Source organism: Eschrichtius robustus, chromosome 2 (genome assembly GCF_028021215.1).
Source record: "Eschrichtius robustus isolate mEscRob2 chromosome 2, mEscRob2.pri, whole genome shotgun sequence".
Taxonomy (NCBI): Eukaryota; Metazoa; Chordata; class Mammalia; order Artiodactyla; family Eschrichtiidae; genus Eschrichtius; species Eschrichtius robustus.
The window spans coordinates 3,277,409-3,349,497 of NC_090825.1; the positions used below are offsets into that span (position 1 = coordinate 3,277,409).

The following is a 72,089-nucleotide window of genomic DNA, read 5'->3' on the forward strand; positions in this document are numbered from 1 at the left end:
GTGTTCTGGGTGATTTATCTTTTGCATATGTACATTATCTCTGTGACAGGGACAATTCTCTCACTATTATTCATAAAGGATAGTACCTGTTACATTGTATATTAATTATTTGTCTACATGTTGTTTACACTAGACTAAAAGCTTCAGGATGTCAGGTCTTCACCCAAACCTAGAATTATCCTTGATATAGTGTTAGATACTCGATAGAAATCTGTTCAATTACTTATCCTCAAAAACTTTGGATTTTCCTGAAAGGATTGTTACTTCGGAAGATTTTATGTTTTTAATGGAATTTTGCTAATTTGCTTCTCATAGGAAAACCATGTATTACAAATTAGGAGACTAAGTCTTAGAAATAGCTGGACTTACCCAAATTTAGGCATCTAGTAAATGGCAAAATCATTGACCAGAATCCAGACTTTCTGATGGCTAGGGCAAGCTTACTTGCAGGATACCAAACTGTTTATTAATTTGAAAATATAAACTGATAGAGTTCTAATTGCAAAAAAAAATGTTATGTAGCAAAGGCAGAATTGCTTCTTCTTAGGTCTTAATTGCTTAGGCACAGAATTCCCTCATTAAAACAACTTACATTGACTCATCTTCCCAAGTCTGTCTTGTCTCGATGAAGTGGTGTACTAATCCAGTCATCAGAAGTTACAAAAGGGGTTTTTATATTCCACCATTTCTCTCTTTGTGTTCATTCTCCAAGGCTTCCCATACCCCTGTGCATCTTTCCTCTTTTGTATGATTTGACCACCGCCAGAGATGATCATGGTCTTTCCTAAGCTGAGCTCTGTTCCCCTAAAATGTACTCTTGTCAATTATTTTAACGGAAGATGGAGAAAGAGAGGTTTGTATTGATAGTTAGATGAGAGAAAGTGGGCTGCTCCACTGGACCCATACACTCTCCCTGCTTTGTCTCCTTCTGCCCTACACCTGGCATTGTCTCTGCTCCCCGTACATTCCCAGCCCTGTTCACCCCACGCTGTGTCAGTGGGTCTAGCTCTCTCAGCCTCCTTCGCCTTTGGATTCTGGGTGCTGGCTGAAAGCTGGAGAGAAGGAATAGGGGAGAAGCCAGAGTATTTCTCCCCAATTCCCCAGGAATTGTTTTCTGACCGTGGTGACATCCTCGCTGGTCACAGTGCCTCTGGACAGCCCCGTCATGGCCAGAGTTCCATTGTCAACTTTGGGTGTGCCCCACCCACCCGTCCCCCAGTCAAGGGGTGATAGAGTATCCTGCCATGGCTAATCTCTGGGTTGACTCACCACCCCTTATTTGGTTTCTCAGTTCTTTCATCACCTGGTAACAAACCCCCTGCTTTAATTTCCCTCTGTTTGAAATACCTAGAATGGTTTCACTTTCTAGTTGGACCTAGACTAATATAAATCAGTTACTCTTCTTTATTTGAACGAGAGGAAACTGAGTCTCACACACACACACACACACAAATGCCTTATCCACAATTCTATGTCTGGTAAGTGGTAGAGTTGGGGCTCTAACTCAGGGCTGTCTGTCTCTAGGATGCATGTTGTTTCTACCAGCGCTGATTAGCAGAGAGCCGTAACATGCTCCTGATGAGTGGGTCTAGACTGGGTTTTGCTAGTGTTAGTTTTGAATATCCCTTGCAATGTAACTGCCAAAAAATGGCCACCTTCTGACACCAGTAGCTGTAGACAGGAGACTAAGTGTTTTCACCCTTGTTTCTTGGTGATTGGCAGTGAGAGTTCTTCTAAACCAGTGTTGGATGGGTCAGTGGACTGTCATTGAACTTCAAGAGGTAAACCACACCCAGTTAAGAGGGCTGTAATTAATATCAATGACTAATGTTGCATCAGGCTGAGCAGGACAGGACCTAGAAAGATATGAAATGAAAATGATATGAAAGAAAAGTCTCTGGGAAGCACTTGGAGTGTGCAATACCTAATTAAAATCATTATGAAGAGTAGGTGTTGCCAGTTGCCACTAATATTGTAACATTAATGATACTAATATTTCCCATCATACGGAAGTCCATAATCATGCTATGAATTTTTCTGAGAATTGCAAATTGAGTTGTTATCTGTAAAAAAAGTCATTATACCTTGCACTTTGCAGCTCCTTTGGAATATTTACTGTTTTGTCGAAACAAGAGCATTAGTGCCGTAGGTCTCAGCATTTCACCTCTGAGGCTTCTGGACCGTGTTGGAGTAAAAGCAATCAGTATTGGTTAAAAAGCCAGATCGGTGTTATTAGTATTCTCTACAACCTTGCAGTAGTATTGTAGTATTCTCTACAATGCACACTGCATTTTATGCACAGATCACTTATGAAGACTTGGGCTTATATCTTGTCTAGACAATGCCTTACATGGCCATTCAAATTAATAATGTGCCAGAATTATCTTATGCTTAATGCAGCTGGCCTATACTGACTCTGGAAATTAAATTTACTCCACAATGGTATTGACAGCTGGGTCTCTGGCATATTTAATGGATTTGAATGAAGACGGAGCTATATCTTGTGCCTTCAAGCAAAATGTTGATAACTCATCATTTTCATAACAAGTGAGAAAGTACTTTACCTATGAATGTTCCATCCCTCGGTAGACTAAATCAATGGAGTAAGTGGCTGCAATCAGTTCAACTCACCTCTAGAGAAGAAAACAAAGAGGAAATTATTCCAGGCAGTCTGTAAAACAAGGGCTTGCTGGTTCATTAAATGTGTAGTTCAGTCATCTCAGTGTATTTCAAAGGAGTAGTTTTAGTCCCAAAGAGTAAAACTGTGTCCCGTGAATTTGATTTGAACATAATGAAAATTCTCATAAATGTGTATGTCCTAAGCGGGTCCTGGAAAGGTGAATCTCCACATTTTAACTGGTTTATGTCAGGCACCGGGAGTGTTTGCTGTTCACTCTGTCCCGTGCCATCTCTCTGACTTGAGAAAGTTATCTCTTAAGGAAGAATAGTGGAGACTACCTTAAGGAAAGACTTTGGTGTAGACAGGTTTGATTTAATGAAACCAGCCTACCAACCAACTAACACTAGTACCTTTTCTTGGCCCAACCTCCAGTGGTCCCCAGGATAAGAATGCATAAAATGAAAGAACCTATAACTTGTCTAATTCCTAGAGGATTGTTGTGTTATACAGTTAATTTTAAGAAAGCTCTTCCTATATTATGTCTAAAATAATTATAGTTCAGGGTAGCTTTAGGACAAAAGCCACAAAAGAGTTCATTTGTGTGTGAGGGTCAGAGGTCTGCATGAGAGTTGACTTATGGGTTTAAAAAGCTCACCCATTCACCTCACTCTCCCAAACCCTAGCCCCTAAAATATTTTATTGTGATGTGAGCATCTATGGCTAAAATCTTTCTTCTTGTTAAATTGCAAATAATCCTAAAACGAGTGTGATTGGGCACCACTCTTCAGGTTGCAAACTTATCAGATCATTTCCCGGAGGGTATGGAGTTGCAGCTGAATCCAGAGTTTGGGAAGGTTGCAGGGCAGTGGGGACTCAGAGCTGCACAGGAGGGCAGATGTGGGCACATCCAGCTGTGACAGTGATGGTAGGAGAGCCCAGAGTCAGGCTGTATGCCTGTCTAACTTGCTATGTGTGGCTGGTTACCTGGGTGAGTTCAGGAGGCAGTGGACTGTGCAGGAAGTGAGGAAGCCTGTTTTCCAAGCCAAACATAACTGGGAGTCAAGAAGAAAGCCTGAAATGGAGTTGAAAATGGCAGGATAACTCCCTACATGTGCTACAGTCACGGTCACAAAAGGATCCCATGCTCACGTTTGGATGTGAGTGTCCTTAGGGCCATCGCTCCCTCCATAAGGGCACTGGATCTGGTTGATGCCGTCTTCATGGGGCTGAGGCTGCACAGCATGCGGTCAGTCGGCAAGGGGGAGCTACGGGTCTGTACACTTTGGAATCATAACATTCCGGAAATGGAGAAATGTGTTTTCTGTGACTTCATTTCTCTGGACATGTCAGGTAAGTGGCAGATAAAGATGACCTGATACTCCTTCGAAAGTGGTGTCCACATGTGTCAGTTTCCATAACAAAGCACCACAGCTGGGAGGCTTAGAACAACAGAGATATATCCCCTCACTGTTCTGGAGGATAGAAGTCTGAGGTCAATGCACCACCAGCAGGGCTATGCTCCCTTGGAGGGACCCTTCGTTGTCTTTTCCAGCCTCTGATGATTGAGGGGATTATTGGTGATCCTTGGCTTGTGGCAGTGTAACTGCAGTCTCACCTGTGTTGTCACATGGCCTTGTCCCTGTGTGTCTGTTCCCACATTTCCCTCTTCTGATAGGACCTTAGTCACTGGACTAAGGGCCCACTCCAATCCAGTATGACCTCATCTTGATAAAGTCTGCAAAAACCCAATTCCCAAATAAGGTCACACACACAGGTTCTAGGATTAAGACTTCAACATATTTCTCTGGAAGAAACAAATTCAACCTTCACCAAGGTACACTAATGATGCTGAGAGACCTAAGAAAAGACCTCTTCACTTTTGTCAATAAGCTGTTAGTGTTATTTTTTGTCCTCTCAGGATTGCTTTAGCTGCATCTCACCAATTTCGATAGGTTGTATTTTCATAATCATTCTCTTGAGATTTCCTGTTGACCCACGGATTATTAAGAAGTGTACTGTTTCATTTCAAAATGCAAACTTCTGGAAAGGAGGCCACAGAAGAAACGTTTTACATATCAGGCAACTCAGAAGTCACCTTGATGGCTACCTAGAGCCTGACAGCAATTGTGAAAACCAGCCCAGATGGACGAGAGTAAAGCTTCCTTTTCAAAAAGAGGGCAGGTATGTTAGAAGTGGAGAGACTTCCCTGCTGAGAGCCAGGGAGAAGACCCAAGGATCTGAGCTTCCACGTTCCCTTCTGACTGTAAATGTTCAGGAACAACTTCCTGTGGTGGCTTACTTGTATAATATTTTCATAGCCTGTGGTCACTTTATACTGGGCAGTTGCCATGCCTACAAAACAGAGTCTTTGAAACATAATAATTAAAGTGTCTATGCCCCCCCCCATTTCTCTCATTCTCTTATATTTGATAGATGTTTTGCATTCCCTTGCCAATGTAAATCATTCATTCAGCAACGAAAAATCTCTATATTGTTCCTGGGGTGGATAAATCAGGTAACTCTAGTAAGTTAAGAAATAAAATGGTAACATAATTCCACTGTAAAAATTCAAAGTCATTCTCCTGAACATCAAGATAAGAAAACATCCTGAGCAATAATGTTTTATTTTGACACAATGAGAAAACTTTCAGTGCCAAATCAAGCAACGATCTGAGCATTGCCAATTTTTTTTTTTTAAATCCCTACCAAGGGAAAAAATAGAGCACTTTTGTAATATAAAATCATCCATTGTTCCACTACTGTCTTTCTTCTGACAAGATTTAGCTAATCATCCAAAGTAGAAGATAATTTCTTCTTACATACATTTTTTTCATATTGTTTTTGTCAAGGGACCTTCCAGAAATAAGGTCCCTTACATGTAATGTCGGTGCTATTAACAGAGAATTAAGAATTTCACAGGGATCTTTGTCTTAGAAGGATTCTTGCCCCTTCCTTCTGCATGCATTTAACAAGTACATACTTTGAGTGTGGTACGAAACACTGTGTGCAAAGTGAGCATTTACGAGACCCACGACCCTGTCCTCAGGGGATACAGAGCATAGCAGGGGAAGATGAGCCATAGGGCAGGAAACGTGGAAGTCTTGAATGCCAGCTGAGGGATATGCCTGGGCAGTGAGGGCTCAGAAGAGGAAGAAAGTGCTTCTAACACCCGCATTAGGGAAAACATTGACAAGAGATGCTGCTGGAACCAGACTTTGGCAACGTCGTCAGGCCTGTGAATAGAGCAGTGCGTGGACATTTGGGACAGGAGAGCATCGTGCAGGTGAACGAGGAGCTCCACATCCTACAGCCTCACCACGTCAGTTTCTCTGCACAACTGCAGGGGGTGCTGCAGAGGATCTTGTGACTCTGAGAACAAAGGCAAGAGGAACATGTTGGAGCGGTTAGTGGGCTGGGATTCTGAACCACAGAGCTTTCTTCAAAACATCACTGATGTTTTCTTATGACTTAGTTTTTGTTTGAGTTTTTATGTTATTTTCAGTTCATGATTTTTTTGCTCTGGTTTTCAAGAGAAAAAAGAAAGAAGAGAGTTGACATAAAAGAGAAAAGAGGGCTTCCCTGGTGGCGCAGTGGTTAAGAATCTGCCTGCCAATGCAGGGGACACGGGTTCGAGCCCTGGTCTGGGAAGATCCCACATGCCGTGGAGCAACTAAGCCCGGGAGCCACAACTACTGAGCCTGCGCATCTGGAGCCTGTGCTCCGCCACGGGAGAGGCCGCGACAGTGAGAGGCCAGCGCACCGCGATGAAGAGTGGCCCCCGCTCGCCGCAACTGGAGAAAGCCCGCACACAGAAACGAAGACCCAACACAGCCAAAAATAAATAAATTAATTAATTAATAAAAAAAAAATTTTATAAAAAAAAAAAAAGAGAAAAGAAAGGGAAACTTTTTTTGCCATCCCTTCTGGGATTCTTGCAGCAAAACTAAAACATAAATATATAATATATAGAACACAGAGGTTGGGATGAATAAAAGTGGAATCCACAGTTCAGTGCATATACACATATAACATTGCAAAGTAGGTAGAAGTCCAGGCCAGGAGACTGTGGGCCCAGAATCAAGTCCACATTCTCAGGGGGGCTTGTGTGAAGTGATAGAATTTTTTTTTTAACATCTTTATTGGAGTATAATTGGCTTACACTGATGTGTTAGTTTCTGCTGTATAACAACGTGAATTAGCTATATGTATACATATATCCCCATATCCCCTCCCTCTTGCATCTCGCTCCCACCCTCCCTATCCCACCCCTCTGGGCGGACACAAAGCACTGACCTGATCTCCCTGTGCTTTGTGGCTGCTTCCCACTAGCTATCTATTTTACATTTGGTAGTGTATATATGTCAATGCCACTCTCTCACTTCGTCCCAGCTTAATCTTCCCTGTCCCCATGTCCTCAAGTCCATTCTCTACGTCTGCATCTTTATTCCTGTCCTGCCCCTAGGTTCATCAGAAGGACTTTTTTTTTTTTTTTTATTCCATATGTATGTGTTAGCATACGGTATTTGTTTTTCTCTTTCTGACTTACTTCACTCTGTATGACAGACTCCAGGTCTGCCCACCTCACTACAAATAACTCAACTTCCTTTCTTTTTATGGATGAGTAATATTCCATTGTACATATGTGCCACATCTTCTTTATCCATTCATCTGTAGATGGACACTTAGGTTGCTTCCATGTCCTGGCTATTGTAAATAGAGCTGCAATGAACATTGTGGTACGTGACTCTTTTGAATTATGGTTTTCTCAGGGTATATGCCCAGTAGTGGGATTGCTGGGTCGTATGGTACTTCTATTTTTAGTTTTTTTAACAAACCTCCATACTGTTCTCCATAGTGGCTGTATCAATTTACATTCCCACCAACAATGCAACAGGGTTCCTTTTTCTCCACATCCTCTCCAGGATTTATTGTTTGTAGATTTTTTGATGATGGCCATTCTGACTGGTGTGAGGTGATAGCTTATTGTAGTTTTGATTTGCATTTCTCTAATGATTAATGATGTTGTGCATTCCTTCATGTGTTTGTTGGCAATCTGAATATCTTCTTTACAGAAATGTCTATTTAGGTCTACTGCCCATTTTTGGATTTTTTTTTTTTTTTTTTGATATTGTGCTGCATGAGCTGCTTGTATATTTTGGAGATTAATCCTTTGTCAGTTGCTTCATTTGCAAATATTTTCTCTCATTCTGAGGGGTGTATTTTCGTCTTGTTTATGGTTTCGATTGCTGTGCAAAAGCTTTTAAGTTTCATTAGGTCCCATTTGTTTATTTTTGTTTTTATTTCCATTCCTCTAGGAGGAGGGTCAAAAAGAATCTTGCCATGATTTATGTCATAGAGTGTTCTGCTTATGTTTTCCTCTAAGAGGTTTATAGTGTCTGGCCTTACATTTAGGTCTTTAATCCATTTAGAGTTTATTTTTGTGTATGGCGTTAGGGAGAGGTCTAATTTCACTTTTTCACGTGTAGCTGTCCAGTTTTCCCAGTACCACTTATTGAAGAGGCTGTCTTTTCTCCACTGTATACTCTTGCCTCCTTTATCAAAGAAGGTGACCATATGTGAGTGGGTTTATCTCTGGGCTTTCAATCCTGTTCCATTGATCTCTATTGTTGTTTTTGTGCCAGTACCATACTGTCTTGATTACTGTAGCTTTGTAGTATAGCCTGAAGACAGGGAGCCTGATTCCTCCAGCTCTGTTTTTCTTTCTCAAGATTGCTTTGGCTATTTAGGGTCTTTTGTGTTTCCATACAAATTGTGAAAATTTTTGTTCTGGTTCTGTGAAAAATGCCAGTAGTAGTTTGATAGGGATTGCATTGAATCTGTAGATTTCTTTGGGTAGTATAGTCGTTTTCACAATGTTGATTCTTCCAATCCAAGAACATGGTATATCTCTCCATCTGTTTGTATCATCTTTAATTTCTTTCATCAGTGTCTTATAGTTTTCTGCCTACAGATCTTTTGTCTCCTTAGGTAGGTTTATTCCTGGGTATTTTATTCTTTTGGTTGCAATGGTAATTGGGAGTGTTTACTTAATTTCTCTTTCAGATTTTTCATCATCAGTGAATAGGAATGCAAGAGATTTCTATGCATTGATTTTGTATCCTGCTACTATACCAGATTAATTGATTAGCTCTAGTAGTTTTCTGGTAGCATCTTTAGGATTCTCTATGTATAGTATCATGTCATCTGAAAACAGTGACAGTTTTACTTCTTCTTTTCCTATTTGGATTCCTTTTATTTCTTTTTCTTCTCTGATTGATGTAGCTAAATCTTCCAAAACTATGTTGAATAATAGAGATGAGAGTGGGCAACCTTGTCTTATTCCTGATCTTAGTGGAAATGGTTTCAGTTTTTCACCATTGAGAACGATGTTGGCTGTGGGTTTGTCATATATGGCCTTTATTATGTTGAGGTAAGTTCCTTCTATCCCTACTTTCTGGAGGTTTTTTATCACAAATGGGTGTTGAATTTTGTCAAAAGCTTTTCTGCATCTATTGAGATGATCTTATGGTTTTTAACCTTCAATTTGTTAATATGGTGTATCACATTGCTTGATTTGCATATATTGAAGAATCCTTGCATTCCTGGGATAAACCCCACTTGATCATGTTGTATCATCCTTTTAACATGCTGTTGGATTCTGTTTGCTACTATTTTGTTCAGGATTTTTGCATCTATGTTCATCAGTGATATAGGCCTGTAGTTTTGTTTTTTTGTGACATCTATGTCTGGTTTTGGTATCAGGGTGATGGTGGTCTCATAGAATGAGTTTGGTAGTGTTCCTCCCTCTGCTATATTTTGGAAGAGTTTAAAAAGAGTAGCTGTTAACTCTTCTCTAAACGTTTGATAGAATTCGCCTGTGAAGCCACCTGGTCCTGGGCTTTTGTTTGTTGGGAGATTTTTTAATCACAGTTTCAATTTCAGTGCTTGTGATTAGTCTGTTTATATTTTCTATTACTTCCTGGTTCAGTCTCAGAAGATTGTGCTTTTCTAAAAATTTGTCCATTTCCTCTAGGTTGTCCATTTTATTGGCATATAGTTGCTTGTAGTAATCTCTCACGATCCTTGTATTTCTGCAGTGTCAGTTGTTACTTCTCCTTGTTCATTTCTAATTCTATTGATTTGAGTCTTCTCCCTTTTTTTCTTGATGAGTCTGGCTAATTGTTTATCAACTTTGTTTATCTTCTCAAAGAAACAGCCTTCAGTTTTATTGATCTTTGCTATCATTTTCTTCATTTCTTTTTTTATTTATTTCTGATCTATTATGATTTATTTTCTTCTTCTAAATTTGGGTTTTTTTCATTCTTCTTTCTCTAATTGCTTTAAGTGTAAGATTAGGTTGTTTATTTGAGATGTTTCTTGTTTCTTGAGGTAGGTTTGTATTGCTATAAACTTCCCTCTTAGAACTGCTTTTGCTGCATCTCATATGTTTTGGGCCATCGTGTTTTCATTGTCAATTGTTTCTAGGTATGTTTTGATTCCCTCTTTGATTTCTTCAGTGATCTCTTGGTTATTTAGTAGCGTATAGTTTAGCCTCCATATGGTTGTATTTTTTACAGTTTTTTTCCTGTAATTGATATCTAGTCTCATAGTGTTGTGGTAATAAAAGATACTTGATACGATTTCAATATTCTTAAATTTACCAAGTGTTGATTTGTGTCTCAAGATATGATCTATCCTGGAGAATATTCCATGAGCACTTTAGAAGGAAGTGTATTCTGTTGTGTTTGGATGGAATGTCCTATAAATATCAATTAAGTCCATCTTGTTTAATGTATCATTTAAAGCTTGTGTTTCCTTATTTATTTTCATTTTGGATGATCTGTCTATTGGTGACAGTCGGGTGTTAAAGTCCCCTACTATGATTGTGTTACTGTCAATTTCCCCTTTTATGGCTGTTAGCATTTGCCTTATGTATTGAGGTGCTCCTAAGTTGGGTGCATAAATATTTTCAATTGTTATATCTTCTTCTTGGATTGACCCCTTGATCATTATGTAGTGTCCTTCTTTGTCTCTTGTAATAGTCTTTATTTTAAACTCTATTTTGTATGATATGAGAATTGCTACTCCAGCTTTCTTTTGATTTCTATCTGCATGGAATATCTTTTCCCATACCCTCACTTTTAGTCTGTATGTTTCCCTAGGTCTGAAGTGGGTCTTTGTAGACAGCATATATACAAGTCTTGTTTTTGTATTCATTCAGCCAGTCTATGTCTTTTATTGGAGCATTTAATATATTTACATTTAAGGTAGTTATCGATATGTATGTTCCTATTACCATTTTCTTAATTGTTTTGGGTTTGTTATTGTAGGTCTTTTCCTTATCTTGTGTTTCTTGCCTAGAGAAGTTCCTTTAGCATTTGTTGTAAAGCTGGTTTGGTGGTGCTGAATTCTCTTAGCTTTTGCTTGTCTGTAAAGCTTTTAATTTCTCTGTCAAATCTGAATGATATCCTTGCTGGGTAGAGTAATCTTGGTTGTAGCTGTTTCCCTTTCATCACTTTAAATATGTCCTGCCACTCCCTTCTGGCTTGTAGTATTTCTGCTGAAAGATCAGCTATTAACCTTATGGAGATTCTCTTGCATGTTATTAGTTGCTTTTCCCTTGCTGCTTTTAATATATTTTCTTTGTATTTAATATTTATAGTTTGATTAATATGTGTCAGCATATTTCTCCTTGGATTTATCCTGTATGGGACTCTCTGCTCTTCCTGCACTTGATTGACTATTCCCTTTCCCATATTAGGGAAATTTTCAACTATGATCTCTTCAAATATTTTCTCAGTCCCTTTTTTTCTCTTCTTCCTCTGTGACCCCTATAATTTGAATGTTGGCACGTTTAATGTTGTCCCAGGGGTCTCTGAGACGGTCCTTAATTCTTTTCATTCTTTTTCCTTTATTCTGCTCTGTAAGAGTTATTTCCACTATTTTATCTTCCAGGTGACTTATTCGTTCTTCTGACTCAGTTATTCTGCTATTGATTCCTTCTAGAGAATTTTTAATTTCATTTATTGTGTTGTTCATCATTGTTTGTTTGCTCTTTAGTTCTTCTAGGTCCTTGTGGAACGTTTCTTGTATTTTCTCCATTCTATTTCCAAGCTTTTGGATAATCTTTACTATCATTACTCTGAATTCTTTTTCAGGTAGACTGTTTATTTCCTCTTCACTTGTTTGTTCTGGTGGGTATTACCTTGCTATTTCATCTGCTGTGTATTTCTCTGTCTTCTCATTTTGCTTAACTTACTGTGTTTGGGGTCTCCTTTTTACAGGCTGCAGATTCATAGTTTCTGTTATTTTTGGTTTCTGCAGCCAGTGGATAATGTTGGTTCAGTGTGTTGTGTAGGTTTCCTGGTGGAAGGGACTGGTGCCTGTGTTCTGGTGGATGAGACTGGATCTTGTCTTTCTAGTGGGCAGGACCATGTCCGATGGTGTGTTTGAGGGTGTCTGTGAACTTATTATGATTTTAGGCAGCCTCTCTGCTAATGGGTGGGGTTGTTTTCCTATCTTGCTAGCTGTTTAGCATATGGTGTCCAGCACTGTAGCTTGCTGGTCGTTGAGTGGAGCTGGGTCTTAATGTTGAGACAGAGATCTCTGGGACAGCTCTTACTGATTGATATTATGGGGGAACAAGAGGTCTCTCGTGGTCCAATGTCCTGAGCTCAGCTCTCCCATCTCAGAAGCTCAAGCCTGACACATGGCTAGAGCATTGAGACCCTGTCAGCCACACGGCCAGGTACATAGGGTGTTTCTTGCCTTTTGGGAAGTCTGAGTTCTTCTGCCAACGTTCAATAGGTGTTCTTTAGGAGTTGTTCCACATGTAGATATATTTTTGATGTATTTGTGGGGAGGAAGGTTATCTCCACGTCTTACTCCTCCTCCATCTTGAAGGTCCCCCCTGAAGCAAGAGACTTTTAAGTATTACTTTACTCATACTTAATATAAAAAGAAGGGTTTGAGATTCATTGTCACAGTTTTCCTTTCCAAAAAAAAAAAGGAATTTTGTAGCTTTGGTTATTTTTCTGTACAATAATCCCTATTTTCATTGCAGAGTTTCTTCAGTGGTTCACACCACTTAAATCTATATCTATTAAATACATATCATATTATGTGAGGTTACCTAGATATATCTACATTAACCTGAACCCAATGTCAGAAATTACAATCCTGATATCCTAGTTGTTCAAGAGCCTTGAATTCTTAGTTGCCCTAAAAAGCACTTTTAGTAGAGTGAATGCACATTAAATGAGCCTCAGCTAACTTTACTTTTGCATAAAAAAGATACTTGATCTGTGGTTGATCTATTCAAATCCAGAATTCAGCATAAAACTTACATATGTGCAACTCTCTTTCTTCTTGTGGAGAAAAATTCCAGTGTTGGAAGTCATCCAAATTGAAGAAATACCAAAACAGATCAGGAGCTGTTGAATGAGGTAAATCAATAAGCTATGTGTAGACTCTCTGTCTTGCTTCTCGATAATCTATGTATATATTTTTTTAAATTTACTAACCTTATTTCACACTGGCCAGATGGAGGTTTTTGTTGGTTTTGGATTTGCTTTTTTGTCTTTCCACAATGGGGCTCAAAAGTCTTCAAGTGAAGTCTTGCTGAACAAATGGTTCATATCCTTACTAATGACAAACATTCTTATAGAGGAACTATATACTTTAGTTAGAAAATATTCAAATTTTTGTCTGACAGTAAAATTATGATATTTAAATATGCTGCCCTAAATTTAGAGTGAAATATATATAAAATTAAGTATTTTGAAGCATGGAATTTAATAAAGTGCCCCATCCTTCAGACAATTTTATTTCTGTGGTCCCAGTTTGGTTTTTATATTATATATATTAATATTATATATTTTATGTAATTTATGCATTAGTTCTGTAGAGGTTTAAATGAGAAAGTAGAAGATTTGGTGACATAGCTGCAATCGTTCCTTTTATTAGCAAACAGCCCGGATTTGCCTTGTGTAAATGGGAACTATCAAATCCAGAAGGATAGTGTCTTACAAGTTCTGATAGAAATATTTTCCTAATGTGAAATTCATTCTTCAATATTTTAAAAAGTTCTTTACCTGGCCCATTATCCTCATGAAGAAATGGCATATGCCATTTTTTATGCTACCTTAACATGGCCGCGTGGTGAAATGGATTCTGGCCTGGGATGCACGGATAATAAAGAGAGCGTTGACTAGGATGTCAGAACAACTGAGCTCTAACCGTGCATCCGCCTTCCCCACGTGTATTACCTTGGGCAAGTCCCAGCATCTCTGAGGCTCAGCGCTCTCAGCTGCAAAACAATGACAGTACATGTGATGTTCGTTTTAAGAATGAGATGGGACCAAGTGTTGACAATTGTTTAGACATTGCTAAAGGTCCAGATACACAAGAAGTATGTTGTCATTAGTTGGCTCTGTTTGTGTGCATGATTTTAACAAGGAAAGTCAAAGGACCAACTTTTGCCCTGTATGTGAAAGAGGAGGGGGTGTGTGTAAAACCTGGCTGGAAGAGATGGGAACTCAATAACAACCTTCTTCAAACTATGCCTCAGGGGCGGATCAAAGTTTTCTTCTGTTGGAAACTGAGCATTCTCCCATTCATCTTTGGGGGTGCTTTCCTGTTCCAATAGGGAACCCTCCCACATAAAGGGAATGCCTGCTCTGAGGTATGTTAACATGTCTGTGCCATTATGTCATTTACATTGACCATATGTTGACAGTATGTATCCAAGTGTTAGTCTTAGTATAAGAGGGTTATACATCAATAGTTCTGGAAAACATATAAGTGAATAGGGCTTTCAAAGGGCATGCTTCAGTGAATGCACATTCCTAGAGCTCGTCTATAAAAAGATTTTCAGCACTTGGTCTTAATTTTCTGTTGATTTCTAAGCTTTAGCAAACCGCAAAGAGCTCTGTGGGCTTCTCCACCAAGCCAGTTTCACAGACGTCGAAGTAACAGTGGATCTTATCCCAAATCAGAACTATATGCAACAAAGGAAAAAATAAGGAGTTGGTGCACAGCCCCAAAGCTTTACACATTTACCTAATAAGCTGTTTTGGAACGTCAATGCCCTACTTGTGATCATCAGATATCATAGGCACTGGAATACATGTCACAGGAGAGATTTTGTTCTTTTACATTTTGCTTATTTTTTTTTTTTTATTCTTAATACGTATTTTTGTGAAGATTTCTTAGGTGTCCAATGGAAAGAAAGATGATTAATTTTTCACCAGGGCATTGTAAGTACTAAAGTCCAACTTGTTTGTTAATTTTTTAATGCAACTCTTATTTCTATATGCATTTTGGACAATTGATTGATAGATGTGCTGTGTATCCCATCCAAACAGCAAGACAGTTACCTTCTTTGTCCCAGGAACTTCCCTGTATGCAGGTAAAACTTCTGCTCTTCTGATATATGAAATGTAACCCTGAGCTGATCTCTGATTCACTTCAGGTAATGGTCAGGGAATAAGGTCCTAAAGTCATTTGCGAAAAAGGAAAGATATGAGTGACTCTTCCAATGAGGCACTTTCGAATCAGTAAAGTGTTAAAATATTCTGCATTTCATCTGTAATTCTGTGCTGATTGTCTCTGGCAGGATCTAGCAATCTGAGGAATTAGCTGATGGAGACCTGGGTGACCTCTCAGGATGCCTGGGGCAATTTGGCCTTAAAGAGAGCACTCTCACATCATGTAAGTCAATAATACTTTCATAAACATTATGCATATAGTGAATGAAAAAATAATTAAATCCATCTCTGAGCGCAAAGGGGGAACTCACTAACAGTGTATTTTTTATAAAAAGTCAACAACTTGCACTATCTTATGTTTTGTTAACTCTGATTTTCAGTTGTGATATCAGGTTTTCCTCAAGTGTGACGCTCTATGTCTCAGTTTCATATCAAACTCTTCTCATTCTCAGAGACGCTTAGGAGAGTCAGTTCATTACTCCCTTCAAACCAAAACACGTCATGAAGACTGAGTATTATTTTGCAATAACAGAAGCCAAATTGTCCTGGAGTTTTCATCCTTCCCTCCCTCCCTTCCTTCCTTCCTTCCTTTCTGCCTTCTTTCCTTCCTTCCTTCCTTCCTCCCTTCCTTCTTTCCTTCCTCCTTTTTCCTTTCTTTCCCAGGAATCATCTAAAAGGAGCCAAGATAAGAACCAGAGCTAGTTCTTCATGCTAGGCTGCAGTTGGAGAAGCCAGTGATATTACAGCAAATACATGTTGACAGCAAAATACAGGTTCAATATTAACTCTACTTAATTAGTCAGTCTTGTAAGCTAAAACCTCCCCAATTGAAGAAACAATATTTTGTTTTATTATATTGGATAAGAGTTTCCAGGCCTTTTGCCAAGGAAGTGGCAAAGGTAAAGACTGTATTTGGAAAAGACAAAGGATGTTGTTTGCATATAGTGCGTTTCCACGGAACAAAGGGTTTTCTTCTATTTCTGGGGAAATATGTAACCATCACATTTATGAGTCCTAAGACTTTCCCCTTATATAGGACAAACAGTTAAGTGGGGTTGGATTTAAAATTAAAATGAAAAGAGAAAGAGAGCAATAGAGATAGAGAGACAGAGAGAGAGGTTGAAGCACTCATTAGAGGCTCTTAAACAGAGAAGAAAAAGCAAATCACTATTTACTCCCTCTCTGATTTATTTACTGGAAGACCAACCTTCAGGAACAAGAATATTTTCATTTATCTTTTGCATTTTATCCATGAATTAATTTAATTTAAGAATCCTGCTTCCTTTTCACTGCTAGATGTTTGCTTTTCTGCCCCATAGCAGCAAGATGTATCACTATTCTGGGATTCACTCTAGCTGTAGGCTATTTTGGTAACAGTCTGTGATGTTAGTAAATAAGGACAGTTTTATTTAGTCATATGGATTTTAAGGTCTTCTTAATCTTTCTGTCTTTCTTTTTCTTCATTCTCATCAGTCAAAGAAAGCAGCAAGTATAGCTATTATAGGATACTCTATAATTTTATTGGCACCTCAAAGACCAAAATGTCTAAGTGTATCCTGGGATGTGTAAATCTCTGTGTTTTATCTTCCATGTTTTACCTTTCCTTTGCTATTTTCTTGGAGGGTTAAAATCACTATGAATATGAGCTCCAACTATTGATCTGTGTATAACACCTACGTGTAGTAGCAATGAGTAAATAATCTTTTATGACCCTCTTTGTACTTTTATAGTCAAATAGGGGTGTGTGTGTGTGTGTGTGTGTGTGTGTGTATGTTATAACCTAGAATCCTGTTTCCTTGTTACTTTCAAGGAAATGCTGATGGATTTCATGTATCTCTACTTGCACAAAACTAATATCTTGACTTGGCTAGTATGTTAGAAAATCGCTAATTAGTGATGTTTATGATCTGACCTGATGTGAATTAATAAGTTTTGCAGAATTCACATATTTTGAATCCAAGAGAGCAGAATTATTAAGAACATGTTCTGGCTCATAAAATTTGGTACTAATGGTAGACATAAAGTAGATTGGAAAAAATAAATGAGATTCAAAAATTCATGTTTTATAAAACATTTTATTTGATATAAATATATTAAGGATCTGTCTTTATCTTGCATCAATCAAAGAAATCCAGGTTAATTTGAAATAGAAAAGAAATACATACATTCTATACACTTACATAGCGATTTTCACACAGAAAAATAAGATATCATCATCAACTCATGTTCATTTTCTTAAAAATAAATCCTTGCTGCGTGAAGATGGGCATGACCAATGCATGCATTCTCAGGATTTATTGACTAGATGTCTCAGAAGGGGAAGGAGAGGATGGTGCAGGCAGATATACCTTTGGGAAGATGCATCAGATCCCCAGGTTACTCCTGCTGGAGATTCCCTTGCTCATTTCCCTTTCATTCTGAGGATCTTCTACTCTGAAAAAAATGACCCTCATTCCATGAAATTTATATGAGTTTTACAGCAAGAAGTGACCTCTGAGAGGGTCATTTTTGAGTCACCCATTTCCATCCCCAAAACTCTGAGTCCAGTGGCTGGGGCTGGCTGCCAGCATCATTCACAGCCCCATGGAGCTTATGAATATATCACGCTAGGAGACATTTTTTTCAAAGATCACAGTGGTATTATTTTGCTAAATAAATAATCATTATTTCAGAATAATTACACTGTTTGGATGCTTTTAATGTGTAAACTCCTGAATAAATTATCTTCTACTGTATTCATGCACAGTCCCTACTGTAAATCAAACTACAAATGGAATATCAAATTTTTAAAACCTGATTATGAATCAACATAAATGCGTGAAGCTGTATTATTTTCATAATTTTAAATTCTTCTTCTAGCAATATGTTGGCCTGTTGTTTTTGTTGTTGCTTTGATTTTTTTTTCATTTGTAGCCATATTTTTTTCTACCTTTAATAATATTGATAATCATTGTGCTTAATTTAACTTTATTGCTCTTTGGCTAACCACCATCCATACAGAGTTATGATTAAATCCAAATAAAATATTGGGCCTATTTTACAAAATGTATTATTACAAGATTGGTTCTGGCACAGACGCACAGTAACACCTGCAAATAATTAAAACATTATTTACCTCGTTTTTTGTATCCAATTTGTCTACTAATACTTTTGTTACCTGGTGATTCAATACCAAATTTGTTTGAGATCTACTGAGCTCTTAATAGGGAGCTCTTTTTTCCGTGTTCCACCCTTTCATTTCTTTTAAAAACACAAACATTCAATGTGTTAAAATATACATGAATTATTAATGACCACCACAAAGAGAATATAATATTTTTTTCATAGAGGCCCAAAAGACACTTAGTGTGCTTTGAGGTCCAAATAACCATACCCGGAAAACAAACGTACAAACAAATAAATAAAACATCCAGGTAGAACTTGTTATTCAAGTCGTAATTTCAATGTTGGGTCCTACTTTATTTCCAAAATTTAAACTTTATTTCTAATCGCTAATGCTAAGATACCTTCTGCTGATCATAGGAGCCACCGTCATGTCCTGCCAGAGCAGGTCAAGAGCCAACCAGGCTCCCTGGTCCTACCATTGACTATCCTTTAGGAAGATATCTTCAAAAGAGAAATTGTATATCTTCATTATATATACTTCAAATTCTCTAATGGATTTCTATTCTATTCATTAGAATCTGAGCTCTTTAGCCAACCCTGTCTACAACGTGCTGGGCCCTGAGCCACCTCTGACCGTCTTCTTTTACTCCCTGTTCACTTAGCAACATCCTCACCCTCACTGACTTATGATTTCATCTTGCCTTCAGTGGCCTTTACTCTTTTTTTTTTTTTTAATTGAAGTATAGTTGATTTACAATGTTGTGCCAACCTCTGCTGTACAGGAAAGTGACTCAGCTATACACATAGAGATATTCTTTTTTTAATATTCTTTTCCATTATGGTTCAACCCAGTGGTCTTTGCTCTTGCTGATATTCTCCATTTCTCCATCTGGAAAGCTGTGACTTCTTCCTGCTCATCATTCAAGTTTCTGCTTAAATATATCTTTCTTAGACAAGTCCCTGATCTCTCCTCAATGTCATTCTCAGAAGAAACCACTGTAAGTGTGTCTTAGAGATGGTTTCCAGACTTTTCTTATACATTTATATACAAATGTATGTGTAAATGCAAAGGTTTCTTTGTATGCTAATGCATGCATAGGTTTCTTTTTTAACACAGTATTTACTATTTCACAACAAATCTTTTGTAATTTTGTTTTCTCATTTTAGAAATTATCTTGGAGATCTTTTCATCTTGGCACATACAGTTGTATCTATATATTTTTAGATGCTAAATAGTATGTTTCAGTCTTTATTTCTTCTTCTTTTTTTTTTTTATAAACTAAATTTTTTAAAGAACTGGCTGACAGATCGGGAATGAGAGTTGAAATGGATAACTCAAAGATAACTCCCAGATTCATCACCTGTGAAATAGTTTATTGAATCTTTCTTGTTTCAGAGGCTATTCTCTACATAAATTTTCTTGTACACAGGAAACTCTGCCCTATGAATGATGTCAAAACATGTGCTGCATCCTAAGATATGTGTATTTTTATCTTTAAAATATATTGCCAAATTCACGTCCAAAAACACAGAGCCCTTCTACACCATTATCAGCAAAGTAGGAGACACTTTGATTGACCCTATGCATTAAATTCTAAAGTTTAGTCAATTTCATGGCATGTATGGCCCTTTTCTACCATATCATGAACCCAAATAAAAAGGTTTTATCCTAAATGTCATTCACAACATGAAATTATCAAGTTAATAATTTAGGTAACTGTCCAAGAAGAAATGACCACATAGTGTTTGCTCCTTTAAAAGTATTTCACAACAACTAGACATGAAGAGGCCAGCCATGAACTAAAGGACTGTTCACACTTGAAACACTGCAGTGGGCTCCAGTACTTTTCATTTTCTTTGAGTCTGCCCTTTGACAAACGAGTCAGCTCTTTTAGTATTGCTTCTGTATTTTTTGTTTATATACCACAGAAACCAACATTCCATTGGGTAATCCATCTTAGTTTGTATTTACCAAAAGAGTTTCCATCCCTTGTGATTTTGATCAGGTCCTAAAATAAAGATTATTGATTATTGAGTACATCAAGACCTTTATTTCCTTCTTTATTATTTTTTATTTGATTTCTATAAGGTTTATCTATTGCTTTCAGGCTTTTGGAAATATACACATGAAGATTCATCATTTAAAGTAAATGTGGCAAACACAATTCTCTCTGAATATAAAGCTCAGAAAGGCTCACTAGGGAATTTCAGTCATGAAGGCCAAGAACATATAAATCTCTCTGAGGAGGGATAAAATTTCAAAGAAGACACTTTTTCAAAGTGAGTATCAGGGGAATAATTTTTCTAAATATAACCCAATTTGAATAGTCAGAGTTGAGACATAATTCCTTTAAAACTGCCTCTGCTTGGCCAAAACGATACTCCAAGAGCTGAAGCTTAGAGAACACTCCCAAGAAACTCGGTTTTGGCTGGACTGTAGAGGCTGCTTTATTCTTGGAAAAATGTGTAAGAGTCTGAAATCACACGTACTTCTTTAAAATGTAAGAATGGGACCAGAGACTATGGAAGGCAATGTCTAATGTCCACAGGTCTGTGGCTTGTAACATGCGGAGCCCAGGCTCAGCTGACTGTCTTGAGCTGTGTTGCCTCTCAGCCACTGTGGTTTACCAGATGTCCAGCCACAGGAGTGGGCAGTCTGTCAAGAAGTGGGAGACACTTGTGAGGAAGTGGGAGATATGGGTCAGGAAGTTGGAGGTGTGGGTCAGGAAGTGGGAGATACGGGTCAGGAAATGGGAGACACTTGTGAGGAAGTGGGAGATACTTGTGAGGAAGTGGGATATTCGGGTCAAGAAGTTGGAGGCGTGGGTCAGGAAGTGGGAGACAAATCTCTTCCTTCAGTTCTTTCAGATGACTCTGTCAAGGGTACTGACCCAGATCTCCTGCATGGTCTTGACCTGTCAGAGCAACAGAGAGTTCTCTAGAGCTCCTCCTCTGTCACTCATTCCCTTTCTATAATTTGGAGGAAGAATCCAGATAATGTTAATGGAAAATACAAGATTAGTGGCCTTTAAATCATGCATCTCTGATGAATGCTAGATAAGCACCAGAGAATTAACAGCTGGAGCATCAGACTGCAGCCTCTGGAGGAACTGAAGACCCTAAGCCAGGGGTCCTCAATTTTGGTGCTGTTAACATTTGGGGCAAAATAGCTCTCTCTTGTGTATGTGTCCTGTTTTTTGTAGGATTTTAAACAGCATCTTTAGCTTCTACCCCAAAGATGCCAGTGGTGCTAACTCACTGGGTCAAACAAGAATATCTCCAGACATTACTAGATGTGTCTGGGTTGGGGGTTGAAGTTGATGTAGGCAATTAACTTCATGCTTAACTAAACTCTGTTCTGAAGTCAGAGCTAAAACAATTACATTTCACAAAATACTGGCTGAGGAAATTCTCAAGAACTTCAAGAAATTCTTGAAATTATATTGTACTTTGAAAACATTGTACTTTGGTTCTACAAAAATCCCAGTCATGGTGTCTGTTTTATTAATTTTTTATGGTTACAATGACTGAATTTAATATGTGTGCCATATCTAGATTCTAGATAAAACAACTACTTAGATAACTTATCTCCCAAATTTTTCTAAGTAAACTGTTACTTATGCCGGAAAAAAAAGAAGCAGTCTGGAAATCCTAAAAGAAGTAAGGTTTTTCAGTGAAAGTCTTGGCATAGATTTTTTAAAATTATTATTACAGCATTAGTTTCTGGAGCTTCTGAATGCTTTGAGTCTTAGAGTCCCTTTATGCCTGCTCATGACTATAGATCATCACCTCGTAAGTAAAATGGCTTCTGCTCTTTTTTTTTTTCCCCCTTGTTGCTTATTATTTTGGTTTCTATTGTTTTAACATAAACCTGATGGGGACATTACATGACTGTTATTTCAGAATCATTGTATCCACAAACAAAATTTGAGAATAATTTTCTCTTTCACAAATATGGAAAGCAAATCTAAATCCTATGCAAACCAGTGTCACAGGGAGATAAAAAGAACCACTCACTATAAAGGGGAGAAAGTGAAAAAAAAAAAAATTGTGTTGTTAGTCTGAGATTAAGAAATGGAACTTCTAGGTAAAAGTAAAATGTATGTGGTCAATGTCAGCCAAGGAAGAATTCAGGATTCACAAAGGAAATAATGAGTCATTGTTCATTTTCCACACAATGTGGTTCATTCTACTCCTTAAGACAAAGGCATTTCAAATTCATTCAAGAAAACATTCACAGAGAGAAAACTCTGAATGTTGTTTTTGGGATAAGAAGGAATATCCCCTCAGGCTCTTTAAATCATCAATGCTGGATTCAGTGAGCTGGACCGAGGCAACAGTAGTTTCTTGTCACCAAGATCCAAGCGCCTGACCAGCCAGCATCAAGAGCAAGGTCTCCAGCCAGCAGAGGTAAAGAGCCCATTTCCCTCCTCCTGCTCCTCCTCCTCTTCCTCCACTTTTTCTCTCTTCCTCCTCCACTTCCTTCTCCTCTTTTTCTTTCTAGTTCTCATTTCTACATAGTGACAAGTGTGGATTATACTTAATATTTTTTATCTTTTAAAACCTGTGTTTCATTCGACTTAGGAAAGTGTATCAAGCTCCTTCTTACAGCCTGATGGTATAAGCTGGTAGGAGTCATTGGTCTCTACCCCAGATTCCCTTTCAAGCACCAGTGGGTACGTGGGTGCAGCCAGTGTGGGGAAGGGCACAGGCGACCAACAGGGATGGTCATAGCTGGCCCCTTGCCCTTGCAGGGACTAGATAGATACCTTCTTTATGTCTCAGCCACTCATTTGTTTTCTAATCCCTAAGTTGAAATAAAACTGTTGTTTCATAGTTACCTCCCATAGCCAGTGAAAAGTTTAATTTATATGTCTGTAAGTATGAAGGCTAAGATCTATGCTCCTATTATCAGAATAACATATTTCACTATTTACTTTTTTGCAAATGTCATGTACGTCTTTATAGAAAGGTATTATGGTCTTCATTTTTAAAAGCTGGTAAAGCAAAACATTAAAGTGATTTTTGTCATCAAATGTCATGCTAACAAAGAATATTTCCAAAATAATATCATAATAACAAATACCCTACTAAATTTTTTTAAATAAGCAAATAGATTACCGATTTAAATTTTAATTTTAAAAATCCAATTCAGCTTTAGATGAGTTTCTGAAGTTCACAGTGTAATGCAGCTACAAAGAATACCAATTCTGGAGCTCAACTTCTTGCATTCAAAGTCTGTCTCTAGTGTTTCTCAGAACATTTTCAGAGGAAGATAATCCATCTCTCCATGCCTCAGTTTCCTCATCTCCCAATTGGTAATAAGGGTGATAATTACTTCCCATAGTTGGTGTGAGAATTAGGTGAGCTGATCTCTCTGAGGCATTTGGGCTACTGTCTGGCACGCAAATATTCGACACACGTGAGCTCTTATTTCCTGGGTGAGATTGATCTTGGATTCATGCACAGGAACAAGAGAGAGAGTGGGCACAGTATCTAGGCACATAGGTGTCATTATTAGCAGTGACTAGTACGTGCCTAAGTGTCTACTGTATGCAGCCAGCCCTGAAAAAGCCACATGTTTATTTCTAAACCTTTAAACCTAAGAGGAAATCAAAGGACGGATGGCACCAGAATCCCGGTATTTCTTCTGCCATGATGTCTCCACTCATATCTAAACACCAATCTTGCCCTTTACAATGTGCATGCTTCTGAAAACCCTTGTTCTAAGAAATACTTTGAAAATTTGTTTAGAAACATCTAACTTAAAATTTGAATTGCCTTGAATTTAGAATCTGAAATTGAGTGAATGTATGGAGAAGCACACATTCAAGACGTTCATCACGATCACATTACACAAGTGCATCTTCATACCACAAAGAAAAGATGGCAGCTGAGAGCGTGTGGCCATGTGTGCATTATCTCCATGTCCATGGTTGAGTGAATCTTTTCCCTTGAGTTAGAGGTGAGACAATCTATAATGCACAGAACAGTAACAAAGAAGATTTTAAAGATAACATAATGAAACAACTGGTTGGCTTCATTTCCTCTGATCCTTGTTTCTCTGCTACATTTCTTAGACAATAGTTTCATAGTCCCTATTTTATTTATTTTGATAAAGTGCAAACTAATTTTGAAGTTGATGGTTTAGCAGAACTGTGATTTCCGGAATTCATTGTCCAGCACGGAATCCAGGAAGCTCTTTGCATCCCTTGCTGTGCCAGGAGAGGTAGGGTCCTGGGTTTTTTGGGCTGACCGAACCTCTGAGCCCTGGGGCAGGTGATTTTGCCCACAAGGTGGATAAATATTCGTCCCCTGCCTTCCCTACCTTCCCAAGGGTTATACAGAGGACCTCTATTCCTTCACAGTATGACATGCCAAAATGCAGATCAATTCTTAGCTGAGCAAGTGAATTAATCACCTTGAACTTTGGACTGAAGCAAGGTGATAAATCTGCTCCGCTGAGGGAATTATGGCAACATTACGTGCGGATGTTGTCTTCGGCTCCTAGGAGTCAGATTTTGAGAACCTTTTGATCTTTCTGTCGTTAACACCCAGGGCTCCCACTGCAACATGAGAGACGGGATTATGAAAACGAACAAAATATTACGTGTGCCCAGAATATTTCATTTCAGAAAAAAAAGGACAGAATGCTTCTTGTCTCCTTAAAGGACTTCTGCCTTTTTATACTTTCTTTTTGTTTTCATTGTAAGATAAACAACTTTATTGCTCATCTATTTTTCCTACTACAGATGTTAAGACAGATTCTAGGGTTTATTAACACTAAAAGGTTCAGTATGACATAAAGTTTTTAAGGTTTTATAACCATATTCTTTTTGTTGCCTTCTATTTATGGCAAACACCAAAAAACCCTCTCTGTCAACAATGATTTAACTTCCCAAAGCACATTTCCAATTAGAGCTGACTACGACTGCGGTAATCACTGATCCCCCACGAATAACCAAATGGACTGAAATGTAGTGGGCAGAAGTGTTCATTTTTTCAAACGTCATCTTTGAAAAAGGTTGAGCTAGTTTCTGTCCTTTATTGACTCCTAGACAATTTGGATCATAAGGGGTCGTGAATCAGGGGATCAGAGTCACAGGAGAGAGAGGATTTGCGGGAGTCACACAGCGGCTCATGAGCAGTGTCAGAAATCGCTCTAAAGGAGAGTAGACACATGCTCTGAGTTTCCACTCTTAGTGAAATTGTATGAAGCGATTGTTTGGGAGGTTGATGCAACAGGAAATGTGTGGGCTGGAAAGTGTCATATTTATTTGAACTACATACCATACATTTTTAATTTGCCCCAAGAAAAATTACATTGGAAAGAGAAGAAGATTTGGAATGATTCCTTTAACAGATCTAAAGGATAACATTCATTTTTTTTAAGCTGGAGAGTACAGAAAGAACATTCTTCTACATTATTTATTTTTAATTGAAGATGCTGTACAAGCATTTGCCAAATTATTCAAGTGAGAGCCATAATTAGGCAATGCAAGTGGGGAGAGAAAAGCAGTAAGTGCCAACAATGAAGTATCTATTTATGGTTATTACTGCACATGATGAAAGCAAATCAGCTGTAGCTGGGTATTAAATTTAAAGTATCATTCCTAATAATATTCTCCATGTGTGAAATCGTTGGTAGGAAGTATCAACATAAGGACAATTTCATGATGTTTGGATGGTTAAGAAACTAGTGCAAATAATTAAGGATTAAGTAAACAAAAGAACTAAATATGAACCAAAAAAAAAAAAGCCTAGGCTACAAGACTTTGTAGTATAAAGTGCAGTGATTCTGTCCTGAATTATCTTTGTTTAAAATTGCTTTCAAAAATGTTAACCACATAATTGTCAGATAGCTACTTTGCAGACAAAGCCAGATATTTTTCTTTAACATGAAAATAGAGGAGTTTGAAACCAATGTTTTATTGCTCAAGTAGATACAGAATCTTAGGCTTAAGATGTTAGGAATAATTACTTCCAAAGTTAAACATCGTGGTTGTGCCACAGTCTTTTCGAATATCAGTGAGATATTTATGTCTTCTCTAATTCCTCACTGGAATATGAGTTCATGGAAGGATCCACATAGATATACCTGCTGGAGGTTTGTTACTGAATTAAGGTCACTTCAGTCTGTTGGCCAATTCATTCATTCAGAAGAAAATTAGCTCAAGACAAGAATTGTACTGTACTCAAGAAAAAAATGTCATTGTATGTGATTAATCCACATTAAAGTCTATATTTTTTTGTTGGTATAGGTAAACCTTTCACAAGATAAGAGCACAAGTCCTTTACAAATTTTGAAATTGTGTATATGTTGCAGAAAATTTTACACTGCACCACCAGCTCCCTTTTATCCATGCTCTGGCAGAATCACAACAGTGAGCCACTGGGAAGGCCTGGGTTTCCACCATGTACAACATCATGTTCAACATGAATGTGGAAACAGAGGGTGGAGAAAGATCATCATGTGAATGGAACAACAAATAATGTCTGCAGAATCACAGTAGCTTTCTGCCCACGCGTAGGATGACAAATAAGTTGTAAGGCTGCCTCTATCTAGGGTGAGGTTTGCTAATTTCTTGTATTTTCCCAACTCTCTTGAAGAGTTATGCTCTTTATGGACAAAAATTTTTGCCCCAAGTTGATACTCACTCTCTTCTAAAATAAATAGGAAAGAATCCAGGAAACTCTTTTTTTTTTTTTTTTTTTTTTTTTGCCTGCTATTAATAAAGACAACAACAAAATTTTGAAAATATATTTTCTATCACATACTTTTACCAAAAAAAAAAAAAAAAAAATCAAGTAAAAATCTCCAGGCTCTATTTTCAGATTTCATTTCATACCTTCCAAATGCATGAGTGATTGTTTAAAAGGGTTGGAAAGACTTTGTAGGAAGGGCAAACTAGTTTCATCCTGTGTGACAGTGAAAGTCTGCTTTCTAAGGGCCCCCTTTGTCCTTCTCCAGGGAAGCAGAACAGTTGCTTTGAAGCACAACTCAGACCATGTAATTCCCTTGCCTGAAACCCCTCAGGATGGCTTCCTTTCATCCAGAATCTTCCCAGGCACAGTGAAGCCCACACGGTCTGGTCTTCACTCCATACCATGCCGGTGTAGTGCACCCTGTGTCCTAGTTCTCCAGCCACATCCGTGCCTGCCTTCTGTCCCTGGAATGTAGGAATCCGGCCTTGGGGATGGAGCTCTGGCTCCTCCTCGGAAATCCTCCCCCTGCCCCTTCTCCCCCCACCCCCTGTCCAGCCCCAGATCTCAGCTCACAAAGTTCCTTCCCCGACAGGCCTTCCATGACCACCCAGTCTATGGAATCTCCACAGGCCATCTTTTCCCAAACCTCGACTTGGCAATATTTGCTACTTTCCCTTTAGGTTGATGTAACTTTATTGTTTTCTTGTCTTTCTCCTCCCCTAGAATGTAAGGTTCATGAGCACTTGGGCCTCTTCTGCTTCATTCACTGTAGTAACCCCTGCCTTTGGTACAGTGCCTGGAGCCCAGTGGGGGCTTGAAAAGCCTTTGATGACTGTAAGGGTGGGTAGATAAATAATCCAGTGAAAGAAGGGGGTGGCATAAGATATAAGGGTGGTAGCAGAGAAAAGAACCAAGAGCGCATCTAATTGGTGGGTGGAGGTTGGCTACACGTAGGGACCCAATTTGGATCTGGATCTGGTAAACAGAGTGAGAAATTCTGGTCCAGGTTCAGAGACAGGCTTGACAGAACCAAGGGGACCCAAGAGGACAGAGTACAAGTAGGGGGCTGTGGGTCCTGACCTGGATGATCTGGAATGGAACAGGACCTTCCTGTGACTTTATTGGCCAAAGCTTGTTCCCAGGCAGGGATGGCTTCTGTTCTAATCCAGTCTCTCTACACAATTGCTTAACCTTGTTTTATACATGATATGACATGCGCTGATCCAGAGGGTGGACTTCTACCAAGATGTCTTTTTTTTAAAGGAATAACTAACATACCCAGTAAGTCTTCCCCAAAAGAGCTCTGCAAAAATATTTCTGTAGTGTTTAAATTTTATAATCAAATTAATGACAACCTTTTATACTACAGCTCTGTGTCAACACATACCCCACCGCAACATCCACTTTTCATTCGTCTGTTTGCTATTTGCTTGGTTTTGTTTTTCTTGTCATTTTCTTTGACAAGATTCAGCATGAGGGAAAGGAAGTGACTAACCCACTTCTCCTGAGAAAGCATCAAAGAAACTAAGATTCCAACACTCTTTAATGTTGGCTGTTTATCCTTTAAAGGATCTTTGGCAGCTAAAGTTTACACAAAGACTGATCGTTAAATAAAGAGATTACAATAGTCATTATTTTACAAGTTAAAAGAAGAAATGAATGTACAGAATGACATGGCTGTTGAAATCCCTCTTGTAAAATATACTCTCATAATTTTACTCCTATAATACTTTTTAGTAAGAGTTGACAATTGTTAACATGTGAAACTAATATATTTCATTAGAACACCCTGGCTGGTATTCTATTATTTAAGGGTACATTTTTGTAGTTCTACTAATAGGAAAATTATTCAGAGTTCAGCAGGTTTTGGCAGAATAATATATTATGAACACTGATACAAATAAAACATGTTAGCAAAGGAACTGAACAGTGTTTTTTTTTTTTTTTAATTATTACTTTTGCAGAACTCACATGAACTAGGCAATAGAACTTTAGTGGGCATTGTGTGGAGACCTCCCTGAGGACACAGGACAAGGAGAGAGTGGGTTTGTCCTTCAATATCTGGTAGATGGAAGCATCCATGGTCCTTAGCCTGAGGTTCTTGTCTCTAATTTTAATTTGTATCTTTACTCTCTCTTGAAGAAAAGAATGGACTTATTGTCAGTATAGAAAATATGAAAATTTGAGCATATCCAATTTCAATAATTAGTTTTGAAACTTGAAATCATATTTTGGTAGATAAATCTGGAGTAATATTGCAAAATATTGTGAATTTGGGGGAAGGGTAGTGATTAGTGCTTATTCATTGTGTGGTATTATTGATGTCTTACCAACTTCCCCTTGTGTTACAACTTTTATGAGTTGACTACTCTCAGAGAGAGAACCTATTGTAAATACCTGAATATGATGCTATATTATCTGGATCCAATTTTCCTCTCAAAATGGCAGGAGAAAATAACTTTTATTGTGAAGATGGTGACTGTAGAATATTCTAAAATTTTCATTTAAATACTTTTAAAATAACCTGAATAGACTCAGACACTTGCAGAAGTCTTCATGGAAATAAGCAGAGACCAGCAAAAGGAAGCTACATTTTTAAAAATCTTTGTTCTGCCTCAAATTAACTCTAGAAGAATAGCCTAGATCAGATACACTCAGATAGGTTTCTTCTTGAGCTGAAGAACCTGGACCACCAAGACGTGGTTGGTGTACATCGGGAATGACTCCACAGGGAAATATGTGGTCATTTAGTTTCCAGGGAAAAGTTGAGAAATAGTGTGTTTTAGATGGAATGCTGAGTGCCCATACTATAGAAGATAAAAAGTTGAAGTGATGAACAGATGGAGAGCCTTTATTTATTTTCAATGGCAGTAAAAGAAAAAGGACAATACAGTAAGAAGAAATGATGATTTCCAATTATGAAAAAATTATATTTTGAAGTTGGACAGGTCTCCACAGGGACATGTTAACATCTTTAAATGGTGGGCATGTCCTTCAGTCTTTCTCTTAGAGTAAAATTGGCAAACTGGAGATTATGGAGCCTTGGAAAGAGAGTGAACCGTGAGACGAGAGCTGTTGGACAAGACCTTTGACCCTCAGCTCAGGAATGCAACCAGGGGAATAAATGTCCCACCTCACTTTTCTTTATCTTAGTCTCCTTCTCTTTGATCTTGGTTTCTCTCTGTCTTTTTCATCTTCCTGTGTTCAGCATTGACAAAAACGAAAGATGGGTAGATGGCATATTCCCCACAGAGGAGCTCCTGGGGAACAGAACATAGTGGAGGACTTGGAGGATGGAGGTCAATGTCAGGGGGGCCAAATCAGCATCACCAGCCCAACAACTTCTGCTGACATCTCATTGGGTCCCTCCAACTGCAAGGGAGTCCAGGATCAAGTGTAGGTTGCCAGGACACATCACCACTATTAATTACATCAGATTCTGTTAAATAGCAGAAGAAGGAGGGAAATGGGGATTAGAAAATCAACTAGCGGTATCTACTACAAGATGGTTTTGTCCAAAAAACTGTAGAACCCAGAGAAGATGGGAACAAAGACAAACATGCATGGGAAGAATTCAGCCCCATATTGCCTAAGGTATTGAAAGTTAATAGAGGTGAAAATTACAGATTGGTAAGTTGAATAGGTAATGTGCAGACTATAACTTGATCAGCCAAATTAACAAATTTGCAGCTTTGCCTACACTCTAGATATAAATGAAGTATGAATAAGAAAAAATAGTAATTCTGTGAACAAAATTAAACATCAGTTGATGAGAAAAGCAATTACCCAAATATCAAAATTAGTTTGGTATATGTGGGTGTCATGGGTACCATTTTGCCTTAAGTTTGCGTGATTGGATATAGCTTCTTATCCTGGGATCTCTAGGAAAAAGACGTGTGCACCACTGCTTTATTAAGAACTGCATATCTGGAGATGTGTGATTGAGGTCAGAGGGATGTGAGGCAGGCAGTGAGGGATGGGAGCACGAGAAGATACTGAGCATGGGCCACTGCCTTGTGAAACGAAACAGCATGCTAGCTGGCCAGTCCCTTGTGGGGAGAAAAGGAGAAGACCTGATCTAGCTGACTGCCTCTTTCTCGGGTCTCCTTGTGTTCAACGTTTGCTCCACTGGGAGTTGTCTCCAACAGGTCTGGGTTGCCTCATCCGGCCTCTAAGGCAGTCACCCAGGAGGTGAGACAGAGGGTCAGTGCATTGCCCAGATAACCAGCTCCATGCTGATACCTGTGACTGAGCAAGCTTGGAAGGCACAGAGGACTTTTGAGGCCAAGAAAATCAAAGAAGGCTTATAAAGTGTGCCCATCGTGTAAAATTTTAGGGCACAATAATTCAAATGAAAATTCCAAATTAAAAGAAAAAAAACAAAACACTTCACTGTTAAAGTCTAAAGTCTGAGCTAATTTTGCCAACAGTAATTTGTCTTTTCTTCTCACTTTTTAAATAATGTTCTTTTTATTTTATTATTTGTTAGTAAGCATATAAATAACACGTGTTCCCAACAGATAATAAATTTGTCTCGGTAAGTAGCAACTAAGAGAAATTTAGTTATTTAAACTTCTGATTTTAAAAAGTCATTAGACATTTTATTCATGATTATTTTTGAGAGGTAGTGTAGGCAGATTTAATCATGTCCCTAACTGACCACATCTCATCATGTCATTTGTGCTATAAAATGTAATGTTGTTGTAAATGAGAGCTAGTCATAAACTCTAGATAATTTTGTCTATGACCTTCTTGATCACTGTAATTTGTGTCTTTATTCCCATAATGAATGCTGATGAAAACCAATAATATATGTTTTATAATGTCTTTTTCCAAGAGTGTTTTGGTCTAAGACAAAGCACACATTTTACAATTTTTAAGACTTCACTAAATTTTCATGGTTTAAAAAACTCTGAAATATTACTCAGCCTAGATAAAACATTCCACACTGGAAGAATGTTTGCTGTTGGCGGCTGCCTTGGAGACCAATGATTCAGAAATACTAAGTTCAGCCCAGCACCATTCAAAGCCATCCCTAGCACAGTCACCTGAAGGAAGGATGATAATGCAGAAAATCAAGGAAAATGAAGGATTTTTAAATCCTCTATGGTGAAAAAAAAAAAAGGGTTCTTATAGCCACAATGACCTTGGTGTAGGGCATTTTCTGGGGGATTGATGACCGCCTCGAATGATCAGCTCCCACAGATGACCATCAATCCCCAGGCAATGCCCCGTCTGTATTGCTCTTGCCTAATTCAATTATTTGCAGTTGTGGGCTTTCTGTTGTGAATATTTTATTGTGCAGTCAGGCTCTCTGACTTTCCTCTCTCCCTGCTCAATTTTATCTCTCTGATATAGACCAGCCCAGGTTTACATTCCCCTCACACACTCAGAACCATATCTAATTCGTGGAGAGAAAAATATATGTGCATTCATAGATGCAGATTGAGTTAAGTGGATATTTGGGGGGAAATCTTTATAAACAAATTCAAATGGACATAGATTATCAATGTGCATGCACACTAGTTTCATAAATCACTGTAGGTCATTTTATTAGAGTGTGTTTTTATATCCAAATGAGGATTAGCTTGTGATTTTTAATATAAGGCAGAATTTGAAAATCACAATTTAGATAAGGTTGTATGCTAGTAGTTGAATAAACAGTTATAGTCTCTTAACATAAGACTGGAATTTAAAGCAGAAAACAAAACACTGCAAGCGTGAATGGCTGTGTGTGTGTGCACTGTGTGTGTATGTGTGTGTATGTATATGGGTGTGTGTGTATGTGGGTGTGCCTGTGTGTGTATGTATGTGTATGTGGGTGTGTCACACGTGCACGTGTGTGTGTACACAGCTGGGTGTCTGGGCCAATACCCACGTCTCCACGTGGGGTTAAGGACGATGTCCCCTTGAGACTTACAGACAAATGAGTCCAGAAGCTAACACACAGACTTTGTCCTCAAAGAGATCAGATTCAAATATCAGCTCTATCCTGAGGCTGGAGAGATTTTAATAAATGACCTCACCCCACTGTTGGGTACCTGAGGAGAACTACCTACGTTCCAACTGTTTCTGTGAAGGTTAGACATGAAGGTGCCACATGATTCTCTGCTGGCTAGTGTGCAGACACTTCACGGGGACATACAACACTCAGCGTAGATAAACGTGTAAACATGGATGAACACGTAAGCAGCGCTCTCTAACTACATTATCCCACGTGTAATGTTTGTTTCTGTTCAAGATTTTGTTCTAATAATAGAAGTGTTTATTGGATTATAAACCTCAAGCCTCATTCAAATAATAACCAAATTGAAGTACTTTAAAATTAATTATTAATTTAAATGTGACATTTTGAAATTTATTAATTTTGTTATAGTTTATAAATGTTGCCTATACTTTATACGTATGTAAACTTTATAGAATCTAACTTTTATAAGCAAGGCCATGTTCCTGGACCTGGACACCTCAGCCTCTCATTATGTATCTAACTAGTAAATAAATAACTAGATTTTCCCCAACCTCTGCTTTGTGTGACAGCAATATTAGGACCACATTTTAGGACTTCCTTTCTGTGAAAATGTCCTGAATAATGATGTGCATGCATTAAGGCAAACTCCAAAGCAACTGATATATCTGTTTCTTTACAGATATATTATGTTAAACAACTAACTTTTCATATTAGGCACATGATATGATTTCCTACAGGATAATCCAAGGGGCTGACTTTGCCTGGCTCTCTTCAGATCCCATCCTATTTATTCCATAAACCAGATCCATAGGGATGACCTCTTTCTCCTCCTCAGGAAAGAAACGTGGTCTCCTTGATACACATTCAACAAACACAGAAACTGACAAAATTCAACACGATGATGAATGCCAGCAATCTCTCTCCATTGATATTTAAAATTTAGATATTTCAGATGCAGGAAATAATACAATCCACATGCACTTACATCTTATAATGAGCATGGAAAATGAAACATTGTGGAAGCTCCTAGTTTTAAGTATAATATATATTAATTAGATATGTTAAATTCGTCTATGCAGACATTATTAAATCATTAAATCAAACATCATTAACTGAGTTCATTCAGTCATCATTCCATCTCAATAGGAAGACCTGAGTCTTTTCTCACTGGTAAAATTTGAACATTCAAGAAATTTCTGCTTCAGGTTCTGATAGTCTAAGAAACAAAATAGTGCTTCTTTCTTTTTAATAGATCTTAATTTAAATTACTAAGGTGTTGCCCACACTTTGAGATTTTTTTCCCAATTTGGAGATGCTTTTTAAAAAACAATTTATCCTCAAAGTTTTAGATGGAGGCACTAAATTAATTTTCCAGTTGGTAGAATATTAAATTGGAAAGAATGAGATATGTCATCCATCTTGATACATGGACCAACTCTTTTCTCTATTTTTGTTATTAGATAGGAGAAACCAAATTGAGCACAAACTTTAAATTAACACCTGAAAGAGCCATATATATGTTATATATATAAAATAAATATAGAATGTATCTGTAACCTGATAAATGAGCTACGAATATACTACCTTCTGGGTCTCTAAATGCCATTAAGCTGTGAATACTTGTTTAGACCAATAGTATCTACCATTTATTGGGTCCTAATCGCTGCCTAGTACTATAGATGGCTTATCTTGTTTGTGCCACATACTATGTTATGATAGGTATTACTATCATCATTTTCGTATTGAAGGAAGGGTCCTTGTTAAAGAAGCCAGCACCCAGGAGTCTTCTCTCCTAAGAAGAATGGATGAAACACAAGTATGTGACTATATTTTACCACTATATTACAGCCAACATCTCTGATTTATAAACTAAGACCACAATATAGATCCCACAGAATAAAGTTTCTGTTGCTCCCTCACAGAGATTTTAGAGAAACCTGGAATCCATCACATTGTAAAGCACAACTAATGTCCATAGTATTTAATAGAAAAATATAATAACGCTAAAGAGAGGTATCTGAATTAAAATAAATGATGTTTGGGTGGTAATCTCCAGTGAAGATCACAAAGAAGGTATGAAGAATTTCTTTGCTGTTTTGGAGGGATTTGAAATAACAGAAAATATTTAAAGCTATTTAGAATATATTTGTTTACAATTCACACATTAAAATTTCTAAACTCCTAAATTCTCTCTTTTGTGGATAGCACGAGTGCACCAAACACTGTGTCAGGGTTTCCACTATAAAAGTTATTTCTCAGGGATTCATAACTTCTGCCGTAAAATGTGACCCCAGGCATTAACTATTTTTTCTCAACACAGAGACTGACATTTTTATGTGTAACTTTTCATATGCCTGCTGAAAAAAAGCTAGTAGTAGAGTTGTTTTTAGGCCACATATAATTACTGAAAACATACTAGTATTGTAGCTTAAGGTGTGTTTGTACCTGAAATGCATTTACTGCAAGTCAAAAACCTTCATAAAATGGTAGTTAATTAGTCTGTAATAGGGTCTAATCATATTTTAGTTGGAAACACTTATATGAGCCCTACATTTTGGTCTGGGTGTTACTGAGCCCTCCTCACAGGTTTTATCTCCCCCTTTACCCTCCTTCTCCCTTCTCACGTGACCTAGTTCATTACACACAAAAGTGCTTTGTGACATTACCGGTTTATGAGAGAGTGGCGGCATCTAGAACTTCCTATGAGAAATGAACATTGACTTTCTCTGAAAAAAACATAAATGGATTTCCTTAATTGGACTTCAGGCATTGGAGCAATTAATAATAGATTGTGTCATACTGAGGGCCTTGTTTGTATTTAAAGCCATAAATTACAAGTATTAAATGTATATTTATTCCAGGTTAAACTCATTCCTAATTGACATGTTACTTAGCCCAAGGCTTTTAAGATCTTTTAGTATAATTAAATTAATAGAAAGCTATAGATCACAGTATGATAAACAAACAGCCTAGACTTTAATATGACAGATATACAGAACAGGCCATGTAAGTAGATCATTATTATCGGTTTAGGTTCAGCAAAAATACCACCAGAATGGAAAGAAAAGAAGAAAAGTTGCGGCTGATGTGGGTGACATAAGGCATCCTTCTGGTCCCTTTCTGACTAGCCAGCATCAGAAATCCCAAGCTGGATAGGAACTTCATTATGAAAATTTCTTGGTTGGATCGATGCCTTATACCAGAAGCTCTTAAAACCCCACATCAGACATTTAAAGGATATTATCATGGTCAATCCAGGCTTTGGGCAGTCAAAAAACATAATGGTATTTCATGTATGTGGTGCAGAATTAGCCACCTCTAGTTCCTATTATTTTTAAAACCTTTATTTATATTTATATAGTTTTTAGTGCTAAATGCATTTTGTAAAGTCTATTGACCCAGGATGTAACATTGGCTTCAGTCTTACAATTTCATTTATTCAAAGGACTCAGAATGCTTTACAAACATTTGTTTGCCTTGTTTGTTTGACAATATTCTGAAGAGACAAAAATAACCTTATCTAATAGGAGGAAAGGCTGAGATATAGACCATGTCTACAGGCTGAATTGTTTTATTTCCAGTCAAAATGGTTTATGTTGAACCTGTTGTGGACACCCATGTGTTTTCTTGGTCCCAAAGGAATCTTGCCCTCATGCTCACATGTCTGGTGTTCTGTTTTCCTGAGATTTGTCATTTTAGGTGTCTCTTCTTTGTTCCAGATTAATTGGCCCTCAAGGACCAGAGACCTCTTATTAATCTTTGTATCCCCAATGGCCACATTGTCAAGTACATAGTGTGTGTGTGATAAACACCTGTCTAATGAAGGAATGCATTATTCTCATATGCAGTATAAGGACATTTCTTATTATTGAGATGATTCCTCTTCACACAGCGGATAAAGTCTGGGAGGAGCAGGGGCCTGTTCAAGATAAAACACAAGGTCTGCGCAGCCTTTGATCCTTATGCAAGATTCTGTTGCTGGGGTTTCTAAATTCTCCTAATCCGTTAGTCACTTCTCAAGTGTGATCAAACATATGGTAGGCCCTAAAAGCCAAACCAGCAGGGAGACTTGTAAGACTGAACTTGACTAGTTAGTGAATGCCTATTAATATTTTTGAGTCTATGGATATTACCAGTTCTCATTCCCCAAGAGGTGTTTAGACAGTGTTTTACTGTGTTGACCAAGTAAAGTTTTGCTGCTCTTATTTTGGAGAGGCTGGATGTTTCAGTGAAGCCTCCAGCATGATTTATAACCATAGTTGGGTTTTTATTATTTGGTGTCCGGACAAGGATTTTTAGGCAAAGAGCTGCTCAGGGTAAGTTGTCACCTTACCGTGTGTGACATGGCCAGTGTGGGGTTTCTATACCATTTTGACTTCCTAAAGGTTTTTTTTTTTTAATACACTGTTACATTTTGGGATAATTTTGATTCACAGAAAACTTGCAAAGTTGGTGCTATGCACCCAGTTGCCCCCCATGGTAATATTTTACTTCATCATGATGCACTTGTCACAACTGAGGGACCAACATCCATATACTGCTCTGAATTAAACTCTAGAATTTAATCAATTGTCACTGGTTTTCCCACTAATGTCCTTTTGTTATTCTAGGTTCCCCTCCAGGAGACCACGCTGTGAATCAAGGTGTTGAAGGCTGCACTTGACTCTTCAGACGTTCAGAGGGTTTCTCTCCAGTATCTCCCAGACAAATCGCGGGTGCCTCCCTCCTTGCCCCAATTCTTGCTCTCATTACTTAACCATGTGGAAGGTGGGCAGGATGGACCCATTTGAATGGTCACAGAGCACTTGCTCCAATAATCTGTGTATTTCCCATGAAACCTGATAAAGCTATCTTGGCAGGCAAATTAGTAGAGATGCTGCTTCAAACAGCCCTTCTGATTTTGTATCAGCACAAAGAGAAAACCCATACTTAAATATTCTAACCAAGCTAATTTAAATATTAAATAGCAACTTAAATATTCTAACCAAGCTAATTTAAATATTAAATAGCAACTTAAATATTCTAACCAAGCTAATTTAAATATTAAATAGCAACTTAAATATTCTAACCAAGCTAATCATAACATGTCATAAAGCTACTTCCCTGATACTAATATAATGACCTTGTGTTGCTTTCTTTTATGCTCTGTCTCAACAGGAAAGGCTGAGGGTCCAGTATGCCTTAACTGGAAATGTTTGTCACCAGGAGGAAGCAATTAAATAAATCAGTACTGGTTTAAGGCAGTCTAGGGTTTCATATTAGTGAGCAAACACAGGTGCATAAGGATCATGCATTCTATTAAAAGTTTTGTACAAGGGACATTTTTCCACAGGCCAGGGCTATCATATTTTTGTAACATGAATAATTCCAAAAACTCAAATGTGCGTTTGCTCAGGTCTATGCCATTCCTTGGAATATATTCTTCAGAATATATCCTGCAGGAGGACAATCCTAGCTGTGCTGACGGTTGAGTCAATGCATGTCTGACTTCTCCTTGGGGAGGGCAGTGTGGGCTAGAAGTGATAGGTATGTACTTTTCTAATGAAATGGGCCATTAAGACTTAACTAAGAATATAGGGCCCAATCTTAGTTTCTAAAGCCTTACTCAACCATCAGGAGCACTTTCAATTTACCTCTAAGACTTTTAAAAGAAATACAGAAAAATTGATGTGAAAGACTGTCAGATCCAACAGTTATGTCAATGTATATGTTTGAATCTGTCATTTCCTTGGTCTATTTAATTTTGTGCCTAAGGGCTTTGAAACCATCTGTTCTAGAGAGTAAGGTCTTTATCTAGCACTTAAATAGGTCGTTTAGCTTTATTATTCTGCACAATGATTCTAAATCCAGTAATCTCTGTGAGGCCCTTAAAATACATCTCTAAGTCCAATAACGTAATTATGAATTAAAAAGCACAAAAGAAAAGTTTAATCTGCACAATTACATGACTTACTGGATGCTATAATTTCTTTAGGTATACCTCAATTAAAATTTCAAAATTGCTGAATATTGCATTCTACTTTTAAACTTTATCAGTTTAAATGTGCCTGACTATTGGTGGGAATGTAAATTAGTGCAACCACTATGGAACTATCAAATGATACAGCAATCCAGCTTCTGGGTATATATCCAAAGGAAATGAAAACAAGAGCACAAAGACATAGCTGCACTCCCATGTTCATTGCAGCCTTATTCACAATAGCTAAGATATGGAAACAACCTAAGTGTCCATCAATAGGTGAAAGGACAAGAGAATATAATGTGTGTATATATGTATGTATATGTATACATATATACATACACACACATACATGCTAATACATATAAAAATCTGCCATGAGAAAGAAGAAAATCCTGCTGTTTGTGACAACATGGAGGGACCCTGAGGGCATTGTGCTAAGAGAAATAAGTCAGACAGAGAAAGACAAATACTATATGACCTCATTTACATATGGAATCTTAACAAACTGTTAAACTCATAGAAACAGATTAAGAAAGTGGTTTTCAGGGGCTGGGGGGCAGGATGGGAGAAATAAGAAGAGTTGGTAAAAGGTACAAACTTTCAGCTATAAGACGAATAAGGTCTGAGGATCTAAAGTATAAGATGGTGACTATAGTTGAAAACACCATATTGTATAACAGAAATTTCCTAAGAGGGTAGAACTTATATGCTCTCACATAAAAAAAGCGAGATGATAGATGTATTAATTAACTAGTAACTAGATGGAGGGGGGATCCTTTTACAATGTATACCTATATCAAATCACCACAGTGTACACTTCAAATACAATTTTCTATGTCAATTATACCTCAATACAGCTGAAAAAAAATAAGATAAAGAAATAAAGAAATGTACCTAAGTCCATGTAATTATGGATTTTCTTCCCCATATTTACTACCTGCTGTGGTTAGGTTATCAGTAATTCTTTGATCGGGGGCAGTTTACAAGAGGCAGGACTAGGTTGACTGTTCCTCACAATATGAAGGTTAGAATCAATGACACATTTTAATTGATTTTATATTAAAAAAAAAACAAAAAACAAAAAACAAGTGACAACCTTCTCAACTCCAACCCACTCCATAGTATGGGGATGAGCAATCTAAAGAGAGATGAAAGGGCAGTTAAACTGGATTGTAAAATTGAAATGGAATGCAAAGTCCAGATGGACTTTGATTAGTAAAGTCCCCTTATGCTCTGGAAGAGACTGGCCTTGGTTTCCTCACAAAACAATGGCTGGGATTTCTGCATTGGGATGAGTGGTTTATGTGGGCTGCTTCTCAAGTTTCCCTGTTGGTCAAGGATGCCATCTGGAAGGCTGCTTAAACGGAGGATCGCTGGCCACGGGCATTAGACCTTATCAGTGAGAACCATAAATGACTTAAACAGTCGATAAAAGAAAAGAACAGAAAAAAATGTGAGTGAATTCTGTGTTCAGTGGATTAATGGTCTCATTTATGTAACTTGTGGTTAACCGCACTCAGCATTCTTCACATTGTTGGGTTTGTGCTTAATTCTGCAATAGTCTGATGATCATCACGAAAGAGCGCAAGAAAAAGAAATCTGAAGCCTCCTGGATGTTTTATCAAATATGTAATAAAGTTCCTTTGTCTTCCCACTCAATTTAATAAAACCAGAAGGTTGGAATACTTTCAGTAAGGTGTGTCTGGAGGCATTAAAATTTTGTTGTTTTTCTTTGTGTTAATCTCTAAACCAAACAAAAACTGTTCCAGTCTGTCTCTGGTTGTGCATGTTATTTTTTAAAACTGCTTAAGCATACTAACTTAATACATAACCAAAACTGGTTTAAATTGGACAAGACAGTTGGAAAGACTTTTAAAATTTATTCTTAAACAGCAAAGTTGGGTTCTTACTCATTTCAATTAGTATAAGCTAATGTGACATAATATATTTTTTTTAATTTTATTATGGAATAAATTTAGATTTAGAAAAAAGTTGCTAAGCTAGTACAAAGAGTTCCAGTATACCCTTCACAAGATTCTTCTGTTAACATACTACATAACAACGTCAGATTTGTCAAAACTAAACAAGCAATATTCATACAATACTATTAACTGAACTATGGATTATCTGAATTTTACCAGTTTTTTCACTAATGTTCTTTTTCTGTTCCAAGATCCAATCCAGGATTATGCATTGCCTTGTTCATCATGTCTCCTTTGATGAGTGAATTTTTCGGTCTCCCATTGTTTTTATGAATTTGAGAGTTTTGGAGAATGCTAAAGTAGTGTTTGTAGCATGTCCTTCAGTATGAGTCTCTCTGATGTCTTCCCACCATTGGATTGGAGTTATGGATTTTGGGGAAGAAAACCAACAGAGCTGAGGTGTCTTCATCATTTCACATCAGTAGGTTCACGGGAGCCACAGGCATTACTGGTTGAGTCAGCCTTGACCAGTTGGTGCAGGTCGTGGTGTCAGGTGTGTCCACTTGTAAGTGGCTATGTTTCCCTTTCCAGACTCCATTGTTTGCAAGGAGGTCAATGCATCTAGGCCACGCTAGGTGTGGGAGATCCAGCTACACCTTCCAGAACGGGTGTGTCAACTTAGAGTATTTGGAAATTTTCTGTAAGAAAGATTGTGACATACTATTTTCAAAGGAATAAAACTTTTCATGTAGAAAAGATTTGATGATTTATCACAGGCCACTGCAACACACACTTCTGAAACTATGCTGTGATAATGTCCTGTGGATGTCTGCCTTGCCACGCTAATTATTAAATGGGAAAAGCAGCCAGTGACAAATCTTTCAGAGATAAAGATACGGTTTCTTCATTTTTCTACGTCACATGTTGTCAACATATACCAAGAGAATTTTGAGTAGAAACATCATTTCTGAGGGAAACATAGGAAACATGTAAATTTCATCCCGGTAAGGTGAGAGCCTAGAACAGGATTATGCTCTACATTAGCCAAGTGAAACAGCCTATAGTTTATTTGACTTTAGTATAATAATTCTGCAAACAAATCCATTAGTCTTGATATATTTTCTCTAGGAATGATACCTGTGAGGCTATAGCTTAAGCCGAATGGTGACAAATGACATTAAACTATTAATTTTTTTAAGTTCAGAGTAGTCAGCATAAACATATTATATGGCACAATTTAATAAAAATTTGCCTTAAATCTCTACCAGTCCATTGAGAACTTTACGTTTTGTGAGTTGTCTCTATGATAATTGATTTTAAAAGCAGCTAATAAAAAATAAAAGTGTGATATTGTATTACTTACATATTGCTGCAGAACAAATTATTATAAAGTTTAGTGGCTTAGAACAAGACACACTCTGGTCTTAGAGTTTTTGTGGGTCAAGTATCTAGGCATACCTCTGTTGGGACCTCTGCCTAGGTCTCTCAAAGACCTTAGTAAAGGTGTTGTCCCTGGTTGGGGTCTCATCTGAGACTCAACTGGGGAAGGATCTGCTTCCAAGCTGACTTACATGGTTGTTGGCAGGACCTGTTTTCTTTTGAGTTGTGCCACGAGAATAAAAGTTAAGTTCCTTGCTTGCCCTTGGCCAGGAGCCCATCTCACTTCCTTGCCATGTGGGCATGGTCAACACCAAAGCCAGCATGAGAGAGAGTCTGATAAAAAGATGGATGTCATAATATCTGCAGCTCAGTCACCAAATACATCCCCTCAACTTTACCATATTCTACCAGGTTGATTCGATGGGGTGGTCCAGTCCTCCCTCAAGGAGAGGGAACCACACAAGTCTGTGGCTATCAGGAGGCAGGGATTATTGAGGATCATTTTAGAAGCTGCCTACAATAATCATATTTTTGTAAGAAATGTGTTGTGTGCCTTATTAGTAACTAAATTATACATTGAAGTTATGAGTAGCTCTTGTTCTACAGAAACTGGATATTTAGAATTAAGCTTACAAACTTAAAAAAGAAGAGTGATCCATTTATTAAGGGTTATTAGAGTTGCTATACATTATTTATTATGGAGAAAGCCTGCTATAAATGGGTATAACGGTAACCTTCCTATGCTGGACATCCTTAGTAGCCTTTTGAAGAAAGAAGAAGGCAATCTTTTGAAGTTTTAATTATGCAATCCAGGGAAATCCAGTTATGGAAGAATTACCTATGATTCAACAAAGAGAAGGATGTGGAAAAAATGCTCTAATTGAGTAGGAGAAGAAAAAGAGGGGGAAAAAAAGACACCTGAGTATTTATGAAGTGTGACAAAGGACCAAACATTCTTATAGAGGAAATAAACTGGTCAGCAGTAATTAACTAACATCCTAAGACTGTCTGTAGGTACTCCAAGACTCCTTTTGAGTAAAAGCAAGACTACTCCCTGTTGGGACCTGAAGTTGCATAAGACACAAGTTTTTGTTTTACCTGAAGCTCTGTTAACTAACACATTAGGGTCTGCATGTAACAGACGCAAGAGGATAGATGCATCCGAGATGTTCACTTCTCAGCTTTTTAGCCTTCCTGCCATTGAAAATCTATCAAACTTCAAGACAAAGAAGAAATATTTTTGAGGATGCCAGAGAAGTTAGAGGTACATTGTTCTTTGAATATTCTAAAACCTACTCTTAGTCTTAGTCTGTAATCTTCTTGAAAAAATATCTCATTCTTCCAACCATTTCAAGAAACTCTGATAAAACAATTGTTCTATATCATATAGACTTCTAAGCTACGATCATTTTACTTATTTTCTATCAGAATTAAACCCATGGTCCAAAGTTATAATACCTTTAGGTTCAAATACACTCCTGCATCTTCTCTCTGTGCCAATTCACAGCTCTAGATAAACCCACACTTCTACCCTGGTTCTACTTGTACTTTCACACTGAGAAGTTCTGGGAAAAAATATAGCACAGCCAATTTGATGATGCTTTCATAAAAAACAAGGTTAAGGAGACAGTATGGCATAGCCTAGGTTGAGAATGTGGGAACTGAAGCCAGAATGCCTGAAAGAAGGACCCAGTACATTAGGATGATGCAAAGTAAAACCATAATGAGATGCCACTACACATGCATTAGAACATCTGATATTAAAAACACTTGTCCATACCAAGTTTTGGTGACAGTGTGGTGGGCCTTGGACTCCCATTCACGGCTGGTAAGAATGTAAAATGGTACTATTAATTTAGTTTCATAGTTTCTCAATAAATAAATAATACCTATCATATGATCCAGCCATCCCACTACTAGCTTTTAACCCAAGAGAAAAGGAAATATAGTCCATACAAAAATCTACCTGTACATGAATGTTCCTAGAAGCTTTGTTTGTGATAGCCAAAAAATGGAAACAAGTTAAATGCTCATCAAAAAGTAAACAAATTGTGGTGTATCCATGCCATGGAATACTATTCAGAAATAAAAATGAATGAACTATTGATGCGTCAAGACAATGGGTGAATTTCAAAATAACCGTGCTGAATAAAAGAAGCCAGATTAAAAGGGTATATACTGTACGATTTCATTTATAAAACTCTGGAGAATGCAAATTGATTCATATTTACAGAACATGGATTCTGGGGAGAGTGTGGGGAGGGACATAAGGGAGGAATAAGTGGGCATGAGGACATTTGGGAGTGATGAATACGTTCACTATGTTGATTCTGGTGATGGTTTCATGGGTGTGTACATATATCAAAACTTAGATTGTATACTTTAAATGTGTATGTCAATTACACCTTGCTAAGGCTGTTCAAAAAATTGTACAGCCTTTATTTCTAACCACAATGTAAGATGATTAGAATTTTAAAACAAAGCATTAAAATTTTAAATTGTGGAAAAATGAAAGGCTGTCAAGGAATTACCATCAAAACAAGGTGTTATACCCAGATCACTAAAATGTGAATTATTTCAGGTTTTCAAACCAAATCAACAGCAAGTTCCCAATCTGCTTACATACCTTCAGAAAATCAAAGGAGTAAGTGCCTCCTGATCCTAATGTTTCGAAGTCAGCAAGACAAAGCAAACCCAATGAAGAAAATCAGCCAATCACACTTATGTGTGGAGATGCAAAATACTAGGTACAATACTATTAGGTCAAATATAGCAATATACTCTTTCTGAAAACCCTCAAAACCAAGCATGGTGTGAGGCAGAAATGTAAATACCATAGGTTAAATGATAACTATTACCAGAAGCAAAGTTATGAGATTACAAACCCCCAAATTTAACTTCTATCCTGCTTCAAAATCAAGATCAATCTCTTAATAAATTATAATAAAAATGAAAGTTGAAAAATATATTAAAGAATATCTTTCTTAACCAAGAGCTATTATATACATAAGGATAAACTTTTCATACATTCCTATTACTAGGATTATTTAAGCCAATTTTGAATATTTCAGTCTACACTTAGAAAAGAAAAAAATTAAGTTACAAATGCTATACATAAAAATAAATTATTATTTGTGAACAAATTATGGGTCTATTTGAAAAATGCAAGAGGATCAACTGGTAGGGTTAAGATCCCTGATTACAACCCACCTCATAGAGAAATGGAAATAAAAACAAAACTAAACAAATGGGACCTAATGAAACTTAAAACCTTTTGCACAGCAAAGGAAACCATAAACAAGACGAAAAGACAACCCTCAGAATGGGAGAAAATATTTGCAAATGAAGCAACTGACAAAGGATTAATCTCCAAAATTTACAAGCAGCTCATGCAGCTCAATATCAAAAAAACAAACAACCCAATCCAAAAATGGGCAGAAGACCTAAATAGACATTTCTCCAAAGAAGATATACAGATTGCCAACAAACACATGCTCAACATCACTAATCATTAGAGAAACGCAAATCAAAACTACAATGAGGTATCACCTCACACTGGTCAGAATGGCCATCATCAAAAAATCTACAAAGAATAAATGCTGGAGAGGGTGTGGAGAAAAGGAAACCCTCTTGCACTGTTGGTGGGAATGGAAATTGATACAGCCACTATGGAGAACGGCATGGAGGTTCCTTAAAAAACTAAAAATAGAACTATCATACGACCCAGCAATCCCACTACTGGGCATATACCCTGAGAAAACCATAATTCAAAAAGAGTCATGTACCAAAATGTTCATTGCAGCTCTATTTACAATAGTCAGGACATGGAAGCAACCTAAATGTCCATCAACAGATGAATAGATAAAGAAGATGTGGCACATATATACAATGGAATATTACTCAGCCATAAAAAGAAACTAAACTGAGTTATTTGTAGTGAGGTGGATGGATCTAGAGTCTGTCATACAAAGTGAAGTAAGTCAGAAAGAGAAAAACAAATACCATATGGTAATACATATATGTGGAATCTAAAAAAAAAAAAAAAAAAAAAAGGTCATGAAGAACCTAGGGGCAACATGGGAATAAAGACACAGACCTACTAGAGAATGGACTTGAGGATATGGGGAGGGGGAAGGGTAAGCTGGGACAAAGTGAGAGAGTGGCATGGACATATATATACTACCAAACGTAAAATAGATAGCTAGTGGGAAGCAGCCGCATAGCACAGGAAGATCAGCTCAGTGCTTTGTGACCACCTAGAGGGGTGGGATAGGGAGGGTGGGAGGGAGGGAGATGCAAGAGGGAAGAAATATGGGGACATATGTATATGTATAACTGATTCACTTTGTTATAAAGCAGAAACTAACGTACCATTGTAAAGCAATTATACTCCAATAAAGATGTTTAAATAAATAAATAAATAAAAGAGAGCCTAAAAAAAAAAAAAAGATCCCTGATTACAAAATGACTATATTAAATATTATGCAAAAAATCCATTCATAGTAGCAACAAAAATACATACTACTTAGAAATCAACTTAACCACAGAAATGGAGGACCTATATACACAAGATAGACGTAGTCTGCTAAATCACATAAAAGAAGATGAATCCATACAAGGAGAGGCAACATTTCCCAATAGAAAGTAATATGTCTTTAAAATGTCAATTATTCCAAAATTAATCTTCAGTGTAATATAAATACAATGCAATTTTGAATAGGATTTTATGTAGAACTTGGCAAAATGGTAATAAAGCTATTTCTTCAGGAAAACTGAATATCCTAATAACACAGAAAACACTGGCTATTTTCACTATTCCCCACCTCCTTAAATAAGCACCAGATTCAGAGGAATTTGGGGGAAGTTGTAAAAAATATCTCTGTGACAGATAACGGTGTTATCAACTTTCATAAAAAGAATGAGTTATAACTCACTTTTTTGAAGCCAGTCTAACATGAATCTCAAATGTTGTCAAAGAAAAGCATAAACCATGCTCTGTTAAAAGTACAAATTTGAAAATACTAAATAATATGTAAGTTAAATATAAATGCACTATAAACAATTAAAGGGTATTTCTCGGAAAATATGTTACTATCTTAATAGTTCAAATGAGTGGGTGTTGCTTGATCTTGTTAAGAGATAAAAAGAAAGGTATTTGATATTTTTTAGCATTTATTTCTGATAGCTACTCTCAGAAAACTGGACACAGAATCTTTTATTACATGAAAAGGTAAACAAATAAGAATTCAGTATGAAACATAATTAACAGGGAAAAACTAGTGAAATTCCAAGTTAAGACCAAGAAAATAATGCCTGCTTTTAAACATTTTTCTGGGGGTCTGAGCTAACAAAATGCAAAAAATAAAAGAAGCAGACTATATACATTGGAAAGTAAGCTTCAAGTTCGTCATCATTTTCCATTAGCTGGCTACTTGGATTCTGAAGAGAGTATGAAAGAGCTTGTTGAAATTAGATACTATGATTTTATGTCCAGATAGACAGTGATAGAACTGGTGTGTGTGTAAGTTACAGCTTTGACATCCAAAAATAACAAGCAGAGTGAGAAGCAACTAGAAAGTATGGAGAGAAAGAAGGAGTGAACCAGGCCAAGGAAGTCCAAGTGGGGGGTTTTAAGGAGGGGGTCATAGAAAGGGGTGCACAGAGGTCAAGAGAAAGATGTTATGGTTTGTAGAGGCCGTGAGAGTGTTTCTCCCAGCGCTCCAACAGTGGGACTCTGGCCGAGCTCTGAAATCCATACCCTCCTGTGCTCGGAGGCCAAGCTTCCCACAGGCTGTCACCAGCCCTGGCTGAACCAGAGTGATGCTAAGGTGAGCCCTTTCCTGAAGACAGGACCTCCACAGGGCCCTCTAGGGTGCCTCCTGCCCCTTCTCCCCCTCGTCCTCCCTGGGGTCAGCCTTGCTGTGGTCAACCGCCCCAGCCTCGCTGTGGTCTACCGCCCCAGCCTCCTCTGCCTGATGCCGAAAACTCAGCCTCTGTGCACAGGTGCCGAATCAAATCTCGGAGACAGAGTTTTGGGTGAAGAACAGCTTTGCTGCTTTGCCAGGCAAAGGGGACCATCGCAGGCTCGTGCCCCTCAAACCTGTGTGTCCCAACCCGGAGGGATTTGGTGAGGAATTTTATAGCAATGGTTCAAGGGTGGGGTTGCTGATAAGAATCAGGGTGTATACAGGGCCTGCACTCCTTTAATCTGGTCTCAGGTGGTCCCTTGAAGAGCTTCTCTGCTTCCCTTAATCTGGAATGACAAATGCTAACATCTTCCATTTGTTGGGGCTTTTAGCTCTGTAAACAGCTCAAAGATATCGTTATGTGTATCCCTTGAGGAGGGGCCAGGACCCTGCTCCGAGGCTGCACTTTTGTTTCTCGGCTGCTCCTGCCCTGTCTCTGCATCCCTGTTCCCTGATTAGCAACTGTTTGCAAGGCTTTGCGTGCCCAGGAGCCCCACTGGGTCGTGCTGGGTTTCATGCCTCCCCCTCATTTCCTCTCACACTCAGTTCTCCTAATAAAGTCCTTTCTTGTTTATTCCTCTCAGTGTTTGCTTCTCAGAGGACCTGGACTTACACAAGATTACAGTGCTCTGTTTACACACAATTACAGTGTTCTGTTCACATTTCAATTTAATAGAAAATAATAAAATTTTTAAAAACCTCTGAAAGGGCCCCATGCTCTCCCTGTGGACAGTATTTTCAGTGTAGCTGAGCAGGGGTTGGAGACCACGTCCTGGAGCGGACAAGGCAGTGCTCATTTCCTGAACCACCGCGGAAAGGGTGGGGGGCCTCGTCAGGGACAAGACACGGAGCTAAGGGAGGGGATCGTTCTCCACATGGCTCCCAGGTGGGGTTTTCTCCAGTCACTGAACTCCCTTCCCTGAGGGGAGACGTGGTTGAGTAAACCTCAGGCTGTAGGCAAAGGGGTGTGGGAATTTAAGCAGTGCTGCTTGCCTTGTAAACTGTAAATAGAATCAGAAAGTAAATGCTCTGCAGGTGAGCGTGGGCCTGCTGGTGGTGGCAGAGCTGCCGGGCTCAGTGTGAGGGGGTGAGGGGGGGTGATTGTCTGCAGGGCTGGAGGCTCTGGGTGGGGGGGACTGACACCTTCCCTGGGGGCAGCAAGGTCTAGAAGATGGTGATGGCAGTGGCTGACTGGAGGGCAGGTGAAGATGGAGGGCTTCCTGAAAATACCAAGGACGTGACAGGCTTGCCCTAGAAGGGGGGATTTAAGAGAAGCCTTGAAGGATGGGTCAGCGGCACTTTCCTCCAAACATGGGGGTGAGCTCTTGCACACGGGAAGAAGAGAGAGTGCAAAAGTGGAGACAGGCCGTCTAGCGTACAAGGGTTAAGTCTAGCCCCACACAATCAGCCTCAGCCATACACCCATTGTGTGTGCTCTTCGTATATAATGAAAGTAGCGTCAGCTATTTCAGGCTGTTCTCACAGAAATCACTCCTGAAGATTTTGCGAAAATTTAATTCTATAAGCTCTCATCCAAAGTTCTCATGAATCTACTCCTGGTTACCAAAGGGGAAAGGGGGTATAAATTGGGAGCATGGGATTAACAGATACACACTACCATCTAAAAAACAGATAACCAACAAGGTCCTACTGTATAGCACAGAGAACTATATTCAGTATCTTATAATAAACTATAATGGGAAAGAATAAAAAAAGAATATAGATATATATATCCATGTATAACCGAATCACTTTGCTGTACGCCTGACACTAACACAATATTGTAAATCAACTATACTTAAAAAAAATTTTTTTTCATAAATCTGAGTTTCTGGCTTCTCCCTTTGTGTGTAGGGTAAAAGCTGAGGCCAAAATAGAGTTCTTTACTTAAATGTGAAATATGAGCCTTGAGACATTTCTGAAAGGCATGTAAGGGAAAAATACACTTTGATGGCACCAAAATTTTATCTTTCAGGATTTTGTAGACAAATTATTGGTACATAAACAAAAAAACTAAGGCCTTCAAGGTAGTATTAAAAACCAAAAAACATCCAAATTTCTGACTGCCTTTTAAAAGTATCTAAATTATTTTTAAAACAATAGACTCGATATTACAAATTTTATCATATTTTGCTTTTGTTTTAAAATTTTATTAATATGAGTATAGGTTTTCCTAACTCTCTGAAACTGGGGTAAATGCATTTTTTTTTTCCTGGATGCAAATATAATCATTCATATGAAAGAAAATTTATACAACATAGAAACACAGGGCAGCCCAATTCCCTGCTGCAGAAAGAGACTGCCAGAAGCAAAAATTAGAAATCTTTGACCTAAAGCACCATTATAAAATGTATTTGTTTACAGGAAGATTCCACTAGTCTTAGAATTGTTTACCATCTCCTGATACAGAATGGAGCTGTAAGCTCCCCTGTGCAACAGGCAGGATTTTGCCCCACTTGTCATGAGATGAGGGCCTCTGAGAGTCACCTCCAGGATTTCTAGAACATCAGAGGGTTAGGAGCAGCTGATGCCAGAAAAGCAAGCTGGGCTTCCGTCAGCTTCCCGCAGATGGATCAATAGGGAACGCTGAATCCCCAGGTGCTTCCTCTCCATCCCACCGTCCCCCCCAGGTGGACACCAGCGCAGAGCTATCAGCATTTCTTACCAACTGAATCGCCTGTGTGGTCCTTCTCCTCTGCTCTGGATTCCGGCCAGCGGGATCATTGTATGAGGTCTGATTAGATCCTTATTGCCTTGTCTTTCATTTCAAGGGCAAAGGGAGGACCTGTAGGAGGGGTGAGACAGCCGCTGGAGCTGAGTCAGACTGGCCTTTCAGGGGATGGGTGAGTGCTGGAGGAGGGAGGATGTCTGAGAAGGAGATAACAGTCAGAGCCTCCGGAGGGCCAGGAGCTATTTTTAAAAGGAGAAACATGACTCCCTAGAATCATAGAAAGAGTGGATTGTCATCAAAAGGACACATTGAGGTCAGTGTCTTGATTTCCAAGGGACACTTGCTGCCAGAGGTTTAGGCTGCATTGCTTGAGACAGAAAGATAATCTCAAATCTCCACTGGTAAGGATGCAGGCTGCTGGCTGTTAAGGCTGGAAAGGATCCAGCCCTGTGTAGTGGTCTGTTGTCAGGACAATAGGTGGGTAAACAGAAGGATAAGAGCTATGAAAAACGTGTCAGGTTGCCCTAATTGCCTCTTGACTTTCCTTCCCAGAAGCTGCTAGGATTCCGAAAGTCCACGGGAACCTTAGCTGGTTGTCTCTTACAGAGCTCATGTAGGGGGCCAGCTCCAGGTCTGTATGGTGTGGGGAAAGGACCATCTTATCTGATGCAATAATGCCCATTGCTACCAATGTCATCAGGCAACGTAATTCCTTCATCTTTGTGCATCTATTTTAAATTTCCCTTTGATGGTTAACATACAAAAGCATACAGAACCTGATTTTTTTTTTTTTTTTTTTTTTTTTTCTGTGAGAAAGATCTTGAGCTTTCTCTGGATAAGGCAAGAGCATGCAGATTCCACCTTGCCACAAACCTCTATGGATACTCTCTTCTGGATTGAGTGCCACGTGATACGGAGACATTCAATTCACTTCTTTCCTCTTTGGTCCAATCCACCTCTCCAACCTCATCTTCAACATAAACCATCTTTCTGTCTAAAGATAATGTGCCACTTAGAATGTCCTCTCCCCCAATTCCTCCTCCCCTCAAGCTCTTCATTCGCCAGCAAAGTCATGGCCTCCATCTAAGCCTGTGAGAAAAGAGTTCCCTCACATTTAGGGGGTATTTGATCTGCCCTTTCATCTGGGTTCCAACCTGTCGAGAAGTTACAATTCCTGCTCGAATCAGCTGCTGTGTTTTCAGGTCTTTCTGGATTTGGTTAGACACACATTTAATAAAAACATCTTTGAGATATTCCTTTGAGTCATGGATAATCATGTGAATATGATTGTTTCAAAAACAGAGCCTAGTAGCAATTCGCTAGATAGTCATCTGTATCGATTTTGATCAATTAATATTTTTTGAGAACAGTTTTGTAAGGAGCAACAAATTCTCCCAATGAGCTCTAAGTATGTGGCTTATTCCATATACATTTCTAAATGTTGTCATGGACAACTTTGTCATGTGTTTCAGAGAAGTCGGTTTAGTTGTGTCCACAGAACTGGCTGTTCCATACTCCGGACCTCATGAAAACAGAGGTGGGGGTCCTTGGACAAGACTCATTTCTCGGGAATCCTCTCCAGTCTTTGGCCACTTCTGCCAGTTTTCTAACTGCCCACAAATGACCTAACCTAACAATTGTTCTAGAAATCTGCTGTGAATCAATGGCAATAACATCACTCAAAAAATCCTGCAATTTACTAACTTTTGAAAATGGATATACTTGTTCATCTTAATTTCTTCTGGCACCTCTATGTTTGAAGAGAAATTCTATTAGCTTATAAGTTCAGCCAGTTCTTTGTATTAATTTTAAACAGATGAAAAATCAACTAATTCTGTCCATTTCATTTTGACCTTTGGCCCCTCTGACACTCCTCTTCAGGGTGTGAGCCATGCTCCGGAGATTTAAAAAACTGTGCTATATGACCATGGGTTACCAATGGTCTCTGTCCATAAAATCATATTTTCATTTTCCCCTGAACTTTTCAAAATCTTGTTATTTTGCCAGCTGGATGGATGTCATTGTGAATTTCACCCAATAGGTCTGTGTTTTCAAAATATTTTGGGGAAAATGTAGCTGAAGAGAAAAGTGTTGAAGAAGAGAAATCTGCCCGTTGTGTTTTTTCATGAATAGCATCCGGGGGGTGTTAGGAGTCCAAGGTGTCAGGTTCTGGGCTCCATCCAATGCTTCAGCCAGGTCACCTCTGCTATTTCTGTCTTTATATTGGTTTTCATGTAATATTACTTTTGAAGAAAAATGTTCTTCTCAGATGTCATCTTCTGACCCCTGCATGTATTATTTCAACTCTCTCCAGTTCCCATCCTCTTCTCCCACTTTCCTGTTCTCCTTAGCCCTGGTTACTAACACATGTTCTCATTTATTTTACACATTGCCTTCCTCCCCACTCCAGGGTAAGTGCCAGTACGGAGGAGCTTTTGTCTGTTTTGCTCATTGCTGTGTTCCTAGTACCTTGAAGAGCACCAGACATGTAGTGGGATTCAGGAAATATTTGTTGCTCAGCAATATCTCAGTCTGTACCGACTGCCCAGCCTCCCTCTCACATCCCTTCCACACCTGCCATCCTCACGCACAAAGAGGCAATCTGGGAGACAGTGCCCGCAGGAGTATCCTCGCCCTGGCTGCTCATGCGACTTAGAGCAATAGCCCACTAGTGGGAGATAGAAGAGGGACAGCGCCACACAAAGCGGTTAGAAGCCCCTGGTTTTCTCTACACAAAACCCTGAAGGTGTCATACTCAGTGAATGGAATGTCTGCCGTGTACTGACTTTTAGGTGGCTGGACCAAGAGCTACATACATTAGAGTTCACTGTACCAGGTCTGAGGTTAGGGGTGTTCAGCAAACTATTATCCTAAGTCCTTCTTGTGTAAAAGGAACTCTGATTGAAAGTGGGATCCGGCTGCTCACCACTCAAAAGCCAATGGAGAAGCAAGGTTGGTGGAAAGGAAAGTCTGCTTTGTTTTGGATGCCGGCAACCTGGGGCGGGGAGGAGCGTGGACTCCTGTCCAAAAGCCGACTCCCTCCAATGACAAGAGAGCTTTTATAGATGGAGGGAGGGGGCTACATGCAGAAACAGCACCGTCACCTCTCACAGTCGTCTTGAAATTGGTCATGAAGTGGTCTGATCCGCATCATCTTGATTGTTTTAAGTACAGTTAGTCTTCAGTTCCAGGGTCAGTTTGTTCCCATTTCCTTGAGGCCAATTTTCGTAATTGTGGCAGCTTAGGTCATGGCTACCGTCCGGTCATCATGGAGTTAACTTCATCCACCTGGTGGGGTTTCAGTATCTATAAGACAGTTCACAGGATATGGCTCAGAATATTATCTATAGCCCTTGAGGAGGAATTAAGGAGCTTGACTTTGCTTACTGACGAAACTATTATTGTTTTGTTCTGTTTGACTGCTTTTCTTTGTTTCTGCATTTTCTCACTTCTCTCAATAAACTTATTCTTTGGCTAAAGTTTTTCCACAGACAAAGGGCAGGCTGAGGACATGGGGGGCATAGACCATAGGGCCCTGCTCTATTTCGGAACGGATACTAACCTCAAAGTTGACAGCTTCTAAGGCTGAGTCATTCATGAACACTCTGGGCTGTTCTCTTCGGAGCCACCATCGCTTTATATGGGAGCTTGGAGGCTGGTTTAATTAAAATTATCCGAATAGCGTACAGTATGCCAGATGTTCACAATAAATATCATGTAGCTTATGTAATGTTATGCCATCATGGAATACATTGGAATGGTTGTGATTATCCATTATTACCTATAATAAATCTAAATTTATTTCACTGTTTTTATGCATTAAACTTTTCTCAATCACTATATTAGCTTGGTATTTGAACTTTGCCTTTTGCTGAAGTTTCTCCAATAGAGATAATTAAAGAGCTCTTTTGGCAAAATTAGTTCATGTTATTACCATTAGAATTAAACATACACATGGGATACTACCGCCTATGATATGGATGTTTATGATTGACATATTAAAGTACAAATATCAATTAAACAGTTTTTCTCTCCCCACTTTTCCCCCCGTCGTGTGCAAAGGTTAAAAACTCTTAATTTAGTTCCATAAACTCGTTATCTGTATAGTCAAATGCTATTTTTAACATTTTTTTGAAAATAGTAGACTGTGTGATATTTTCAGAATTAGAAGGCCTTGGCTTAATAAACACGTAGCCTCTGGAGAGCACTCACCTCTCCTACAACTGTGACTAAGGAAGGTTAAGGTGGAGAGCCAGAATCTCCTCATGAGAAGGACTGGGGTGTAGCAGATTTGTCAGAAGAGTACGTGTACAGGGCAGTTGATTTTTCTTAAAGGTGTATTTCCCTTTTTTTAAATTTTTTTAAATTTTATTGAAGTATAGTTAATTTACAATGTCATGTTAGTTTCAGGTGTATAGCACAGTGATTCAGTTATATATATTTGTGTGTGTGTGTATTCTTTTTCAGATTCTTTTCCCTTATAGGTTATTACAAAATATTGAGTAGAGTTCCCTGTGCTGTACAGTAGGTCCTTGTTGTTTATCTATTTTATATATAGTAGTGTGTACTTGTGAATCCCAAACTCCTAATTTATCCCTCCCTCCCCCTTTCCCCTTTGGTAACCATAGTTTTTTTTTTTTTCTATGTCTGTGAGTCTATTTCTGTTTTGTAAATAAGTTCATGTGGATCTTAAAAAAACTAAAAATAAAAGCAAATAAATAAATACAACTTTCGCAGTTGGGATACTGTTCTGTTAAACAACAACAATAACAAAATTGTATTATATCATGGCTTTTCTTTTATTACAAAACAAAGCTATTATAGCTCTATTATATCCAGTACCATGCCTGGAGAGCATGGGCACCAAAGAAATAACTTCTAAATAAATGGATAAATCAGAGTATCCTGATACCAAATTTTAAAAAAAAAAGAAAAAGAAAAAAAAAAAAGATCTATTTTCATAGGAATCACACAAGCTTTTAGGTTTCTTGTGGTGTTTGGAGGATGATGGTGAAGCCCAAAATCCCCCATGTAAACTCATATCCTCTTCATCCCTGCAGTGAACTCACTGATCCACTCACACAGAGAGCTCTACTCCCCTGACTCTGGGGCAGACCAGGGTTGAATCTCTTTGATGATAATTAGCCTAATATTTAAGTAGCTTCATTGTTAAGTTTGAGGATCTGATTAGACATTTGGGGTAAATGGAAGGTGCTTTGAAGGGCTATAAATGGAGGCATCATCAATATACAGATGGTTTTTAAGCTATAAGCCAGGATGAGGTCATCATAGTGGTGAGTATAGGGGGAGATGAAGAAGAGACCCTCATCTACATTTAAGAGTGAAAGGTGGAGACTAACACATAACCAGAAGTGCATTCTTCACCAGGTGTGCAGATTGGAGCAGGTGGGCATTGGCACAGGTGTCATGGAGCCTGATTTCTACTGCAACCCTCTCACCCTCTAACCCTGAGGCAAGGAGTTTGCAGATGAGGTGTGTTTTTCTCATCTCAAAGAATATGCTTTACACCGTACTCTACTTTGCAGTGACTTAAAAATCTAGATGGGTTAATTGAAAGAATTCTTTATTAGCTATCAGAAGGGATCAGGTTTAAATGACATAACTCAGCTTTGAATTCAATGACATATTTGTGCGTTTTGGTCATTTTCTGAAGAATGAATACATCTCAAAACAGAAGCTAAATCCTCACATGACCGAGCAGAAGATCCTAGAACCCTGTTCTTAACTGTAGGTTTGGATACAGGCATGTTTGACTGCAAACGGGCCATTCTTTCTGACCCAGAGTGAAGAAAATGAAGGAAACGACAAAGGAAAGAGAACTTATTTTGATACCAGTCATTTGGCCATGTGAAAAGACATTTGTGATGCGAAGAATAAAATAATAGGAAAGTCCATTTGAATCTAATTCTGATGCTGTTTCTAGAATGCTGTCACTGGATGCAGTAGAAAGGCAGCAGGAAAACGCTCTCCAAGATGGAGTCATCTATTCTGCTCATCATTCTGTAACAACCTAATTGGGAAAAGAATTTGAAAAAGAATAGATACATGTATATGTAAAACTGAATCACTTTGTCATACACCTGAAACTAACACAACATTCTTAATCAACTATACTCCAATATAAAATAAAAAGTTAAAAAACAAAGTCAAAACAGAAGGAATCAAATCATTTTGTAAGTTTAGGTTAATGCAAAATGGGCATTTTTGCTTAAGAAATCAACTCTGGCAGGCAGGTCTTTCCCAGATTAAAAGTGGGGTGAGTATCAAAGGAAAAGTATAATCATAAGGTGATTATTTAGAATTTAATGTAATAGAACCATTATTTAAGATGTGTATGTGGGTCCTTTAAAAGTTTACAGGCAGTTTTAGTGACCTTCTTTTCTAAAATTAGACCTATTAATAGAGCTGTATGTTCATAGCAATGATTACTAATGATCAATAGTTCTATATGGTGTCGTGTAAACACACACACACTCACTGAGTAGATGACACTAATTGAACAAAATTATTGATGGTGGTTATAACACCTACATTTGTGTCTGTGGGCGACTTTCTCTTTGGAGAGAGTGAGGTAAAGTCAAATCATATTACTCTCAAATTATCAGATTTTAAAAGTACTTTAAATTTCCTTCAGAGTCAGTATTATAGGTAGAGGTATTTAAATTTTTTAACAATTTCCTCACCGTGATCTCCACAAAAATTGTGAAGGTTAAATATGATTGCTATTAAGTCTTTTATGTTTTCAAACAATGGCTCAATTTGGCCAAATTGGGGCAGAATTGGATGCTGGAGGATCCCGACTCAGGTGCTCTGATACCAGGGAGGTTGCCCCAGGTCATCAGAGCTCTCCTAGCCTCCTGAACTGGCTGTAATTCAGCACCACAGACTCAGTGACTGAAAGCAGAACACACATAATCTTATGGTTTTGTAGGTCAGAAGTCCATTTCTCCAAAGAAGACATGCCGATGGCCAATGGCCACATGAAAAAATGATCAATGTCACTAATGATTAGAGAAATGCAAATCAAAGCTACAGTGAGGTGTCACATAATACCAGTCAAAAGGGCCATCATCAAAAAGTCTGTAAATAATAAATGCTGGAGAGGGTGTGGAGAAAACTGAACCCTCCTACACTGTTGGTGGGAAGGTAAATTGGTACAGCCACTGTGGAGAACAGTATGGAGGTTCCTTAAAAAAAAAACTAGAGTTACCATATGATCTTGCAATCCCACTCCTGGCCATATGTCCAGAGGAAAAAAATAATTCGAAAAGATACATGCACCCCAATGTGCATTGAAGCACTATTTACAGTAGCCAAGACATGGAAGCGACCTAAATGTCCATCAACAGATGAATGGATAAAGAAGATGTGGTACATATGTACAATGGAATATTGCTCAGTCACAAAAAAGAATGAAATAATGCCATTTGCAGCAATACTGATGGACCTAGAGATTATCATACTAAGTGAAGTAAGTCAGGCAGAGAAAGACAAACATCACATGATATCACTTATATGTGGAATCTAAAAAATGAAACAAGTATACTTATTTACAAAACAGAAGCAGACTCACAGACACAGAAAACAAACGTATGGTTACCAAAGGGGAAGGGGTGGGGTGGGATAAATTAGGAGTTTGGGATCAACATATACACACTACTATATATAAAACAGATAATCAACAAGAACCTACTGTACGGCACAGGGAACTATACTCAATATCTGGTAATAACCTATAAGGGAAAACAATCTGAAAAAGAGTAGGTATGTATAACTCATTCTATACACCTGAGACTAACACAACATTGTAAATCAACTATACATCAGTAAAAAAAATATCAGTTAAAAAAAAAAAGAAGTCCAAAATGGGCCTCATTGTAACTGAGCAGGATGCCCTGGGGGCCTTCCCAGGAGAGGCCTTCACCCATATCCGCTTCTTTAGCTCCTCTCTGAAGTACCCAGATAATAGTAATTGATGCAAATTTCCTGAGTTGTTTTGCAGATGTGAAAAACGCCCAGCAAATGGAGGATGTTAGCAACTTGATGACCTTGAGCGCATAGCCCCAGGCCTCCTGGAGCCTAAGGACAAGTCATGTGAACCCCTGTGACACCACCCTCTTCCCTCACCATCAGCCCATCAGAGAACTGTGCATGATCGGATCACATACCCTGCGATGCCCCTCCCCCTCACCTGGCTTTTAAAAATGCTTTGCCAAAACCCTTCAGGGACCTCAAGGCATTTTAGGGCATAAGCCACCTCATTTCCTTGCATGGCCTTGCAATAAACCTTTCTCTGCTCCAAACTCCTAGGTTTCAGTCTGTTTGGCCTCACCGTGTGTCCAGCGCATGAACCTGAGTTAACAAGTGGGCTAAAACCAGGACGCCTGCAGAGCTGCATTCCCTTTGGAGGCTCCAGGGTAGAATCTGTGTCCGTGCCTTTTTCAGCTTCTCGAGGCCCTTGGATCCCTTGGTTCATGGCCCCAGGTCACCCCATCCTCCCCCTGCTCATCACACCCCCCTCTCCTTCTGACCCTCCTGCTTCTCTCTTATAAAGACCTTGGGGCTTATACTGTCATCATCATATATTGCATAATATGTATTGTATAATAATTGTATTACTGACTAATTGTGATCAATACGGTAATTGGTGACTATATTGTGATTACAGGGACTAGGCAGAATAATCTTCCCATCTCAGTGTCTGTCACCACATCTCATCTGCAAAGTCCCTTTTGCTTTGTAAGCTAACATATTCACATTGTTCTGCCTGTTAACAATTCCCTTCAATTATTTTCATCCTTGTAATTTTAAGGCTAAAATTTGGTGTAGCTTTCGGTGGATCTTTATTCCGCTGAAATTTTACTATCTGTTCATAACTTCCCCAAATGTCCAGGTACGTGAAAAGTGACTGCCTTCCAAATATTGTACAACCTGAGCTATCTGCTTCCTGATCCCACCTGGGACTTTGGCTTACCACCAAGCCAGCTGAGGATGCACTGTGGGCCCTTCCCCGGGGTCCCAGGAAGAGTCTGGCTGCCCCCATCGTCACGTGGTCCTCGGTGTTTCTGATGGAGGCCATGGGGCACATCCTAGCAGGGGAGCCTGACAATGAACCACTTCCATAGTCTGTAAGTACATTTCAGAGCATCTTTTCCGGGCTGGAGAAGAGGTCTGGAAAGAAGCAAAGGTGGACACATTAAGGAAGGTTGGGACTGAGGAGCTGGGCCGACAGGGCGAGGAGGGCAATTTGGAGCTTGAAGGAAAGCGGCTGAAGTATCCTCGTTCACCTTGAAGGTGACGCTGGACAACCACATGGCCCTGAGGACCTCAGGAGGAAGTGAGTTCAGGCCGAGGAACAGCCAGTGCAAAGGCCCGCAGGCGGGCGTCTGACTGATCACGGACATTAGCGCAGCTGCTGCAGACGGGGGAGTGTCCTGGGGGCCCACCCTCGTCACCCTGCTTGCTGCCCCACAGGCCACGTCCGTCACTTTGGCCCTGCCCTCTGCTTCTTTCCGGGTTCCTGTCTCTCAGTTCATGCCCTGTGAGGCCATTGTCCCCTGCCTGCCTCTTTTCTGAAGGCAGCCGAGGCCCTATCAAGGCAGCCCCTCCACCCCCTTGCTGCCCTGCCCTCCTCCCAGATCGGGGTGTGTGTGCAGGACCGGGGGTTGCCAGGGGGGGGCATCAGCCTCCCTCCAGGCCCCGCACACCCCCCAGATGCTGGGTGTTCCTTCTCATCTGCTCACACTTTCTGTAAAGAGTCCTCGGGGTAAACCCTCCTTAAATCAGTCTAATCTGAGTGTGTCCCCGTGTCCTGCTGGGGCCTTGATGGACACAGGTGAGGAATCACACAGGGCCTTGCAGGTCCTCAGGGACTTTGCCCTCCCTCCCAGGGAGACAGGGGCCTGTTGCTGTGAGCAGAGACCTGACGTGACCTAACTGACCTTGACAAGGACCGCTCACGGAGAACAGCCTCCAAAGAACAGGGAGGGCAGAGGTGGCGTCCGGAGCAGAGGCAGGAGTTACTGCAGCTGGAGGGGATGATTGCTGGGGCCGGCGTGGGAGCCCTGAGGGCTCAAGGGTGGTCCGGCTCTAGAGGTACTTTGAAAGTCAAGGCAACAGAATTTCTGCAGGATTTAGATGTGCTATGTGAGAAAAAGGAAGATACTGCCCATTGGTTTGGCGTGGGCCACTAGAAAGGCGACCCTGTGGTGGATTGACAAGAGAAAGGTTGTAGGTACCGCGGATTTGGGGGAGGAGGGTGGAGGGTTCTGTTTTGGACTCTGAGGAGGGTGAGGTATCAAATATCCAGGGCAGATGTGGCCTTCCTTCTACCTTTCACGTCTCACCACTGTCACTTCACACCTACAGGCTCTGCAGCAGACACATCTGCCTCCCGACACACCCTTGGACCCATCTTGGGGCCCCAGGCTGGCGCCTTTGGGGGCATCACTCCCTGTGCCCAAAAGGCTCATTTCCAAGTGACTCTCTCTTTCTCTACCTTCGAATAATTGCTCAGATGGCATCTCCTCATCCCAGCTTTTCTTTCCAGCCTGTATAAAATCGCATTCTCTTTTCAGGTTTCCCTAGCCTCATTTCTGCTGAATTTTCTTATAATTCTCAGCACTGTCTAATGTATGACGTGTGTTTTGCTGATTTATTGCGCTTATTTTCTGTCTTTCCTCTAGAAGATAAGCTCCATGGGGGAAGGGGTTTTTGTTTGGGCTTGTTTTCTTGTTTTTTGTTTTTTTTGTCGTTTGTCTTCATTGCGTTATATTTAGTGGCAAGAGTAATGACCAGTCACACAGTGGATGCACAATGAGCATTTGTTGAAGAAAGGAACAGATGAAGACTGAGTACTTCTCATTATTTGCAGTAGTCTGAAAACTTGCATACTTGTGTATTTCATCGATTAAACACTCATAGGTAAGTTGCACCTGAGTGTCATACGAGGCCAGGCACTGCGAATTGCAAAATAAACAAGATGTGGTCTCTGCCTTCACAGATTCTGTGTTCAGTCTAAACATTTTTAGGGAAAACGATCCAGTGGGACTGCCTTTAATTTCTTTACATCCTTTTGATTCTCTCAAGCTTCACCTGCCTGCTAAGATTGAATCCATGTGCCTTCATGAGAGAACAAAAACCTTTTCCAGATGTTCTTGTCAATTTTTTCAGCCATCATCTTTTTATTCAATTTGAACATATATTTCTTTATTGGTACAAGGAGCCCTAAGTAGAAGTTCTTAAAATTTACTTAACAGCGGTACAGTCTTGTCAGATAAGATCATGAACAGAATCTACTGATTCTAAATGGAAAGATGATATACAAGTCTTTCCCTTTCTCCTCTTATATCATTTTTGTGGGGGTTCCTAGCTTTGTAGTTTAAATTCCTAGCATCTCTTATCACTAATGTGCCAAATGTACTTGCCAATTTGGAAAATTAGAAGAACACAACCATTCTTGATAATTTTGTGTGTGGTTTTGCATCCATTAAATAGGATGCTGGGAGTGTCTGGGGTACCTGCTGAGGGTTAGAGGACAGCATCCCCTCCATGGAATATGCTTGACTTTGAACCAGTCCCAGTATCGTTGTGAGATGCTTATTAACAAGGAAAAGGTTGATGGAACATTTCCCAAGAAAGCTCCCAGGAAATAAAGAATTGTTTGTAGATATTAAAACATAATTTTTAACCTTAATTATTTATGTTGATATCAATCTGCTTTACAATCAAAAGATGAAAATATCCATTGAACCAATGATCACACATTCATTTCGCAGCAAAGTTAGTTTCTTCTGTCTCCTCTTGGGCACCCAAACCACTTAGAGGAGAAAGGACAGTTAAGGAGGCAACTGCTGGCCACATTTGGGGCTGAGTTACTGCAGCGTTGGCTGTCCCATTGCACAGCACAAAGAAATTGGGTGAAGGAATAACTTCTAGGAAGTTATGTCCAGAAATAACAATAATGAAATTTGACGTGTACCTCCTGTACTCTTGCATTTCTTGAGAGTTAAGCACACCAGAGTGGCGAAGAACTCTAATAATTTTTTCCTTAATCCCACATATGAAGTAGCTACGTTTTCCCCATAAGATTAATGAAGTAAGTTCATGTAAAGGTTATGTATTCAGCAAAAAACTTGGCAGGAAAATTGGGAACACATTTAACATGATTTGTCATTAAAAATTATACCCTGTCCGATTTTTTGATTACTGGGTTCTGATCACTGAGTTTCTTGCCAAGGAGTAGAACTCCAGTTCTATGAGAAAAATTAAAAAAGAAAGAAAGAAGGAAAGAGAGAAAGAAAGAAAGAATGAAAGAAAGAAAGAAAGAAAGAGAGAAAGAAAGAAAAGAAAGAAAGAAAAAGAAAGCAAAATCTGTTCAAATTGGATGGGTAGAAACAGGAATGTAAAAATATAAGAACTTTAGTAAATATTTCACATACAAAAATTTGTGAAAACAGCTAAGAAATACTGCCACTGAAATAATAGATTCATGTAAATAAATAAATAGATTATTGCATCAATAGGTAGTGGGTTATACAAAGAACTCTCCAGTAAAGTATCCAGGTGCATGCAAAATTATTATAATATTAGTGAGATATATTTGTTTTAAATTTTGCAGTTTAATGAAAAATAATATAAAGTGGTTTAAACTAAGACAGAGAGAAAAACTAAGGCATTGGCATAAATTGCTGAGGTGTCCATTGCAATATTGTCATCCAATAATAATGATGACAGGATTCCAAGCAATGTGGGGAAAAGACAAGGTGCCCCATGGCTGTGAGCATTTCTCCCCAGGTTTCTGCTTAAGGACAAGAGACAGGATTGTCAACATTTGTTGAAAGTTCAGTAACTCTGTTCTCCATCATTCTGAAGCACTGTCTAGGGTAGACCCAATGGAACCTCTTTTGGGGATAAAAGTCAAAGATAACCATTGTGTCACGAAGGCTGAACATCAGTTTTCAAAATCTTCATTTTACTGGAGCCCCAAACCATTTATTGATTAAGAAATAAAAAGTAATTGACTATATCTATATTTAGTTGAAAATAATGTTTAATTTTTTATTAAAACCAACATGCAATCAAGACTACAGGACGAGTGACAGTTGAGAGATAAGAACTTTAACTTGCATTTCTGGGGCCATCTTTGATCCCAGATTAGGTGGTTTCCCCAAATTTCATGGGCACATAAGTCAGGACAACCTTGCTTTTGGAGACAATTGTGTTTACAGCTCCCCCTCTCAGAGCCCACCTGTCTGTGTGCTTTTCCTTCTTAAGCCTCCTTTTTGCTCACATATGGCAGACGCCTGCTTTGCCTCTTGGGGTTGCTTTGAAAAAATGTAGCTTGTTTTCTTTAGTCTTAGAACCCCTTAATTTTGTGGAGTCATCAGGTGACCTTCCTTTGCAAATGAGCTTTTGTTTTTTCTCGTTCTTTCTGCTGTGGGCTGAAGGGTGCCTCACAAAGAGGTATGTTAAAGTTCTATCTTCTGGTGCCTGTGAATTTGACCTTATTTGAAAGTATGGTCTTTGCAGATGGAATCAGGTTAGAATGAGGTCATAATGGATTAGGGTGGGCCCCAGATTTGAAGACTCGTGTCCTCTTAAGAAGGACGTGTGAAGACAGACACACAGGGACAGCTGCCTGTGCTGGTGGGGGCAGAGACGGGGGCAGAGATAGATGTGTGGAACAGTTCCTCCCTTGGAGCCTCCAGAAGGATCCAGCCAGCAACCCTTGACTGCAGACTTCTGGCCTCTAGAAGAGTGAGAATAAATTCATGTTGTTTTAAGCCCCCCAGCTTGTGGTCCTTGTTACTCAAACACTCCCTGCTCCCCAAAGAAGCCTGCACCAGAGGGGGCCGCCATGGTCCACTGGTGCCCCAAATGGAAACAGTCCTCCCAGGCTGGAGGGGACCCACTGAATGCAAGGACAGAATTCCCTGAAGGAAAGGGGCAAACATTTTGGTGGTGAGGAAAAGGGGAAAGGCTGTAATCCATAAACATGTGCAAGTAGGAAGATGTGCCTGGGAAATAGGACTGAAGGAAAACACAAAAGAAAAACAAAGCCTTCCTTTCAAGTTGAAGAATAAGTCTGAAAAGTCATATATCATATATGATGCCTATAAACTGTTAATTTTTGTTATCCAACAACCAAGGAAGAAAATGGGGAAAATTAGGATTTTTCTTGAACTAAAATCACGGATATTTTCTTATTTCCCTATTTTAAAAATTATTATACCGTCAGGAAAACTTTCTAGAAATTACATATGGAGGATTATTTTGTATGGCTCTGTTATAATAAAAGAACAATTAATCCAAAACCTATGATTAAAACATGAAAACTCAAGAACATGTCAAATATTATTAGAGAATAAAGCAGATTTTGTTCACTATATTCATGCTGTTAGACTATTATCCAATATTGAGAACAGTCTCTTAGTATTTCACAGTGATTTTTTACAAATTAACTTAAATTGAAAGGATCTTGATGACAGTCTCTTTGGCCTGAACTTGTAGTCAGAAATCTCTTTTCTAATTCTGATTTCCCCCCTGATTAATGTGCAAAGTGCAGGAATTCACATGCATCTCCTCTCCTCAAATCCCATCTCTGTCAAAGAAGGAAAATAGAGCTTCCTTGTATTACCTGCATTCTGCTTCTGACTCCAGAGATGTTGAGAGGATAAAGCGATCACATATGCAAAAATCCTGGAGCACCTCAGAAGTAATCTAATTTGCCTACTTAGAAGGTTTATTGAGGGGATAAAGGGAACTCGAATTTCTGTGAAGTGCTGTGAGCATCTCTGAAGAAAGGAAGCGTGTATATTCAGTTACGTGCATCCTCTGTATTAATATGCAGGAGAGTTCAATTCAAGAGTATCTATTCTTATTCTGAAGAGATGCAGGAAGTCCTTCCCCTCTTAGATGTGCAGTTCGTCTTGTGATTATGCCCAGTAAGTTAATCCTCCGGCTACTGATATCATTAAATTTCCATTTGAAATAGAGATGGTAAGACAGGCGTTAGCTGTGGATTTGATAGCACTGCTATCAGAATTTGTTTGTGTTATCCACCTAAAATTAAAACCTGGGAAAAACAGCTGCTCATTGTTTTTAAAAATTTCACCAGTGTGCCCTGCTGGGGTCCTGCTCTGGGTGGTACGGGGCATCTGCATTGGACTGGCCACTGGCCATCTGCCCACTCCCAAGCAAATGCTCTGTTCGAGGTAGAGGTACCCCCCTTTGGCTTCTGGGTCACTTCCCAATCTGACTCCAGTCTGATGGTGAGTCCTTGTCTGCTTCTGGATCAATCCCATCCTGATGGCGACAACTCTGCTTATCTGTTTTTTGGTTTTTGTTTTTTCTTTTCATTCAACCAACTCGAGAGCCTTTTCACACATCCCTTATTCTTTCTATTGTCCAAAATCATTCCTGGACTCTGAGCATGGCAGGAAACACTCAGTTTCCCCCCAGATGGCCAGTGGTGCCTCCAGTCACTGCGTTCCATGACTGCACTATCTGATCTAGCTTGAGTCCAGCCCCACCACCTACTATCTCTCAGGTGACACAGGGTGGCCTGACCCAGCCCACCCCATGTCCTCGTGGGCACTCCTCATCCCTTGGTTGAACCTTGGACTCAGGATCATTCCAGGCAGTAGCCAACTCCTTGTTTTAAATTGTTTGGGAAATTTATTATAAAGATAAGAGGGAGGGGGTCATTATAAAGGATGGAACAATATTGCTACAAAAACAGGTTCTTCTTTCTTGCCTGTCACAGAACCAAGACACATGTTTCCTCACTCTCTGCTATAGCATTTTGATCACAGAAATCAGTATATAATAAAAATGTGGGGACTGTGCAAACAAAGTCTTGAAAGTTACCAATATGAACTTTATCCATTGGGAGCCACATTCTATCATGGTTTACACGTAATGGCTAATAAAACATGAAGAACAATCATTGAGGGAGCAAACGATAGAGTATATATGCCACATATCTATAGGCTTGAGAAAAAAATCCCTATTCCCAATGAATTTCCTTATTAGTGTCACTGTAGATAAAATATTACTCAACAAAGTATAACTAGAAAATATTTTTAATAGACAATGACAGGAATACAAACACACACACACACACACACACACACACACACACACACACTGCAAATATTGCAAAGAAAATGTAAAACATTAGACCTGAAAAGAACCACTTGGCTATGAGATAGTGACACCCAGAGTGTGACACATTCTGCATATAGAAATGTCAGGACCAGCCTAAGGGAAGAGTATGAAAAAAAAAAAAGTCAAAACTTACTTTGGACGCCTCCCACCTAGGTAATCAAAATCTTTTTCTTTCCCCAATCCATTTCCATTGCTTTGTTTTTCCTTTCAAAGCATGATTAATTTCTTTCTCTTTCTGCCTCTTTTTGCCAAAATTTAGGCCAGTCTTTTGGAATCAGCTTCAGGGACAATAGGCTATAAAGTTTTGCTTGAGCTCACCCCACTGGGTATAATCTTGATTCCTTCTCAGTTCCAAAATTTCCTATAAGAAAATATCAGTGGTAGAATAAAATAGAGGTGAAAGCAGACAGATCTTGGTTCCAATTCACTTACCATCTGGTAGAATGAGGCAGCTTCTTAAACTATATGTGTTTTTATTGTCTCACCTGTAATTGCATATAATAATGTCTAATTTAGACAGTTCTTATAACAATTAAGTGACGTCAAATATATAAAAGATTTAAGAAGGTGCCTGTTATAGAGTAAGCCTTCAGCAATGGTTTTATTTTCATTACTGTCTTATTGCTGTGGTATATATTTCTCATTCGAATTATAGTTCATTGTCTCTCTGTCCACATAATCTCTATTAGACTGTTAAAATTCTTTGAAAAGAAGGCCTATGACTTGCTCACCATTTTTGTCTACCTAAGTATGAGCTCACTGACTTTTGAATAAATGTATGTATGTAACACGGTATGCCATGATGATAGAGAACTTCCCTACTGAAGGAATAGGTAAATCAAGACCTGACCATCCCCATCTAAGAAACTATCCGTCCCTGACTTACGACCATGAAGATTTAATATGCCAAGTCCTGTCCTGGGAGCTACCTGGAAAGAATAAGTATTATCTGTCTATACTCTAGGAGCTTTATTTCTTCAGTCAACACCTAACAAAAAGGTGATTAAGTCAGGTTTGGGGGTTTTAATGGGTTCAAATATTTCTCTTAAATTTGTTTCTTTCCAGGAAGTTAAATTGTTTTTTTCATACTTGTCATTCAGAATCCCTAATTCAGAGTCTCCTCCTGCTAATCACCACACATGATGAGTGTGGGCATAAACACACGAGGGTGTGTAACTGAGAGAAGATACACAGTTGAGACCTAGTAGCATCAAGAAAATGGGGTTTGTCATTGGTACACAGCATGACCCCCAATCAGGTAGCTATGTCCCTGTAACCACACCTCCCCCAAACTCATTGGCTTAAACAGTAATCATTGTTTCACATCCATGTGTTTGACCATCGCTGGTGGAGGTTGGGTGAAGCTGTTGGATCTTCTGTATTTTCCTTCGGGTTTGGCTCAGGTCTGCTCCAGATATGTTCTTCCTGGGCACAGGCTGAAGGGGTAGTAAGTATCCAGGGGATACTTTTCTTATGAAAAATGGCACTTGCTTGCATTGCTTCTAGTAACATCCCACTGGCTTGAGTCACATGGCACCAAACCAAGGACAGGAGAAGCATCCGCCATATTAATACTCACCATGTTAATCCTTTGTGTCAAACCAACACAAAACACAGCAAAGCTCAATATAAATGGGGCATGGAAGTTGGAAGGGGTACAAAGTGTGAACATTTCTGAACAATAATCTAATCAACCACATGTCCAGAGTCTAATGACTTGTTCAAATGCTCAGCTTTGAACATCAGGAAATGCAAGAAAATTACCTATAAACCAAAGGGCTACTTTCATTAGATAGAAAGAATGTCCATGGCAGAGTTAGACTGTAATCTTACTCCTTTGGTTTATTTTTTTTTATATCTTGAAGACATTTTGAATTCTATTCTTTATAATATAAAGAGCTTATAATTCCATATGATCTCTATTCTTTTCCGTTTATATTTCTAACTCCTTTCTTTTAAATTTGAAAAGAAGATAACGTTCAATGGACTTGAGGTTTAAGTAAGGAGATTAGTTCTTTGGTAGCTAAATATTGAAGCAAATCCATTTGAATCTTGATTGAGACATTCTGAAGGAGAGTAGGGAGTTGTATACCACAAGGTTGGATTAATATAAATTGATTTGTCCAAGGTTATTTGTTTAGGTAATGGAGGTAATAGAAGGAGGGCCCAAGGTCTCAGAGAACTGATGCTCTGAGATGTCGCCTCCTGTCATCATGTTCAAAGCAAGTTCACATCAGGGCAACTCCATTTAGTCAGGGAAAATTCAATTAGGATCATTCTGTGGACTGAAGGCTCCCAGTGGGATCTGGTAAGAAATATGGAGCTCTCATTGTCTTAAACTATATGCTAACAAATGATGGTTTTGGCCCTGTTTTGGGATCATTGCTGTGTGTATGTGTGCGTGTTTTCTGTAATATTAATATAATAATGTTAATTAATCAAAGTGAGTTGTATCATCTGTCTCATTCATATTTTTTGTATATGTCTCTTCCTAGTTAGAAAATATTATAGATTATGATTTCGCTGTAAGTCTCTCTTTTAGCATCCCTTGGTATGTAGATCTTTTTTTCTTGAATTGAGCTATAGGTCAAATCATGTTGCCCCAAATCTAAAGATGTACTTAGAAGTCTATTATAATTGTGTGATTCTGACATGGATGATATTAGTCTTGTTTTCTTACTTGAAGGTATTTTACTACACACATATATTCACACATGTACTATCAATCATAAAGCAAAAAAAAATTTAATATATATGTGTATATATATTTAATTTAAATATATTAAATAATATGAATATATAAATATTACATAATTAATTAATATATAAATATATTTATATTCTGCATTTAATTAATATATATTTATTAATATATACTTAATTAACATATATATTAATTAAATATATTTTAATATATTAATTAAATATATATATTTAATTTTAAATATATATGTATACATATATTTTTTTTTTTCCAATATGGTGTTTCCTTGCAAATGGAAATCAATTCCCTGTACTTTAAGATACTTTCTGAAAGTAAAAAAATAGTAAAGCTGCAAGAGTGAAGTACATTTTTTCCCCCGTAATCTTTGGTTTTAGAGACCACAGTCATTCTTTTTTTTGTTTGTTTTTCCTTCTCAGAGTAACAGATGGAATCATTGATTTAAACTTTACAAATAAATAGAACCTATAACAAATAGTGTCCTGGAGACTTTTCATTTCCTAAATTTGATTCACTCTAAGTCATAATTAAATAATACTAAGTGACAATTTGCGACTTATTCCAAGGGAAATGAATCACATGGAAGATCAAAATGCTTTCAACATGATTATTGAGATGGAGGAACCGAAGTGCACAGGGCCTGCTTTGGCTGGGATGCACAAAGCCCGGACTGTGAAGCAGCCGCTGTTGCCCCAGGATAGGTGCTTACCCACCTGGAGAATTTCTGATCATTTCAAGAGGTTTCCACCAAGGGCGATCCAGCCTTATTATCCTTCATTCAAGTGGATCAAAAATTAAGCTCAGATGGCAACTGTAAGGTTAAGTTCAAGCAAGAGCCAAAGTCCACCACCCACCTTGAATATTTATAAGCTATTTCCAAGGACCAGAAGTAAAATTTCCGAGTGACATCAAAATTCAAATTACAGAAATTTACAAGAATGACCAGAGTAGTCCCCAGCACTGCTCCAGGTGCTGTCTGGGTGAAGCTACTCTTGGGCCAGAAGTGTCTCTCTTTATAGGTTCTTCTTTCCTAGTCCTTCTTTGACTTGGAAAAAACATGATAATTGTGGATTCCAAGGCAGCAGGGGGAAATGGCCATACTTTTGACAACAATAGGAAAAAAAAATCTATCCTTCACCCACTTATCATGTGCTGTAGTTTACAGTCAACTGTCAAATACAAATATTGATTGATCTCTCCTAAACTTTGGTAATGACAGAATCTGCTGGCCACTTTGCACAAGGCATGCACTCCATGACACTTTGTGTGTGTGTGTGTGTGTGTGTGTGTGCAGGTGTTGTCAGGGTGCTGTCTCAGCTCTGCTCTGGAATCATGACTCTGGCCACTGTGCACAGAGCATGCACTCCCTAACACTTGCAGCTGTCTGTGCACACCAGGAGCTCTTGGCAACATCCTCCTCTATGTCCTGCTTCTACATCCTCATGACACAGAGGAAGGGAATTCGGCAGGACACCCTGTCTCTAAACATCTCCCTTAATTCCTCACCTGTAAGAACTCACGGGTCATGAGAATGTGCTAAAGGCATGAGGTAACTGGTGGGAATTACCGTAGTCTATTTACTGGGTTTCTGGAATTTAAAACTGTCTATAGATATGACTGTGTTTATGCCCCACACTGGACAGAGCCTGGTCTCCGGTCTTGACTCTTCTTGCCCACGGTCTCCTTTGTTTAAACTTCCACAGCATAATTTTTCATATTCCTTTAGGGAAGAAGCTTGGTCTTAAACTGCAATCTTCTGGTCTAGCTCTCCTGTTGAACTTCCATAGGAACTAATTGTTTCATTGACTATTGGATAAATACATACTCAGTAACGTATTGTATCAGTGGGTCTAACTGTACTAGAGAAGGGAGAAGTAAAGAGTAGAATTAAAGATGATTCTCAGAATATCAGCTTGAGCAACTGAGTGGGTGGTGGTACCATTTACTGAGATGAGGAAGAAGATAGCATTGTTTTTCCTAAAATCTGAGTTATTCGAGGTGGGGGGGATTAAAAAAACAGAGTAAGCTATAAGAAGAGGATTCCAATTGAGGTTTGAATTTCGAAGTACAGTACAATATGAAATAGAAACTCAACAACTGTTCTTCCTCTTTCTTGATCATCTAAGTTCAAATATAAAGATCTTTGACTGGGGAGTTTGTACACATGTTCGCATTTCCCAAGGACCAAAGTTCATCATTACAAACAGTACATCTTAGCTTCATATTAAGGGGAAAAAAGCTTCCTGTTGTTGATCATTTTTAGCTATAGAGACACAAGGTAAATCTTGAAAATGACAGCCTTTTTTATTTATTTTTTTATTTTGGTGCCTTAAGCCAGAGGGCATTCTTGTTCATGCATTTTCCCCATAATTCTCTCAGTAAGCGAAA

The 72,089-nt window shown here is 38.7% G+C and overlaps 1 long non-coding RNA gene across 1 annotated transcript; it reads left to right on the forward strand.

Annotated features, from left to right (window-relative positions):
• Window positions 1-22,434: 22,434 nt before the first annotated feature.
• Window positions 22,435-40,497, forward strand: LOC137755629 (uncharacterized). The gene is made up of 3 exons (XR_011072037.1): window positions 22,435-22,623; window positions 34,636-34,703; window positions 37,498-40,497. It is a non-coding gene; the product is annotated as an uncharacterized lncRNA (long non-coding RNA).
• The last annotated feature ends 31,592 nt before the right edge of the window (window positions 40,498-72,089 follow it).